General features: G+C 38.4%; 1 protein-coding gene and 2 long non-coding RNA genes across 6 annotated transcripts; 1 reads left to right on the top strand and 2 right to left on the bottom strand.

The window, feature by feature from the left end:
* Positions 1-23,288: 23,288 nt before the first annotated feature.
* Positions 23,289-40,453, top strand: LOC141425855 (uncharacterized). Its single transcript, XR_012451016.1, has 4 exons — positions 23,289-23,763; positions 24,877-25,805; positions 37,912-37,934; positions 39,147-40,453. It is a non-coding gene; the product is annotated as an uncharacterized lncRNA (long non-coding RNA).
* Positions 26,403-33,113, bottom strand: LOC141425854 (uncharacterized). The gene is made up of 2 exons (XR_012451015.1): positions 32,494-33,113; positions 26,403-27,787 (listed from the first exon to the last, which is right to left on the bottom strand). It is a non-coding gene; the product is annotated as an uncharacterized lncRNA (long non-coding RNA).
* A 9,976-nt stretch (positions 40,454-50,429) lies between the features above and the next one.
* Trim34 (tripartite motif containing 34) lies at positions 50,430-68,367 on the bottom strand. Of its 4 annotated transcripts, none has more exons than XM_074084583.1 (8): positions 68,114-68,367; positions 61,881-62,508; positions 61,220-61,315; positions 60,411-60,641; positions 59,213-59,235; positions 55,985-56,085; positions 55,644-55,670; positions 50,430-55,200 (listed from the first exon to the last, which is right to left on the bottom strand). In XM_074084583.1, the coding sequence occupies exons 2-8, from the start codon at positions 62,301-62,303 to the stop codon at positions 54,641-54,643; spliced, it is 1,461 nt and encodes a 486-aa protein (XP_073940684.1). In that variant the 5' UTR covers positions 62,304-62,508; positions 68,114-68,367; the 3' UTR covers positions 50,430-54,640. The 4 variants fall into 4 exon arrangements, with proteins under 4 accessions (XP_073940684.1, XP_073940695.1, XP_020020710.1 ...); XM_074084594.1 differs by having other exon boundaries at positions 68,201-68,367; XM_020165121.2 differs by lacking the exon at positions 68,114-68,367 and adding an exon at positions 66,806-66,884.
* Positions 68,368-72,089: the final 3,722 nt, after the last annotated feature.

Here is a 72,089-nt window from a genome sequence, read left to right as displayed (position 1 = left end):
ATATCTAATGGCAATAGTGCATTGGCCAAGGAGTTTCGAAGTAGAGTACTGAGAACACTAACACTCTTTTATGCCTCATATGATATGGTAAAAATAAAGAGATATGAGATAAAAATGAACTTGTCCAGTGTTCCAGCAGAATTTATAGTGAATACAAAGGAGTCATGGCCGACTAGATTCAAATAATAATGAACTCTTTTCACCTCCAGCGCCTGCAAATGATGAAAGACTTGGGTGTAGTGTCGTCTTTTGATGAGATTGTAAGAATCTTCTTTCTAAGAACAGAGAAATATTTAAAGGTGTACCTTATAAACATTTTCAATTAGACGAATATGGTTCTAAGAATAGTAAGAATATTTCTGGGTAACACTGTAACTCTCAAGCAAAATCAGATAGTAGACAGCCTGAGAGATATTTGTGGATGCAACTTTTGTCTAATGAAGTGAAGCCTAAGATATTCATACCATATTCAGAGTTTTAAAAAGAAATGTATAGATGAAATCACCACAAAGTTCTACTTAAGGAGCATAGTCCTTTGCATAGCATTGCAAAGAAACAGACATCTTTGAGTCTCCAACTTCTTCAAGTAGGCAGCGGGATTAAAAAGCTACTCAAACATAATTTCTTATTGAAAAGCAAAATTTTCATAGAGTAGAGAACCAGTTGCCCAGAAGTTGTAGTCATTATAATCAGTCCCAGGCAGTAGAATTGAGTCCTTATTAAGAATATGGTGACACTCCTAGGGATATACCCAAAGGAATGTGACTCAGGTTATGCCAAAGGCACCTGCATATCCATGTTTGTTGCAGCATTAATCACAATAACCAAGCTATGGAAACAGCCAAGATCCTCCACTACAGTGAATGGATTAAGAAAATGTGGTATTTATACACAATGGAATTTTACTCAGCCACAAAGAAGAATGAAATTTTGTCATTCACAAGTAAATAGATGGAACTAGAGAACATCACCTTAAGAGAAGTTAGGAGGCTCAGAAGGCCAAATTCACATTCTCCCCTATATGAGGATTATAGACCTAAAACAAATGCAGTAATATTGTTGGACATAGGTCACACACTAAGGGGAGAATGTGCATGGGAAGAATAGGGAAAGGGAAGGAAACCTAAAACTTGAACGTGGTTGTTGTATCCACTGTAGAGGAGCAAAAACAGTAATCTTAAACTGGCAGAGGCCACTTTGGGAAAGGGACTAGGAAGCACTGAAGAGGTCTGACAGAGATGAACCAATAATACACATGTACGTGGAAGCAATGTTAGGAATCTCTCTGTATAGTTATCTTTATCTCAAACTAGCAAAAATGTTATGTCTTTCATACTATTGCTTATGTCTTCTCTTCAACAAAATCGGAGAACAAGAGGGCAAAACAGGTTCTGCCTGGAAGTGGTTGGGTAGGAGGGGTGACCCAAACCATGTATATACATATAAGCGAATGTAAAAATGATAAAAAAAAAAAACTTTTTAAGCCTATGTTCAAAGAATAAAAAAAAATCGTGATATATTAAGCAAGTCATCGTTTTATGCCTCCCCTATTATTTTACCTGTAAGTATCTATTCTATCTTGATAGGATAGGATGGCCTTATTGATTTTAATGAAAAAATGGATATTTTGATATGTTTAAGGGAAATGATATAAGAAATCTTGTAGGATGCTGACAGATGTACCGAGTAAGCTGCAGGGTTGAGTTTGGCACAGCCCCAAACTGCAGACAGGAGCAAGCATAGTTATGCCCAATAAATTGAACAGTTGAATTGGCACAGTCTCAGCTGCAGAAGTGGGCAAGATTCAGTACAGTTCCTTTTCCTTTAATGTTTACATTCAGAGAGAAGCTGTCACAGCTTCCTCCTGTTCCCAAGCATTACAATGTCACGCCCTCTCCCTGAGAATTGCCTCTCCATCTTGTGTTGCCACTGTATATAATAAACTCACTGAAAGTGGAAGCGGTGTGTCTCCATCTGAGCACGCAGCCTACCTGGCCCCAGCTTTATGCATATTTGGTCTTCTGTCTGTTGTCTTTTCTGCATCTCCCACTGCCTCCAATTAGGTTTATAGGACAAGCTCATGCAGGACACGAGAAAACCTTATAGATTTCTCGTTGCTATTTCAATATTTACTTTTGGGTTACTTTGTAGAGCACAGCCACTGTGCTATAAGAATCCAAGCCGCATGGGGAGTCATTAGCAGTCCTGGATGAGCTTTTAGTTACCAACAAGCACCTACTGCATCAATTCTTTTTTCTGTTTTGTTTTCTTTCTTTTTTTTTTTTTTGGTGGGACTATGATTTTAACTCAAGGCTATACACTTGCAAAGCATGTGCTCCACCACTTAAGACATACATACCTCCAGCCCTACCACACCAATTCCGACCAAGTTTAGAAATTGCCAAAACTCTATCAAAACTCTCACTGCAACCACTAATAGAGATAATCCAAGTGAGAAATGCCCATTTGATCCCAGTAAAGCTACAGGATCACAAGAGATGATAATAACTGGTTTTAAAACCACAACATTTGGGGGTAATTGTATGCAACAATAGGTAGCTGGGACAATTTGATTGTCAACACTCTGACCTTCCTTTCAAAGATCTGGACAATCCTACCTAGGCTACTTAAATCCATCCTTTAGAATTTGTATTTATACATATATGCCAATTATTGTTAATCAATATTATAAGCTCTGACCTATCATCTCTTATTTTCCAGATCTCTTTCTTTTGAATCCATATTAAACCATTTTTGAATTTCAAGATCAATAAAAAAATTGATCTTACTGTCTTTCGAATTTATTCATTGCCCTCACTTCTTGATTGTTCTCTTTGTCAGCATAAATATTGTGGTCCATTCTTAGAAACAATTTTTAAGACACAAACTTTCCCCTTTGTTTTCTTTCTCTTCCTAATATACGCTTTTGTTTTTAGCAACACAACAACTATATTTGATTTTAAATCTCACCCAACTTGTGCCTATAGCCATGGGTTCATCAGTCCTCACATTATTTGTGAATTGTCACTGTTTACTCTCTATTGGATCTTTCCAGAACAATATAAACACTTAATAATATTTACTCACCTTAAAATTCCTTCTTGACCCCTGTGTCCATTCATCTGTTACTTCAATTCTATACTTTCTTTTGAAGGGGAACTCTTTGAAAGAGTTGTCTATATTCACTTTTTCTATTGTTTCCCCATTATTCTCTTTTTAACTCACTCTTACCAAAATTTTGTATTTCCATTCCACAATTCTGTGTAAACCATGGCAATTGCTGAAAAACAGTGCTCTTAGTCTTCTTATTCCTTGATCTATTAGTTGTATTCTGTATACTTTTATGTTATTTTATGCACATTTCTCCCATACCTGGCTTACTGGTGTCTCTCCTGCTTTATAGCTACTCCTTATTTGCCTCCTTCATTGGTTCTTCTTCTTCAAGTAAACTTTCAATATTATATCTTAATCTTTGGTGTCCTTTACTTACATTTGTTCTTTTTTTATCTCATTTAATCTCATAGTTTTAAATAATTACATTATAATGATGATTAATAAATGTACTTTTCTGAAATCATGACTTGTATATTAGCAAGTACCAATATGTCATTTCCTTAGCAGATAATAGGAAAAGGAAGCATCTTCACACCGAACTATACCTAGCTTCACTTTGATTAGGTAGTTTGTCATCTGGTATAATTAGATGCAGAAAACAAGACAAAGAATCACCCTAGCAAACACAATGAAATGTTAAAGGGAAATAAATAATCAATCTCAGGGTCAACCTGAAGGAATTCAGATTAGACACAGTGATATTTTCTTTGAAATCAGGTGATATTGCACCAGATTAGGGAACAAAAGGAAGCTGTGCAAATATAAATTAAGATGCATCCCTTCAATATTATGTACTTCCATGCTTCCTTCTTTTTTCTAAATTGCTTTACCCAATAGTCTGGCATGATTTCGTTACTTTTTTGGTCCAAAAGTTTGACAACTATTAATGCCTTAGTGCCAGGCCATGGTGACTCCTCCAGTACTGAAAACATGATCAATCTTTAAAATGTGACATGACTGGTGTGTCTCTCCAGAGATCATATCTGCAAATTCAACTATATGTTCAGCACCTGGATCATTGATGCTCTGAATCAACCACAGTCTCTCTGAACAAAAACAGCTTCAAATGGTAGGAATAAATGGGACCGGACCTCACATTCAGGAACTGTTCTCCTTGAGCTGGATCAAGTTTCTCTGATGCTGCTGGCCACTGAAGCAAGGGTGAGTGTTAAATGGATAAGGTGGGCAGAAAATAAGGTTGAGGGCAGTTTTCTAAAGCCATGAAGGGAGGTAGGGGAAGACAGAGATGATAATCATGCAAACATACTGATGGTTTTGGTTATTCTGGGCATCATCTCAGTCTTATCCCTGACTACACTATAAAAACTTGGGTTTAGGTGTTTGTGTAGCCTTAATTCATATCAAAATTTATCACCATTAAGTCTGCCTTTACTTTGTACCTGAATCCATCCATTTTCTGTTTGAGGTTTTAATTTCTTGCTGTTTTCCTTGTGGTCTCAGATAAGCCACAATGAACCTTGAGTGCAGTCTTCCTTAAATCAATAAGGCCAGCATTTCCCTTTTCTTTCTCTCCTTTTTGAAAATAGAATAAGACACATTAGAAACTTTCTTTTAAGAAAGAGTCAAGAAGGAATGATGGAGGAGGAGAATATGATCAAACTACATTAAATGCATGAATGGGAGCATCACAATAAACCTCATTCTACAATTAAAATCTAAATAAAAATAAGGCATTATATCAAATGATTATAATTTTATGCCTATAATTCTGAAACCCTATCTCCCTCTACTTTTACCCCAATCTGAATAAATATTGAAAAGTTTATTGAGAATGTTTGTAATGCATTTTATTATGGACTGACTTCATTAAAATACAAATAAGGAAAAGGACTTTTAAAAAATAAATTTCATCATGTATATTTAAGTTATACAACATGATTTATGCCACCTCTAGATGGTAAAATTGTTACTATATTAAATGCAATAGCTGCATCTTTCTGTCACTCATTGGTCAGACTAGCCAGGTGTGAATGAATTCATGTATATTTACTATTGAGTAACATCATTTGCAATACCTGGGACCCCATAATATACACAGAAAGCCTAAGAGATCAGCAGATTTCCTGTCCCGCAGTGTCTGACTACATCTGGTACTTAAGTCTTAACTTCCTTCATGTACATAATCCTGGAATTACATATAAACCTTTGGAACCCACCAAGCTACAAATTCCTGCTGCAACATCCTCAGGTGCTATCTACCCCTCACTCAACCAAAGGCAGATTCAGTGACTCCTTCACTAAACACCCTCATAGAGTTCTACCTTCACCAAATAATATGGCCATTACTTCATCTCTGCTCTGTTCTTGGAGCAGCATAGAACACACTTGCTCCTTTTGTGTTTTAAGACCCCAAATAGCACAATAGTTCCTTGACCCCCAAGGAAGATTAATGAGGGAATGTCAATGACATTGGCAATTGGATGGGATTGGGATTGTTGGGGAGATATCCAGTGGTCGAATGAGAATTCAGCTAACTGTAGACCTGTTGACATCTCTGAAGAGGGTCTTCAGCTTGGGAAAAGGTGAAATCACAATGCTCTCACCCTTGAATTACAGATTCAAGAAAAGGAAATATGTCTTTCAACTTGAGTTTTTTTTTTTTAATTTTATCTCACCATTTGTAAATTTATTTACATATATATACATTTTTTTGGGTCACCACTCCCCCCACCCCCTGTATTCCCCCACAGAACAGGTTCTGCCCTCTTGTTCTCTGATTTTGTTGAAGAACAAACAAAAAGGATGAAAAGAAAAACATACCATTTTTGCTAGTTTGAGATGAAGCTAGCTATACAGGGAGATTCCTTGTGATGTTCCATGCATATGTGTTTTATGACCAAATTGGTTCATCTCTACCAGACCTCTTCACTACTTCTTAGTCCCTTTCCCATAGTGGTCTCAGCCAGTTTAAAATTACTATATTCATTCCTATACCACTATATAGGAGCACATCAACCACACTCAAGTTTTTGGTTTCCTTCCCTTTCCCTGTTTTCAAATGAAATTTCCTCTGTTTAGAAGTGAGTACATAGATCAATAGAATCAGAGATTTCAAAATCATGAGAAACAACAGAATTGTAGCTAATGTGCATTAAGTTATAGAGATTACATTATGTTGAATTCAAATTCAATTTATTTTTTCTGCCTTAGTGTCTCTAGCTCCTTATATTTCTCTTCAGGTCAATAATGCTGAAAAATAGGTATGTCTGAGAAGAGTGCCTAAATCTTTTGAGTACACAGTCAAATAAGTATCTCCAATAAAAGAAAGAATTCTGTGTCCCTTTTTAATCTAAATGCAAGTCTCCAAATATTTGCTCCAGATGCAGACCCAATATAGCTACTAGGTCATAGGGTTGAATGAATTTAAGTACAATACTTTGATTCTTTCCATAGCTTTGCCTCCACACTATATTGAGGTTTTCCTAGATTATGAAGTAAGCATTGCCTCATTTTTCAATGTTGCAAACCATGGATCACTCATCTACAGGTTCTTTAAATGTTTCTTTTCTCAGCCTGTTTATCCATATTTCAGTCCTTGGAACTGTTCAGGCCCCATTGCTGAGTTCCTGAACTTCATATTCCCCTATCCTATTTTGTGTAATGCCCTTGTTCCAAAGCTAAGATCCTGCACTTGAGTTCATCTTTACCATTTCTTTCCTCTTCTTTTAAAAGAATTTACTGTGTCTTTGTATAAATTTTCTAGGTCTGCCATGACAAAGTTCCATAGAAATTTGTTTCTCACAATCTTGGAGACTACAAGTCCAAAATCAAGGTGTCAGCACAGTTGGTTTCTTCCGAAGACTATGAGTGAAGAATCTGTTCCATACCTTCTCTGTGGTTTATAAACGGTGTGTTTTCCCTATTTGTTAATTCCAAAAGAGATACAAACAAGGAAAACTCAACATCTACCTCCTGCTTTGAGATCACAACTTTAGGTGAGGAAATAGTTGTGACCTCATGATGTGGATCAAGAGAATCCCTAATTAAATTCCAAAAGGAAAAAGCATCTACTGCGACACAGGTAGGTCCTTCACTAGTACAATGGTCTTTTAATATTTGGCCAACCTTTTCCTAAGTTTTTAAATTGATGGTTCCCTCATCAGGAAACCATAGATACACTTCTTGGACATGAGACAAAAAACGTTCAAGCTGACTTTTAAACACTTTACATTCTCGATCATACAACATTGAACACAAAATTTCTGTAAAGAGAGCCTTCTTGCTGCCCCATTTCTCTGGATGCTGCTCCATAACCTGAAACTGAAACTAAAACATATGCAATGCCACCAGAGCCTTCCTTACCTTAAGCCTCTGTCCAGGTCCCTGTTTGGGTGCCACTTGCCAGGATCGCAGAGGTCCTTGACCTGAAAGGGCTCAGGAAAGGAATGAACAGTGAAGACACAAATTGAGAGGGCCAGAAGGCTGATGACCAAACTGGCAAATTTTTTATTTTCTCATTAGGCTTATAAGCAGTACAAAGCAGGAAGTTATACAATGCAAGGGAATTTCTATGCCTGGGAAACAATGCCCTCTACCTGAAAAACAATGTCCTTGCTCTAAAACTCCATGGTTTCATAAATGAAACTCTGACCCTCCTAGTTTCACCTAGTTTCACATACACAAAACCCAGGCCTGGTTTCTGACCTTTCATAAACAAATACCTCAGGTTAATGTTTCTTTTCTCCAGACAAAGGAGCCACTCCATGTTTCCTCAAGACCCCAGTGAGAGACAGGGTGTACCTGCAGTCTCTGACCTTGTCAGGATCCTGCTAATGCACAACGACCTTGCCAGATTGCAGCTCATGGCTCCCAACACTTCTGTGCATGTCCCTGTCCAAATTAGTGTATAATAATTACAAGAAGTAAGAAGTTTCACCATGACATTTCTTTTTTTTTTTATTTTGCTGTAGTGGAGTTTGTACTCTAGACCTTGCCATTGCTAGCAAGCACTCTACCACTTGATTCATGCCCCATTTTCATCATAGTATAAATATATACATAAATACAATGTACTTTGATCATATTCACTCCCTCTATGGCTCTTTCTTCTCCCCTCCCTTTTTTCTCTCACCTTCCACCACCCCGTAATTCCCCTTTGACTTTTATGAAATTGTTTTTCTTTTTTTTACTCCCTACCTTCCAGAAATGAGAGGAAAATTGTGATACTTATCTCTGTAGAACTGGCTCATTTCACTTAAGATGATGATCTCAAGTTCCATCCACTTTCCAGCAAACAAACAAGTTCATTCGTCTTTATGGCTAGGCAAAACTCTGTAGTATTTATGTACAACATTTTCTTTATCTTTTCACCTTCTAACGGGCACTGAGGCTGATTCCATAATTTGACAAGTATAAATAGTGCTGTAATAAACATGACTATATGGATATTTGTGTAGGAAATTAACTTTGATTCTTTTGAGTACATACCCAGGAGCAGTATAACTGGATCATATAGAAGTTCTGTCTTTAACTCTTTGAGGATCCTCCATACTGATTTGCACGGTGGATAGACTAATTTGCATTTCCACAAACAGTGGATAAGTGTTACTTTTCCCCTGTTCTCACCAGCATTTGTTGTTGTTTCCTGTTTTGATAATTACCAATCTGACTGGGATGAAGTAGAAGCACAATGTAGTTTTGATTTATATTTCCTTTATGGCTAAAGATATTGAACATTTTTTCCTGACCATTTTTTATTTGTACTTTTTCTTTTGAAAAGTGTCTATTCAGTTTTATTGCCCATTTATTAATTGGATTATCTGCTTTTTGTTGTTGTTTTTGAGTTTTTAATATATTCTAGATATTAACCCTCTTTCAAATGAATATCTAGCAAAAATTTTCTCTCATTCTATAGACTACCTCATCACTCTATTCATTGTTTCTTTTGCTGTGCAGAAGCTTTGCAATTTGATACAATCCCATTTATTAATTCTTGCTTTTATTTCCTGAGCATTTGGAGTCAACAAACTTCCCTTTTTTATAAAGATACCAGTAAAACTGGATCAACGCCCACCCTTAATGAAATCATTTTAACTTGATTTTTTTTAAAAGATTCTATCTCCAAATAAGGTCATGTTCTGAGTTACGAATTTAAGGATGCAATTCAATCCGTAAGTCTTTTACTCTTCCTTACCACACAAAAATGAGATGCCCCATATATTATTTTTCCTAACATCTTTCTTTCTTATTCAGATTAGGAGAGAATACTTGGGGTGTTTTGTTTTGTTTTAGTATGTGGGGTGTGTGTGTGTGTGTGTGTGTGTGTGTGTGTGTGTGTGTGTGTGTGTGCGCGCGCGTGTGTGTGTGTGTGTGTATGTTTGAAAAGGAAAGTATACTTATTCCTTCTATAAAAAGCAGTATTACTGTAAATCCTTTGCCATCTTTTTTCTTCCTCATTCTTCTAATTGCTTAACAACTTTGACAAAGGAAAAGTTGTCAACCCATATCCATATTATCTAGGAAAGGGCATGGGAACCTTAACTAAAGGGTAAACCCTCGGAGCATATCAGTTTATCAATGATACCCCACATTCATCAAAGTGTTAAAGCACTGCTGAGTCTAGACATATCCTATATATTTATCTTTAAGGCAGGCTTGCTATGCAGCCGAGGGCATGCTTCCACACCTAGCTAAGGTTGTGTTTTATAATTTGGTTCTGGGATCTCTTAAATTGATTTTCTAATCTAATTAGATTTAAAGGCACTAATCATTCCATGTACAGTAGTAATGAGAGGTTGACTATATTACATGCTTTAAAATTAAAGAGGATAGATCTTATGTGTTTCTATAACAAGACACATAGAGATAAAGAGAGCAAGAAGAAACTAATGGAGGTGATGTATATATTTATGGCATTGATTGTGGTGTTGGTTTCATAGTTATACACTTACATTCATTCTGTTTATTTTTACAGTGCTGGGGATTGAACCCCGGTCTTCATGCATACTAGGCATGTTCTACCACTGAGCCATATACCCAGCCCCATTTATCCACAAATGTGTTAAGTTTATGCATTGCATATGTACAGGCTTGTGTACATCAATCATATTTCAGCAAGTAATATATTTATAAAAGTGCATTCATAGGTCTGTGCATGATGTGGTAACACATATATGCAAAATATCACTAAATCCCTCCAATACAACATTTCCAAAAGACAAGATTCTGAGTGACCAGGTATATGATGCTTTGAACATTTTTGTCAAACTAACAAGTATAATGATATGGATGGTCATAACTAATGTCATTCAAATTGGGGATGATTCCAAGTGTCAGCTCAAATGCTACATAAATGTTCAGAAAGTTTCTATATCTACCTTGAAAGAAACCTATATTTACTATATCTGAGATGCTGAAAACAAAACCTAGAAGCTCATTCTGTGAGTGGCTGAATTATTACACCAATTAAATTCCACATCTTTCATGGTATCTGCTGTAAAAGTGAGACTATTGATTGAGAAGGACAAACCCTTGCCTGAAAAGATTAACCTTGCTTTGTCAGACAAAACCGTAATAGTCTGTCTTGATGAAACTGCTTTATAAGACTTTTTTTTTACTAGTACTGGAGATCAAATTTCGGGCCTTGCTGCTTAAGCACTGTACCACTTGAGCTGTGTCCAAAATCCTTTTGTTTTCATATTATTTTTTCTTATAGGGTCTTACTAACTTTGCCTGGGTTGGCCTAGAACTCATAATCCTCTTGCTTCCACCTCCTGAGTTGTGGGATTACAGGTGTGCACCAGCATGCCTGACTATAAGACATTTCTGTTCTACTCAGGTCCCATTTCCCATATCCTTCTTTCTTTCTAGAACTACAGTTAGACTGAAGTCCTATAGACTCCTAAGGATGAGGTACTAGGTGTGACCCATGAGGAGCTATGCTGCACTGCAAAATAATCTTCTGATATTTCCAATTCATAGAGACAGAAATCTGAGGTATAAATCTCACAGTGGCTCACCACTATTATCAAAGCTACTCAGGAGGTGAAGTCAGCCCTGAGAAAATAGTTTATGACAACCTATTTTGAAAAACCTCATCACAAAAAAGACCGAGAAAGTGGTTCAAATAGTAGAGTGCCTGCCTACCAAGTGTGAGACTGAGTTCAAACTCCAATATCACAAAAAAAAAAAAGCAAAAAGTCTGAGGAATATGTACAGGAATAGGTAATCAAGATGTGGATTAATGGTTAAAGGAACATAACTTTGGACCAGGCTTATTTTATTTATGTGAGTTCACTAAACATAGATTCTGGATTTACTATTACAGTTTAGAGAGTTACAAGGGTCTTAAACAGATTTTCATTGACTTAAACATAGACCCAAAATGTTCTACACCAAATGAAAATGAAATACCAGACTTGCCTTGTATAGTGTAAAGGAAGGGATTCAAATTCCTCAAGAAATTAGAATGTTAGTATATTTATAATTTAAGACATGCTTATCTGCCTGGAAAAGGTCTAAAAGACACATCTTTCACAGGACTATGGAGTAAGCCCCACCATACGTTAAGTGCTCTATGATTTCTCTTCTTTGTAGGCCTGAAATTACAATAGGACTGCCTCTGAATGGGGAAAACTAAAATGCAATAGGGGTAATTGGATTAAGGATTTCGGAAGCTAAATGGTTCTTAAACACCAAAGGGAAGGTGGGCATGGGTGTCATAATAAATAGAAGAGTTAAGCAACAATCACAATAGTTTGACCTGTACACATGCATGCCTTTGGCCAATTAGTCACGATGCTCCTTCCAGTGAAACCGACATCTACTAAATTCCTATTTGATCTGTATAAGCAGAAGAGTTTTTGCTGATTTGAACAAAAGCTAACTTGAATCATGAAAATTGAGCATCACTGTCTTTCAGTCAATTTCAAGGCCTGAGAACCTTTACAGATCCAGAACCTCTTGAAGAAGCTGGGTTCTCATAGGGAAGAGCACATTACAGTGAAAAAACTTTGTTCTGTTAATCATTCTCTCACCTTTCCTCAAAGAGATCAGTGGTTTCTCACCACAGTCAACGTGTATTAAAGAAAAATGAAGAATCAAACATTTAGGGTAATTTGGGATTTTGATTCTGAATTGGTACTAGTTCCAGGAAATCCAAAATGTAACTCTGTCCCATAAGACTAGAAAGTTATGGGAGTCTAGTGGTATAAAAATTTTAACCTTAGTTTTACTTTACAGTGGTCCAGTAGGGTGATTTCCCTAGTCTGAGAATGCATAACTGGAATAGACATATTAAAAAAATAGCAGAATTCCCACATTGGTTCCCAGACCTGTGGAGTGAAGTTTGTTATTATGACACGGATTTAAATTTTTTCTTCTTTTTTTCTTATGAAAAAAATCAGAGAACAGGAGGACAGAACAGGTCTTGCCAGAGGACACAGGTAAAGGTGGGAAGTGGTAGGTGGTGGGGAAAGAAGGTGAATATCGTGCAAAAACTGTGTACACATGTATGTAAATGAAAAAATGCTATCTGTTGAACTATTCCAGGAATGGAGGGAGGGGAAGAAGTAGGAAAATGAGGGAGGAGGTGAATTCAAGTTGATGTATTTGACAAATTTTAAGAACTTTTGTAAATGCCACAATGTACTCCCACTTAGCACAACAAAAATAAATAAATGAATAAATAAATAAACATTCCATTATTTTCTTCTCTAATAGTTTGCCAAAAGGACATATACATCCAATTTTTTCTTCCTTATTGAACTCCCTACCTCTAAATTGGGATATGGGAAAAGGCAAAAAGACATGGTCTATCATTCAACATCAAAGGTAGGCGTTTTAAAGATTGAAGTGCTTATTTTAATTCACCCAGCAAATTAAGACTACAGGAAAATTTTTACTGAGTGCTACAATCACTGAGTTTAGGGACTGGATAATAGCCTGAGGACATTACAACACAAATCTGGTGTTCAAATGCTTCTTCTTTAGGGAAACTTTTCCAGACACAATACTAGGTCTGAACTAAATTTCCTTTCGTAACTAAAATCAAACATATAACATTACCATAGTACATATAACATTACCATAGTACTTCTTGCTCTGTGTTGTAATTAGGCTTGTAAATTGTGTTCTTTTTGTACAATGGAAACCTCTTAAGGCAGGATTTAACACCTCATATTTCTAAGTCGTAAGAATTACAGCTAAACCTAGTGCATGTTACATGCTCAACAAATGTTGATTGATTGAACTAACAAATGTTTAGCTATCTTAAACAAAACAAAAGAATGTTCAAAGTACACTGTATGCATCTATGGAATTATCACAATAGAAAACCCTGTGCTGATAATGTATGCTATTAAAAAAAGCAAATATACAAAATCTTTCCTCCTTTAAGTTGATTTCCTAGACATTTTATCACAGCAATAGAAAGCTGACACAAGATATTACAGTAGAAAAGGCAAACTAGAAGCCATTATACCTGCTACCACCTAAGAAAATAGTAAATAAAAGTAATACCACCATTTCCAGATGGATTGTAGAGATTAATGCCATATTCAAGGGGTTAAGGGTGCAGCAGTGTGATTCTCACCACATTTTCATCAGATTTGCTTATTTGGCCTGTGCAAAAAAAAGATGGATGTGGGAAAATTAAAGCAGATTAATGTAACCTTAGCCAGCTGGTCAATGCAATTGCAGTTTCTGTATCAGATGTGGTTCCATTGCTTAATCAAGTTAACACATCCCATGGTGCATGATAAGCAGCTATTAATGCCCTTGTTCTGTTTACTTGGGAATAAAGATAGCCAGAAGTAGTTTGTTTTCAGTGGTCAAGTTCAGGTGCATGCATTCGCTGTCTTACCTGAGTGGCATAATCTTTACCTTCCATATGGCAGCTAGCTGACCCACTGACAGGTGACATTATGCTGACTGGACCTGCGGGCAAATGAAGTAGCAACTGGGAAGAAATTCATTTCTCAAAGAGAGAAATCCAACAAAAATTCAGGGGTCTTTTTAGTGACATCTTGTGAATATGGCCTATATGATTCAATGGAGGGGGTGAGTCTAATTAAGATATCTTATAAGCACAAGCATAAATGTCGTAATGAATCTCACCTGTACATCTATTACAAGCAATTTCTTTAAAAAGTGGCCCAAATGTCCACAGTCCCCTTTCTCTGTTATATACTTTCTTTTACTCAACCTACATCTAGGGTCTGATGAGATGTTCTCTGTGACAGGTTGACAGAGGAAAACATAGGCTTGAATAGAATAAAAAACTGACTTTCTCAAATCAAGAGGGAATTCTACCAGCAGTTCAATTTTGGTCTTGAACTATATTAGCTCTTTCTTGGGCCATGCCTGTTGGCTTAGGTTGCAGAATTTGGAATGGCCATCATCCATTATCTTTTCTTTTTGTTTTGATTGTTCCCCTCACACTCACACCCACCCATCCCCACCCCCATCAAAAACATACACACCAACACTGTAACTCCAGGTTCTGTTTATGAACCCCAGACTGGCCTTCCTACCTTAGCCTCTAGAGAGCTCAGAGTACAAGTACATACCACACACCAGGCACCATTACTTTGTGAGGCAGTTCCTTTCATCTCTTTCTATATACATGAACAACTTATTGGTTCTATTGCTCTGTAGAACTCTGACTTAATCTAGGAGTTAGTACACAGACTCATGGACTATTGCCATTCTCTAAATATCACTAAACATTGTTTACCCTTCTACTTGGTCCAGATCTGCTACTAAAAAGCAAAATCCAGCTAAGATATTAGAAGCAAGAGGAACAAGAAAAATTTCCATAAGGTGCACATTTTCTGACTGTCAACACTTTGTTGAGTTAACACGAAATACGTCAGAAGGAGTGGCACAGTAGGATCATGATACACATGCAGACAGGCCACTGAAGAGGAGGCATTCTTTCTTAATATATTATGGTATTTATTTATTTATTTATTTATTTATTTTGAGACAGGGTTTTGTAGCCCAGGCTGGCCTGGAACCTACTATATGGCCTCAAACTTGCTATACTCCTGCCTCTGTCTTCTGAGTGCTAGGATTACAAGCCTGGGCCATTGCTCCTGACTGGCAGTGCCTCCTCACTGTGCTAACTCTCCTGTGAAAGTCTCAGCAGCACCATGGACTCTTGCCTGCTGTGGGACTTCTGTGACCTACGTAGAGGCACCCCATTGGCCCACAGTTTCCTTCCTGCTCCTCCTCCCACCCTCCATGCAGAGTTTGGAGTTGATGGCAAATTCTGACCACACCAGCCCCAGACTTCCTTCTCTCCTCTTCATTCAATCAAGACATCTCCATTAGTGTCTGAAGGTGTATTGTGCAACTTGAAAAGGGCAGTTTGGAAAACTTTAGAAGAAAAACTTGAATTTGCCTGGGTGATTATAATTTGTTGATGGGAAATCTGTTCTGGAGGAGTGGGTAAAATCTCAGCCTGCAGACTTCCTGCAGAGAGCACTAACAGACAGGCTGACAGCAGAGAGGGGGGCCCTTGAAAAAAGACAGGTTTAAACAGAGGTTTTGTTTCCTAGAGGGACAGTTATATTTTGTTGTGCTTAAGCCTTTCTGGGATCTATTAAGGGTTTTTATGTCTTTAATTTTGTGAAAATTATGCCTCCCCAAAAACAAATTGTGCCCAAAAAGCAAGGTAAAAATTAATATGCTTAATTGAGAAAGTGAAACTTTGTCTTTAGGAGAAGTTGGGTGGTGTTGTGGGGAAATGAAGCAAGCATTCTTGCAGATAAATAACATGAGATATATCTAGATTTTTGTGAACAGGATTAAAATGTACAACAGTAATTTTGTGACATTATTATAGCCTATCCGTGCTGTTTCAAGTTATGGATGCTCTGACCTGCTATACCTTTGGTTAATTTGAATATTTTTTGGCGAACTGAACCCTGTTCATCCTGAGTATTCATGGTTTTTCTTCAACAATGGCCTCCCTGGAACCATACAGCTGCAGGTTCCATGGGTCTGCTGTACACAGTCTTCCTACTGGAAATGTCCTTTACACAATGGGCTGTTTTCACTATGAATAAAATGGATGAATAAGACAGCTAACATTCCACTTTGTTGTAAGATAGTAGGTTTCATTTTCCCAGAAAAATAAAAAAAAATCACTAGAAGTACAGTAAAACTTATACCATCTTTACAGGAAGAAAGAGCTCAGACCAGATCTTAACCCTTTGTTCCCACATATCCAGTCTTACTCCTATCCTGTCCTTTTATTTCAGTTCTGTTTGTCTCTAAACGTGTGTGTGTGTGTGTGTGAGAGAGAGAGAGAGAGAGAGATTCTGGGGATCAAATCCAAGATCTCACACATGCTAGATAAGCACTCTACCACTGAGCTACACCCCCAAACCATACCTTAGCTTATCTCTCACGCATGCCTGTTTTTCATTCCCTTCATCATCTTGTCTTTCACGCTGTAACCTTCTCTCCCCTGTTAACTGTGCCTTCAACCTAACTGATAACTCCTATTTCCACACTGGGTTCCTCTATCATTTCACAAGTATAGAACTAATTTTACTCTCATTTTCCTCTGACAATTGATATTAGTAGCTTTAAATTGATAATTATATTTAAGGTGTATAATATAATGTTTTGATATACATAGTGAAATTGTTACAATAATTGAGTAAATTAACATTCATAATCAGTTCTTTTTTGTATGGCAGGAGTCCCTGAAATTAATTACTACTCTTAGCAAAATAAAAATCTGAAATACAGTACACTATTACTAACTATAGCTCTCATATTGTACATTACATCTCTAGACTTTTTATCCTAAATATACTGAAATTTTATACCCTTTGAGCTACATCTTCCATTTCCTTTATCTCTTCCCACCCCCATCCTCACACCAAATCCCTGGTAACCACCATTTTCTTCTCTCAGTGTGTATATCACACTTTTTGTCTTTCTTTCTTTTTCAGTTTTTCTCTTTATCTTTCTTTCCTTCTTTTTTTTTCCTTCCATTCTTCCTTTGTCCTGCTGTCTTTCCTTCATATGACTTTACTCATAAGTGAGATCAATACTTGTTATCTGTTTTCTTTTTGTTAATAGCCATCCTAACATGTATAAACTGGTACCTATTCTAATTTTGAATTCCATGTACTTGATGGTTAGTGAGGTTGAGCACTTTTTAGGTACGCCTTTTGGTTATTTTTCTTTTCTGAAATTCTATTCAGTTTCTTTATCCTTTTTTTTTTTTTTTGAGTCTTGAACTCACAACCCTCCTGCTTCTGCTTTCTGAGTAGGAATTACAATTATGCACCACGAAGCCTGACTTCTTCATCCATTTTTAAAATCAGTTTGTTTGTTTTTCTGCCTCTAACTCGTTTTAGTTCATTATATATTTTCAATATGAACCCCTTATCTGATTATGGTTTGCAAATGTTTTCTCCCAATATAAATGCTTCTTTTTCATTTTCTTCAACATTTCTTTTGCTATGCAAAACCTTTTTGGTTTGATATAAAGTACTCCCATTTACTTGTTTTTATCTTGTAGTCTAACTTTTTTTTAATAGTGTTAGAAAATGAACCAGGTGTTCAGGCATACTGAACAAGCTCTCTGCCACTGAGATACATCCTAAGCCCCATAGCCAGGGCTCTTAATTTCATATCCAAATTATTAATACCAAGCCAATGTCCAGGAGCTTTCTCTTTGTTTCATTCTAGCAGGCTTGCAGTTTATGGCCTAACATTTAAATATTTTATCAATTTATGCATGATCTAAGATAAGGGTCCAACTTTGTTCCTTTGAATGTGGAAATTCTGTTTTCTCAGCACCATATATTGAGAAGACTGTCCTTTCTCTATTGCCTTCTTGTCAAAATGTGTTGAGTATACAAGTTTGAGTTTATTTCTGGGCTCTGAGTCTGTTTTTATGCCAGTACTGTTTCCACTAATATTGTTTTCAAATCAGCAAGTGTGATGTCTACAGTCTTTCTTTCTCAGAATTACTTTGGCCATTTGAGGTGTTTTGTCATTTCAAATGAACTTCAGGATTGTTTTCCTGATCTGTGAAGAATACCATTAGAATTTTGGTAAGGACGATATTAAATCTGTATATTGCTTTAGATAGTATGTGTATTCATTTGTCCAATCCATGAATATGGGACACCTTCAAATATATTTGTGCCATCTTCAATTTCCTTCATTAGTTTTGTAGTTTTTAGTGTGCAGGTTTTCCATGTCTTTGGTTAAACATATTCTTAAACATTCTTGTCTTTGATGCTTCCATAAATGGCAGGTTTTCATTTCTGGTAGTGTCACTGTGCAGCCCAGTTTAGCTTCAAACTCACAGTTCTCCTGTAGCTGATTCTTGTGCTGGGATAAGGCATAAACCATCACACCCACCTCTGGGATTTTCTTACTTTCTTTTTCAGGTAGGTCATTGTGTATATAAGTGTAGCTACTTTTTCTATGTTTATTGCTTTATCTTGTAGCTTTACTGAATTTATTGCTTCTAGCGGGGTTTTATTTGTGCCTTTGAGAGTTTTCTGTCATGTGTAAATAGATATAATCTTACTTTTTCTTTTCCTACTTGTTTGCCTTTTTTTTCTTTTTCTTGTTTGTTTTTGTTAGTACTTTCAGTACTATGTTGAAGTGACAAAAGTAAGTGAGCATCCTCATCTTCTACTAAATCTTAGAGGAAAAGCTTTCAGATTTCCTCCATTGTTTATATTAGCTATAAAATTTTCAGATATGGCCTTTATTATAATGCAGAAATTTCCTACATTTTTAGAGTTTTCATGATAAAAGGGTATTGGATTTTGTTAAATGCTTTTTATTACACAACAGTTGAGATCATCATTGGTTTTTATCTTTCATTCTAGTAATATTATTTATTATATTGACTGATTTATGCATGGTAAAATAATCTTGAGTGCCATAGATTAAATTCCACTTGGTTTTGATTTATAGTCTTTCTGATGTGTTGTTGAATATCTTCTGCTAGTATTTTATGGCTGATTTTTACCACAGTGTTCACCAGCAAGATTGGAGTTTTTTGTTTTTTTTTTTTGCTGTGTTTTGTCTGTCTTTGATGTAAAGGTTATTCTGGCCTTATAAAATGTGTTTGGAAATAGTTATTCTGGCAATATTTTGGGAACAATTTAAGAAAGAGTAGTTTTAATTATGCTTTAAATGTTTGGTAGATTCAGTTGTAAAGCTCTCTGGTCCCAGGCTTTTCTATGTTGAAATATTTGAAATTACTACTTCAGTCTCTTTTTTTATATTGGTCTGTGCAGTCTTTCTAGTTCTCCTACTTGATCATTGGTAAGTTGTACTTTCAAGGAATTTATCCATCTTCCCTATATTGTCCAAATTGTGGGCACATAATTCCTCATAACAGTCCTTTTTGACCCTTTTTATTTTTGAGACACCCATTGTAATGTCTCCACTTTCATTTCTGATTTTGCTTAATTGAGTTTTCTCTTATTATTTTTATACTTAGTATAGCTAATATGTCAATTTTGCTTTGTTTATAAGTGAAGCTTACTTTGGTTAATTTGTTCTGTGGTCTTTCTGATATCTCCTGATGTATTTCTATCCTGATTTTTATTATTTCTTTCCTTCCACTAACTTTGGGTTTAGTTTATTCTTTTTCTGCTTCTTGAGGTTCACTACTAAGCTACTTACTCTAGAGCTTTGTGGTTATAAGCTTCTCTCTTAGAACTATTTTTGCTGCATATTGTAGGCTCTGACATGTATACTTCCCTTGTCATTTGTTTTATGATATTATTTTAAATTTCTCTTTTGATTTTTTCTTTACCTCATTAGTGGTTCAAGATCAATTTGGGCAAATTACATATTTTTGTGAATTTTCCTCAGATCTTCCTGATATTGACTTCTACTCTTATACTATTTTGGTTAGAAAGTTATTTCAAGTCATTTCACTCTTATTAAATTTATTAGGACTTGTTTTGTGGCCTAACTGTAGACCTATCAGGAAAATGTTTCATGTATGCTTGAAAAGATGAGTAGTCTGTTGCTATCGGGTGCAATGTGCTGTGTAAGTCAGTTAGATCCATTTGGTCTATGGGATAGTTTAAGTTCATAGTTCCTTAGAGATTTTATATCTGCCCTTTCTTTGTTTCACTTCCTTATGGAACATCCATGATGTGTACACCAGTCTGTTTAAATCATTTCCTATAATTTTCTCTCTCAGTCTTTCTCTCTGATTTGATAATGTCAAATGAGCTGACTTCAAGTTCATAGATTCTTTCTTTTAGTATAATGAGTCTGTTTAAGCTCTGTAATGCAGATTTAATTCCATTTGCCAAATTATTCAGTTCTGAGATTTTTGCTTGAGTCATTTTTATGTTTTCTATTGCTTTGTTGAATTCCTCATTTTTTAATTAATTTTTGTTTTTATTTCCTTTTTAGGTAGTTTATAGATCTTCATTTCTTTGAGGTCATACCCTAGGGAATTATTATAATCCTTTGATAGGGTCATGTTTCCTTGCTTTTTCATGTTTTTTGTGTTCCTATGTTGATGTCTGTCTGCAGTTTTGATGGAGCACTCATCTCTTCCAAATATTATAGGTTACCTTGAAGGGGAAAGACTTTCACTTGAGATGGGTACAATGGTGATCCATGGGTAGGGTGAGGAGGATCTGGTTCTAGGTAGGCATAGTGATGCAGTCTTCTCCCAGCTGTAGTCAATGTTGGTAAAACCTGAGAATGCCTCAGCAACCTGTGCAGCAGGAGTTTGTGGCAGCAACCGTGTATGCATGGCTTTTTAGGGTCCTCAGTGGTAAAGGCTTTTGGGGACCTCTTATTCTCAGTTTCTCCATATTGTCATGTTTAATGTCACCCATAGGCAGCCACACAGTGCTGGATTTCAGGGCATATGTGCTTAGTGGCTGTGGAGACAGGGTCCTGGACTTGGTGATTTGTGGAATCTATTACTATGGCACCTCATGCATGAGCTCATCACCAAGGAGTTGGTAGATGGAGGTCACCAACAGATACACTGGCCCAGAGAAAAGGAATGTTGCTGTGACTCTGACCCTGCTGGTTGGGCAGAGCAGAGAAGCATCATGCATCAGGAATGAACAAGTGCTCCAGAGACTCAAGCCCTAGGAAATAGGGCATTCAGGAAGTGCTGCGCAGTGGTAACGCTCCATCCTGGGATGCTGAGTGTTATGATTTGAATGAATCCTATAAAATACATATGTTGAAAACTTTATTCCCAAGTCAACCATCTGAGTCCAAGGAACTTTAAGAGGTGATAAATTCATGAGACCTCTGCTCTCATGAGTGGATTAATGTTATATAATGTTATGTTAGAGTGGTTCAGGTATCATGGGATCCTGATGAAAGGATGAGTTGGACTCCTTCCACTTTCTCTACTACTCAACCTTTCCTGCACTCATGTATTCTTTCCTTTCTGCTTTTCACTGTAAGTTATTGCAGCAAGAAGTCCTTACCAGATGCAGGTTCCTCATCTGGGACTTTCTACCCCTCCAAACTATAAGAAATAAATCTTTATTTTTAAAAAATTATCCATTTGCATAGGAACACTGTATGGTCAAAGATCTTGGGATGCTATAGTAGCCCAGGCTCACAGGAGCAGGGTGCAGCAGCAGCAGCAAGGGCCCAGGAATAGTGGGTCATAGCCATAGCTATGGCTTTAGAAGTCAGGAAGCAATGCAATTGTGATATCACACTATGGGAAGATGAGGTGCCAGGGCAGCTCAGTCCTCAGGAGATGAGATTTAGAACAGAGATGGCAACGCCCCTTAGGGAAACAGAGTGTCTTAGTAGCTCAGGCTACAGAGGGTGAGTCTGGTTCTGAGGAGGTGGCATGCCAGAGCACTTTGACCCAGAGGGCAGGATGGCAAGGCTTAACTAAGTTTCTGTTTCCCTGGGAGATGGGCATCTTGTTGGATTGGCCCTAGGAGGCACAGCTGCATTGTTCATCATAGCTTGGGAGGGCTTACATTTATTCATAATTGACATTGATGATTTCTCCCTATTCTTACTTTTTCTTTTTTAAAAAAATGTATATTGAGTGTATTTCATCCTCTACATCTAGAGCATACTAAGGTATAATCTATGTTAAAATCCAAAGAGTACCTTAAAATGTTACATCATTTGAGAACTATCACATAAGAATATGTAGCTGGTAGCTCTCTGCATTTCAGCCATACTGGCAATTTAAAAATCGTTAAAGATGTTATATCTTCTGGGAACAATCTATTAAAATATACAGCTTTTTCCCCCAGCACATTTGCCCTCTTTTTATTTCATATTTCCTTCATAGTCTGTAGGCTTCAGTTAAGCTCTTATGTTTTCAACTTGGAATTCTTGGATGAGCCTGCATTTGCCTCATTATGTAACTTTGCGATAGCACGTACCTCTCTCCAATAGTGTTTTTCACATCTGCTTTTTAATTGTTTAATTTATTATGACTGTCCAGCTGAATGTCAAGTTAATAGTGATTTAAACCTTTCCTTTAGACTCACCCTTAAGTTTTAGGATTTTATTCCAGTTGGTTCACATAATCCAACATCAGTGATAATTTATCAAATGATAAAATCTAGTATTTTGAAACTTGTCTCCTAAGACTGACATCTGTGTCTTCAAGGACTGTATTTTTCAGGTTTCTGACATGTATGATTCTATGAGTACATCTAGGTCATCTTTCCTCAGCATACACATACATACTTGCCTTTAGGCTCCCTATCAATGTCATTGGGAAATTCCCAGGACAAAGTAAAATTCCGTGATTTACAAAAACATGATTTCCTAGGACCACCTGCTGGTTGGAAGAATACTTTCATATCCCATTGTTCTGACTATTAATTGTGTCATTGCAGTTACCTCTATGTGTTGCTGATTAATACAGGAGAGACTTCTGAAGCAGGACCTTGAATGGATTAAGTTCATTCCCACTCAGTATATTGATGATCTTTGTAAATCAATATCTCAATTTATTTGTCCAGTGAAGGGATTAAATTATCATGTCCACATACACATTGAGTTTTATTATGTGGAGATAATAAAATAAATCATGGCAGATGTATAGCCAAAGATTGAGATAAAAAAGTAGTCAGAGCAGCTCTTTCTAATAAGATAACATGAAAGGGAAATGTAAGAATGAGTCCTACTAATCTCAAAGAGAGGCAATCATGTGTGCAAAAGTCCTGAGGCATAAGTGATTTGGTGCTTTTAACACTAGGATATGCTTTTGTCCTAGGAAAGAAAAGGAAAGGCTAGATGGTAAGTTATACACAAAATAGACTTCCCTTTCTTCTGGTAAGTATACATAAGAGAAAATAACAATCTTTGCATATCGAATTTATCATATGGCATGAACTAGGAATAAAGTGCTTGAAATTATTGTGAAAAGCTCTTTTTACCATGTCTCCAAACATCTTTGTGTTTCTCTCCATTTTCTCTGCTGACTTTTAATATTTTGATTTGGCCAGTCCTTGATTCCTGCATAGTCAGTATTCATTGTATTCATACCTTTCTTACTTTGACCTCTTTTAATCTTGCCAATCATGCAGGAATCTGAACAGGAGGAACCTCTAAGTCAGGACAAGCAGGAGCAGGAAAACAGCATTTATGGCTTCAGCAATCCCCAGAAATATGGAGGAGCAGGTGGCCTGCCCCATCCGCCTAAAGCTCCTGACAGAACCAGTGAGTGTGCAAGACCAGTTACCAGCTTGGGAACCTCCAACCTAATCAGCACCTGGCCAGCATAGTGAAGAGGCTCAGAGAGATAGTGTTGAGCTCAGAAAAACAGCCAAAGGTATCTCTTTGTGCACTCCATGGAGAGAAACTCCTATTCTTCTGTAAGAAGGATAAGAAGGTCATTTGCTGGCTCTGTGAGTGTTCTCAGGACCACTGTGGTCATAATGTGTTCCTCGTGGGGGAGGTTGCCGAGGAGTACAAGTAAGAAATTTGATTTGAGGGAAGACAGCAGGAAATAGTAGGGGATGGGAAATCTCTGTGCATTATAATTTATTTACCATGTTGTCCTAGAACTGGGATGTGTCCTTTCTTTCCGCCCTGTACTTACATTCTAAGGTGTAAAGGACATGTATGTGCCCTCCACTTAGAGAAAGCCTAAGTACAGACTCTTGGACAGGAGGAAATATGTTTGTCCCTTGTCCTATACAGGTTAAGAATTGGTGTCTTAGAAAACCTCTGATTACTCCTAATCAGTGGACGAGTAAAGAGATGAGTTGTGATGAGAATTTGTTTCTTGCTGGTGGAATGGCTCAAGGGAAGAGTGCTTGCCTCGCAAGCACAAGGCACTGAGTTCAAACCCCAGTACCACCAAAAACAACAACAACAGAAAAACACAAACAGAATTTAAGACATTCATTTCTTGATGCATGATCAGGATCTTCTTGTGGTATAGAACAATCAGTCTAGTTGGATATAGTGATTCATGCCTATAATCTCAGTCCTCAGGAGGCTGAAGTAGGAAGGTCCAGAGTTTGAGGCCAGTCTGGAATACACAGAGAGTTTAAAGTCAATCCTAGTCTACCTAGTGAGACCCTGTCTCAAAACCAACAAAAACGAATCATTCTGTCCTTGAAAAGGGGATAGTAACTTTATTTCCTGGGATTCAAAAAAGACATTCACCACCTCAGATTTTCTTCAAACTTGCAGATTCTAATTGCAGTTCTCAAACTTTCTGTAAACTCTACTTTCTGAGATCAACCTGACTTCTTCCATCTTTACCTTCTATAAAGGTGCTGAGAAAATTCATAGCCTGACTCTACTGTGATTCCTTTCTCATAGGAGAAGCTCCAGGCATCTCTGGATAGTATGCTGTACAACAAAGAAAAACTGGAGAAGTGGAAAGCTGACATCCAGGAAGAGAGGACTTTCTGGAAGGCAAGAGAGATACTTCCTCAAGGAGTTGGCCAGAAATCTGGGCAGGACCTTGGAAAGAGCTTGCTACACCTTTATTCTCTGGAATTTGATTTGATTATTCCTCTTCATTCTTTTCCTTGTGGAGTAGGGGCTAGACAGTAAGGATGTCACAAGTGAGCTATACTACTTGGAGGGTGCTATTCACATGAAGAGCCTCTGGTGAATCCTGTCTTCCATTCCTTTTAATAACTGTGACTCTATTGAGGGAAGATATTTGGCAATGGGTCATTATTCTGTCCTCAATGCTCAGCTTCTGGAAGGGGTTCAGCAATGGAATGAGGAGTAATGCAGGCAGTTATGTGATTGTCCAGGACAATTGGGTAAAAGCTAAGGCAAACCCAGGTACCCTATTTTGACTCACAGTGGAACTCAATAATGCTTACTTAAGATTGTTGTTTTGGAATGCCATGATGGGAGAAATAAAAGAAAATATGTTTCCCTTAGAATTGCTCCCCTTCATCTACCTGTCTTTCTATAAAGACTCCCCAAGGAAAATAGTAGATTTTTGTTTCCCAGACCTACCTGATAAATAGAGTGCCCCTTTCTCTTTCTCATTCCTGAAGAATCAAATACAGTTCGAGATATAACATGTTCAGGTTGCGTTTAAGCACCTGAGAGACATTCTGGACTCTGAGGAGGCAAAGGAGCAGCAAAAGCTGAAGAAAAAGAAGGAAGATATTTTGAAAAGCCTGGTAGAGTCAGAAAATGAGCTGGTACAACTGAGTCCATTGGTGAGAGATCTCATCTCAGATCTGGAACATCGACTGCAAGGCTCAGCACTGGAGATGCTGCAGGTAAGACTCTAAAAGTCCCAGCATCTGAAATTCAGGATGAATGGAAGTTATTCCTTCTCTTTTGCATTGCTGTGCTCTTCTAGTGATGATTGTAAAGATCTGTAGTACCTTATCCCTGAATCAATGTCAGAGGTTATAAAATGATGAAATGATGAATACCAAGGGGAATTTTCCATTTTTAATGATTTATCACATGAAGTGCAAATACTGATCCTTAGAGAGAAGATCTGTTGTATCCAATGACAGAGGTACCTTTTCATTTCTAGTCACTAGTGAACAAGTGAACTTCAGGCTACAAGAGAAACTTTTATTTTATCCCTCTTAAATGAGTCGAGACTTTCCCCCTCGTTTCTTATTTCCTGGAAAAGATTATGAGTGACTGGTATTATTTCTCCTTCAAATATCCAGTAAAATTTACCAATGATGCCATTTCAGTCTATTTTTTTCTTTTTGGAAAAGTATAATTTAAAAAATTTTTTAATCTATATTATATTTTATTTAGGTTATTTACAGTTCTTGAACCAATTTTAGGCAATATATTTATATTTCTGTAGAATCTTGTTTCTCTAAGCTAAGCTATCAAATTAGTAGGCCTAATTAGTTGCAAGAATTCTTCATAGTTCTTTTATTTCTGCTTTTATTGTGAACATTATTTTGATTTACAAATGAAATTGTTCATAATCACATACAATTTGCTATTTTGAAATATATATACATTGTGGAATAGCTAAATTGACTTGATTAACATGTATTTCCTCACGAAATGTTAAGGGAAACGGCAAGGGAAACAAATTCACCAAAACCACTTTGCAGGAAGCAGGAATTTTATTATGCTAGCAGACTCAGGGGAGATAAATTCTCAAAGCCCTGAGCTCCGATTAGTGTCAGGAAATGAGTTATATAGCCCCCCAGGTGGGTTATGTAACTAGGGGTTTTTTGCAATATATGATTCACAGATGGTCAGAAAGACAAGTCAGTTACAGAGAAACAAGTTGGTTACAGAGTTTCCCCCAACCCCCCCTATAGAATGTGATCACAGTCACAGGAAACTGCAGAGTTTAGCTGAAGGTCTGTGACACTTCTGAGCTTACAGAAAGCTGCTTGTAGCCCCCAGAGTAGAGAATTCAGGGTAAATTCTAGACACACAGAAATTTAGCCACATTGTCTCCAACATTCCCCTCTTTGATGCTTTGACATTTTATTTGCTAAAATGCATCCTTTTTCATCCTCAGGGATGGGATCTATTCTTTGGTAACCTTGTAATGGATATAATTGTGCTGTTTTTCCTTCCACTGTGGCTTCCAGCAGGGTCCACATGGACCATTTGACCAGTGGCCGCACACATGGGAGTATAAGACAGCCCAACACTATAATTGCTACAGTCCCAAACATGGTTTTAAATCCTCCTATTGTAGAGAACCAAAACTGGGGGGGGGGGGGGGGGCAGGATGTTAGGTTTGAAAAAAGGAACCCAGAATAGAAACATCCTGTCAGTAGGAGGAGAAAGGAAAGATCATCAGAAACAGCCTCTTGATTCGGCTCCGTCCTGCTGAGGCAGTTACTGTTATTGTTACTGACCAAAACAACAAAACAAGGTTACAATACCAAAAAGAGAGATGAGTAAGGGAAGGCAGACCTCAAACATCACCACAGAACATTGCCCATGAGAAACAACTGTCTATTAACTGTCCATCCAGTTGACTCCTCAAGCTTCTGCCGAGTGTGGACTAGTCAGCTTCCTGTTTGTGACTAGGGCAAGGCTGAAGGTCCCCTCCTCAGGGTCAGTTTGAGTGGATTGCTGGAGTCCAGTTGACTCTTCCATTCAGGAGTTGCCTTCTTTACTCAGGTGTGGTGGATCCATAGGGTGATCTCTGCCACTTTGATAGCTGTGGGAGTGGTTTGGAGCTCACCAAATAGGGCCCGCTCCACCAAGGTTGGAGACGCTGAAGATTCCATTCCTTTATCCAAACCTGGTTACCTGTCTTAAAGGAATGTACATTGGTAGTTAAGGTAATAGGGAGTCTTTCTCTAACATGGAAGTGTAGGTCATTGAGCTCGTTTCCCAAACCACGCATCTGTTGGAGCAAAGTTAGATTTCCTATCTCTTTTAGATCTCCCTTAATGTCCTTTATTAGTGGGGGTGGCCTTCCGTAAAGAATCTCATAGGGAGAGAACCCAGTCTGTTTGGTGGGTCTACACCTGACCCTAAGTAGGACCAATGGCAAGACCTGTTCCCATGTCAGGTGTATTTGCTGACAGAGTTTAATCATCTGAGTTTTTAAGTGTCCAATTCATCCTTTCAACTTTGCCTAAACTCTGAGGCTGGCACACTGTGTGAAGGTTCCAGGTTATTTTTACTCCCTTTGCCAGCTGTTTAACAACTTCTGCCACAAAAGCTGGTCCACTGTCTGACCAAATGGAGATGGGGATCCCATACCTGGGAATTATTTCCTTTAGCAAAGCAAGGACCACTTCTTGGGCCTTCTCTGTCTGGGTGGGGAAAGGCTCTACCCACCCAGAGGATGTACACTCACCAGAAGATATTTGTAGCCTCTGGTTTGAGGCAGTTCAGTGAAGTCTACTTTCAAGTCTTCAAAAGGGGAACTACCCACATGCTGGACTCCCAGTTTAGGTAGGGGCTCCTGTTTTGGGTTATTTTTGACACATATTTCACATTGCTTACAAATATTGCTGGCTAGGCGTGAGGCAGCAGACATAGAAATGTTGGCTCAGCAATTGCTCAAGGGCCGACTTTCCCATATGAGAGTCCCAGTGAGCATTCTTTACAAAGGTGGGAGCTAGTGTCTCTGGAATCACTATCCACCATCTGCAAGCTGATACCATCACCCTCTACAATTTTTTTTCCTCTTGGATAAACCACTCACATTCATGACTGGAGTAATGTGGAACACATTCTGTCAGTGGGGTAGGAAGGAGTACAGCAGTTACAGCCATAGGCAATGTGGGTGACACCTGGAGAGCTGCTGCACAAGGTTCCTGATCTGCTCTCTGGTTTCCCAGTGCCACTGCAGACTTGCCCTTCTGATAACCTACACAATGCATAACAGCGACCTTTATGGGGGCCCACACTGCCTCCAGGAGTTCAAGAATCTCCGACCCATACTTTATGTCTTCCTTCTGAGGTAATTAGTCCTCTTTCTTTGTATATTAAGACATGAAGAGTGATAAAAGCATAATTAGAGTCTGTGTATACGTTAACAGTCTTTTTAGCTGCCAGGAGGAGGGCACACGTCAGTGCAGCTTTTTGCGCTGATGTGCCTTGAACTGGAGCCTGAGCTTCCAGGACTGAATCCAGAGATACCATTGCATACCCAGCATATCTTGTTCCTTCTTTTAAGGAAGCTGCTCCTATCTGTGAATAGCTAGAGGTCAGGCTGAGTTAGGGGCTGGTCACCTAGATTAGGGCGGCTTGAGAAGACCTCATTAATCACCTCAACAGTCGTGGTGTGGAGGCCCTGCAGCCTACAGGAGGAGGGTCACTGGGTTTAAAGTCTGGACAACTTCTAGTTTCACTTGTGGATTTTCACATAGCATACTGTGGTATCTGACCATCCTGGCATTTTTCAACCAATACTGTTCCTTGTATTCCATTAGTGTCATTACAGAATGTGGTACCCTGACAGTTATCTCCCCTCCCAGTGTTAGCTTTTCTGCCTCTGATACCAGCAAGGCTGTGGCTGAGAAATCTCGCAGGCAGGGAGGCCATCCCTTTGCTATTAAACCCAACTGCTTGGAGAGATAAGCCACCAGCTGATGCCATGAGCCTAGGAATTGAGTCAGAACTCCAATTGCCAAGCCGCTTCTCTTATGCACATAGAGGAAGAAAGGCTTTCTCACATCTGGGAGTCCCAGAGCAGGGATACTGACTAATGCCTCCTTGATGGCACAAAAAGCCTGTTGTTGTTCAGACTCCCAAATTAGGGGCTCCCTTTTGCCCCCTTTGTGGCTTCATACAAAGGCTTTGCTAGCAGTGAGAAATTAGGTATCCAAAGTTGGCAGAACCCAGCTGCTCCCAAGAACTCACGAATTTGTCTTCTTGTAGTCGGAATCAAGATTGAACAGGCAGCTTGTCTTCTTTCTGCACTGAGATTCCGCTGGCCTTGTGAGATGTGAAGCTCCAAATATTTGACCTGGTCTTGACATATCTGAGCCTTCTTTTGAGATCCCTTGTATCCAGCTTCCCATAAGAGATGGAGTAGGAGCTCTGTCCCTTTGAAACACCCTTGGTGATTAACCACTGCAAGGAGGAGGTCGTCCACATATTGTAAGAGAGTGCAGCCAGCTTCCTCTGCTGAGTATGCTCACAAATCTAATGCCAGAGCAGTTCCAAAGATGGTTGGGGAGTTCCTGAAACCCTGTGGGAGACGAGTCCAGGTTAACTGTTGTGCCCCCCTGACTGGGAGTCCTCCCATTGGAAAGCAAAGATGGGTTGGCTCACAGGTGCCAACTGGATGCAGAAGAATGCATCTTTTAAGTCCAAGCAGGAGAAGCAGGTTGCCTCTACTGCTATCAGGGCCAGCAAGGTGTTGGGTTAGGAACCACCGAGTGCAGAGTCACTGCTGCTTGATTGACTGCCTGGAGATCCTGCACTGGGTGGTAATCATTGGTGCCTGGCTTCTGAACTGGCAGCAAGGGAGTGTTCCATGCAGATTGATAAGGTCTCATAGTTTAAAAGTCTCTGGAGGTGATGAAATATCCATTCTAATGTCCTCATCAGGATTGGGTATTGCCTCACTCTTACTGGAGTATCTCCTGGCTTTATTTCTATCACCACTGGAGGAATGTTGATAGCTAGCCCCAGAGGATTTTCTTCAGCCCATACTCCTGGAACCTTAAAGGGCATCTCTGGTGCCTTTAAGGCAGTCTCTACTGAATGTAACCTCCATATTTCTTCCAGGGGAGTGACGAGGGCTAGGACCCTAGAGGTCCCTGACCCAAAGCTCAAAGCCGCCTGTCCGTTCTGAAAATTGATCTGGGCTCACAGTTTGCTTAGCAGATCTAGGCCCATCAGTGCCTCTGGACATTCTGGTGTATAGAGAAACTCATGAGTCACGAGTTGTCCTCCCAGAATATATTTTTGGGGCTGGAGAAAAGGCCAGCAGGCTTGGATCCCTGTGGCCCCCACAACTGTCTGGTGTCTTTTTGAAATTGGTGCCACCCGTCGGGTCACCACGGAATGCTCAGCGCCAGTGTCCACCATGAAATCTACAGGTTAGCCCCCTACTGACACATGGACCATGGGCTTTTGAGGGCCAAGGAAGAAAGAGCCCAGTCAGCCCTAGTCATTGGCCTGCTCAATGCCCACAAGCCCCACAAAGTCCTCTTTCTCTTCTGTCACTCTGCATCTGGCCTGGAGCTGTGGGCACTCATTTTTCCATTGTCCCTCTTGGCGACAGAAGGCACATTGATTCTTCTTTAAGGGCTCTGATACCAGGGATTGTGCTTGTGGGGAGTCTCCTGGAAGCCGCCCTTTGCCTCTTCCTCGGCCTCTACCCCTACTGGAACTGTGTCCTCCCTGTCTATTCAACGCTGCTGCCAGGAGATCTACCTTTTTCTTTACTTTTTTTCCACCTTCTTTTGGGCCTCCTGGTCTCGGTTGACAAACACCTTAGTTGCTACTTTCAGGGGCTGGGATGCATTCATGCCTGCAAATCCTTCTAATTTTTGTAACTTTTTTCTAATGTCCCCCTGGATTTCCCCCACAAAGGTGGCATTGATCATTCGCTGATATTTAGGAGCCTTGGGATGGAAGGGAAAATATAGATAGTATGCTTTACCTACCCTCTCACAGAACTGTGCTGTGCTTTCTTCAGACTTCTGTAAGATCTCTGTGACTTTGTTCATGTTTTTGGGCTTTCTTTTAAGAGTCCCAGTATTTGTAGCTCTTGTCATCATATTCTTATAATTGTCTTTAAAGCATTTCTTAAGCCAAGGAGGATGAGCTGCCAATGTCTGCCATATGTCTATGTAGGGGAACTGGTCAGGATGACCTGGCAACCTTGTCACTACCTGATAGACCTTATGAATGGTTTCTCAATCTAGAGATCTCTCAGAAGGCCATCCAACCTTAAAGGACATCCATTCTACTGACAGAATTTCCAAAGTTTCTGGGGTGTGAGCTCCACACTCTAATCACCTGAGTACCCTCTCTTGAAGTTGTCAGGCATACATTATAAAGAAGTTTTTTTGCTTTGGCTCCCATCCACATTAAGACAAGGTACAAGAGGATCAGGGAGTTTGGAAATGAGGTATGGGGTCCTCAGTTTCTGACACAAAGGGAAAACAGACAACTTTTGCTTCGCTCATCCCTAGCCATTCCCCTCACGGAGATATTTCAGACATCTCATAGCCATAGTGAGTCTGTACAAACCTGGAATCAGTGCCCCAAGGGGGTCACCCTAGACCATATGAGAATGCCTCTGGCTTCTGGAAACAGACTCTGCACACCATGTCATGATCAAAGTCACACTCTTTTCATGCTCTTAGACACATATCACACATTCATCCAACCCAACAAACCTAGTCTGGAGGTATCCCAGCTTCCTCCTGAATAATCACAAAAGCCAAAAAACCAGATTCAGAAGTACTGGTGGGAACCTTAGGGTTTGATCATGTCCCTCTTCCATCCTCTCGTGGATGGGCTCATTCCCATGGAGCCAGGTCCTACCTGATCCAGATGGGTGCTGCTCCAAATTTTCCTGGTTCCTGGGGTCTCTATCCAGGTTCTGTTGGCTTGTACAGACCTGAGGCCTGAGACTCTGTGGGGGGCTTCCCTAGCCATCTGGACTAAGTGTCCAGTGGTTCCTCGGCTGGGTTGTGTCCCCAGGAGTTGGGCCACAGCCCAACGGCCAGGGAGGCAAAAATGCCAACTTTGGTCTCTCCCTTTCCCAGCCATGCACCAGAAATGTTGAGGGAAATGGAGAGGGAAACAAACTCACCAAGACCACTTTGCAGGAAGCAAGAATTTTATTATGCTAGCAGACTCAGGGGAGATAAATTCTCAAACCCCTGAGCTCTGATCAGTGTCACGAGATGACACAGTGTTTTATGTAACTAGGGTTTTGCAATATGTGGTTCACAGGTGGTCAGAAAGACAAGTCAGTAACAGAGAAACAAGTTGGTTACAGAGTTTCTCCCAATCCTCCCTAGAGAATGTGGTCACAGTCACAGGAAGCTTTGCAGAATTTAGCTGAAGGTCTTTGACACTTTTGAGTTTACAGAAAGCTGCTTGTAGCCCCCAGAGTAGGGAATTCAAGGCAAATTCTAGACACACAGTAAATCCCAGAAAAATAGTTATGTTGGCTCCAACAATACCTACCATGTTTTTGTGGTGAGAACACTTAAAATATATTTCCTTTGCAATTTCAACAATGCAATACATTCTTCTTAACTATAGCCACCATAATGGAATAGATTCTAACTGAAAGTTTATAACTTTTGACCAATATATCTTCCTTATTTTTTTTCTGTACCCACCCCCTATTCTACCTTCACCTTCTATGGGATCATGTATTTTGCACATATTTAATTGATTATCACTCAGCATTTGATGTTCTGTGACTGAATTGTTTCATTTAACATAAAGTTCTCTCAGTTCATCTGTGTAACCACAAATGATAATAGTATTTCCTTATTTATTAAGGTTGAATAGTTTTCCATTTTGCTTGTATATCACATTGCTTTTATCTATTCATTTTTAATTTTTTTGAGGAGAATTAATTTGTTTTTTACTATAATTCCTATATTGGTTTATGTTCCCACCAACAGTTGTACAGTTTTTCTTTTTTCCACATCCTTGCTAACACTTTTCTTTTGCCTTTATGATAATAGTCATTCTACCAGATATGAAGTTAAATTTCACTATAGTGTTAAGTTTCACTTCTCCATGATTATTTTAAGCATTTTTTCATACACCTGCCAGTCATTTGTATATCTTCTTTTGAGAAATGTCTACTTAGGTCCTTTGACCATTTCTTAAGTTGCAATATTTGTTTTTGTGCCATTGAGTTAAATGAGCTCTTTATATATTTTTGATATTAACTCTTTATCAAAAATGTCATTTGCAGATGCTATCTGCCAACCCATAGCCTTTCTTTCGGTAGTTAACTTTGCAGTGCAACAGCTTTTTAGTTTTATGTAATCTCATTTGTCTAGTTTTGATTTTGTTGCTAATGCTCTTGGGTTCATATCCAAAAAATTCATTGCCTACACTAATGTCAAGAAATTTGACCCTGTTTTCTTCTAGTAGATTTACAGTTTCATGTGTTACGTTTAAGTTATTATTCCATCTTGATCTGATTTTTTAATGTAGTGTAAAAATATACTCAGATGTCAATCTTCCACATACAGATATCCAATTATTCCTATGCAACTGTGCATTCCACTGTGTATGCTTGACACCTTTATTAAAAATCAACTAACCAGCTGAGCACCAGTGGCTCACTCCTGTAATCCTAGATACTCAGGAGTGTTGGAATTAATAACCCTCCAGTGCCAAAAACAGACACACAAGAGACAGAAAAATCTTGACAAGGCAATTTTTCTTAATCAAGAGGGTGCAAGCATGTGCTCACTCCAGCTAAGGAACACGCAAGCACAAAATGGCTGACTGTGGCTCTTCTTTATATCCCTGATGCAGTTGTACCTGCCCCTCACCCGGGATTTGTCCAGGTCAAAGCTTCACAATCTTTCTCGGTTGGCTAAAAGGCTTGGGGGATGGGTTAGGGCATGCAGTTTGGTGGGCAACGGAGTTGTACAGGAATCGGGAAGAAGAAGCAAGGACCCTTTAAACATGCAAGTGACCTGAGGAATTTTTAAGTAATCTAAGAGGGTAACAAATACTTTGATAGAAAAGACCATTTTTCTTACAGGAGACAGAGATCAGGAAGATCACAGTTCAAAGCCAGCAAATAGTTCGTGAGACCCTATCTCAAAAAAAAATCACAAAAATAGGACTGCTGGAGTGGCCCTGAGTTCAAACCCCAGTACCACAAAAAAAAAAAAAAAAATCAACTGACCAAATCTACAGATGGAGAGGAGGCTGTACTTTGTGTCCATTGTCAAGTGTGTCTGTTTTCAATGCCAATACCCAGTGTACTGATGGTGATTGCTTTTGCAGTAGATGTTAAGTTTAGGTAGTACACTACCTCCAGCTTTGCTATTCTTTGTTGAAGATTGCTGTGGCAGTTTGGGGTCTTTTGTGGTTGCATGTGCCTTTTATGCTTTTTTTCTCGTTTTGTGGAAAATATTGGAATCTGATAGAGATTACATTGAATCTATAGAGCACGTTAAAAAATATGGGCATTTTAACAATATTAATTCTTTCAGTACATGAACATAGGATATGTCTCCATTTATTTGTGTCTTCTGTGATTAGTTCCATCAGTGTTTTATAATTTCTTTAACTCATTATTAAATTTATTCCGAAGTATTTTATTTTGTTTTATTGTACTTATTTTTAAAGGGGTTGCTTTCTTCATTTCTTTTGGACAGTTTGTTGCTACTGTAGACAATGTTATTGATTTTTGTAGGTGATTTTATATCCTACAACTTTACTGAATTTATTTGTTCCAAGAGTTTCTTGGTGGGAATCATTTGTAAGATCATATTGTCTGCAAACTTGGACAATTTATTTTCTTCTATTCAATATTGGATACCTTTTATTTATTTCATTTCCTTAATTGCTTGGTCTAGGACTTCCTGTATTATGTTGAATAGAAGTACTGAGAGTAGACATTCTTGTCTTGATCCTGTTGTCAAAGTAAAGGCTTTGAACTTCTCCCTGTTTGATATATCAGCTCTGAGTTGTCATTCATGGCTTTTATGGTATTGGAATATACTCCTTGTGTGGTTAGTTTGTTCAGAGATTTTATCATGAAAATTTTATTAGGTGATTTTTCTGTGCGTATTTTGATAATCATATGATTTTGTATCTCATTCTGTTCGTGCTGTGCATCCCATCTATAAATCTGCATATGTTGCAGCATCCTTGCATCCCTGGGAAGAATTCTGCTTTAGCTTGGTGAGTGAGCCTTTTTAATGTGATGCTGAATTTGGTTTGTTAGAACTTTGTTGAGGATTTTTGTGTCTATATTCATCATGGATAATGGCCTATAATTTTTCTTTCTTTATCTTCTTCTGGCTTTGGTAGCAGACTAATGATGTCCTCAAAAAATGAATTCAGAAATATTCCCTCTTTCTTAATCTTTTAAAGAAGGATTCTTCTTTAAAGTTTAAAAGAATTCAGTAACAAAGTCCTGAGCTTTTCTTTGATGGGAAGCAGTTTTTCATCATTTTCTATTACTGACTCAATTTCCCATTTTTCATCTATACAGGTTTTCTATCTCTTCATAATTCAGTCTTGGTTACCTGTGCCTAAGTCTGCATCTATTTCTTTCACATTATCTACTTTCTTGATGTATTTTACGATGCATCTTTGTTTATAAAACTTCTTATGATTTTCTTTGTGTTTCTGTGGTATCTGCTGTACTATATCTCTTAGCTTTTTTTTTTTTTTTTGAGGTGCTGGGAATTAAACCCAGAGCCTCAGACATGCTAGGCAAGCACTATGCCCGGAACTATATACTAAGTCCCTCTTTTTTTTGTTTCTGACTTTTTATTTTGAATCCTCTTTTATTCATAATCTAGCTAAGGATTTATCAATTTCATTTGTCTTAAAAAATTACAGGTTTCATGGATCTTTCCTGTTATAGTTTTAGCTTCTATGTTATTTATTTCTGCGTCAGGTGGATGCTTGGACCCTAGCTAGCTAGAAAATAAACCTCGCCTTGTGACTTCCTTTGTCTCGAGTGTCCTTTGTCCTCTCAGAAGGTGGCCGGCCTTGTACCCTAACACACTGAACAAAGTATTCACAAGATATTTAAAAGGCAGTGCAGGGCATCAGGTTACAAAAATGTGCTCAGGTCATGGTGTCCTAACCAGTGAGTTAGATTGTTTAGGTTAATTGGGCTGCTAGTGAGCTAGGGACCTGATGTTGTTTAGATAAGGTCAGCAAGAGAGGCCTGCTTTGGAAAGTTTATTTACAAGTAGAGACAAAGAAAGGAGGGAATGGGTGCTTATCTCTGCATGGTGCCTTTCTTCTCAGTCCTGAACTTTTGCATGTCTCTAATGGGCAATTCCTCATGCTTTACAGCTCTGTCTGAGGTTACAGCTTTTAATTGACAGTTTAGCATGTTTTACGACCCTGTTTCAAGGCTATCTTCCTCTTCATGAGGGGGAAAACAGGTAGGTACAGTGGTAGTGCTTCATGCCTGTAATCCAAGCACTGGGGAGATTGGATAGGAAGATGAGGAATGAGAATTCGAGACCAGATTGATGTGGTGAAAACCCTATCTCAGAGATGGAGAGAGAGAGAGAGCAAGGGAGAGTGAGACAGAGAGAAGGAGGGAGAGGGATGCATGTAGTAGAGGAGAGAGAAGGAAGGATGGAAAAGACAGAAAAAGAAAGACAGAAGGAGAGAAAAAGGGAGGGAGAGAAAAAAGGAGGGAGAGAAGACAGTCTGGTTGATGTTAAATATCAGACATCTTGAGCTCTAGTCTGTGGCTTCCTCATTATTGAGTATATTAAACTGCATTTAAGTGACAAATTACTAAACATAAATTTGGAAATCAACTTTGTATATATGTGTATTGAATAAAAAGGAGGGATAAGGTAATTTTTGTTGATGTATAGAATGAGAAGAGCCACTGTTATTCATGTTTGATTCTCTGAAACCTACTAATACTTGGCAAATGATAGTCTATCAGTTTACATATCTGTTAAATAAATGAAAGAGCCATGTATTATTTAAATCATCCCGTGGTGAGCATAAGTCTTTTTGCTTTGGCATAAGTCTTTTTGCTTTGGCAGAACTGGGCTTTGAACTCAAAGACCTTATGCTTGCTAGTGGAGTGCTCTACCACTTGAGAGAAGCCCCCATGCCTTGAGTCTTTTCTTTACTTTATTGTCTTTCATACTGAGACCATTTCTATTCTCAGCATATCAGAGGCTGGCGAGAATGAGATGGAGTTTTGTAAGAGAAGAAAGCCTATCATTTCTTAACTCATGTTTTCTCCTTTCTCCCTAGGATATGAGTGACATCACAGAAAGGTATGTGTGGGACACTTGGATGGTCCTTTGGGGGGAGGAGGGTGACAAGAGATTTGTAATTATAATGATGCAGTGTGCAATTAAAATATAACATATTCCAGGAAAACTTAGATGTAGTATTGTAAATTTCTGGTCACATATCAGGGTTTGAGAGTTTTATAACTATTGAGAATAAATTAGATCCTATGGTAGACAACCAGATTGAGATGATTTACAGAGTTTAGAGCAGTAGTGATTTTAGAGATTAGGTGTTGCAGTATCAGACTGCTTGGGGCATCACCACTTATTCACCATGTGTGCCTACCTCAAGCTCTGGTTCTAAAATAATTAGATATTTGATTTATGGTACACAGGATATATCTTCTTTGTCTGCTCAGTACAAAGAATTTCCCATTGGGAGAATTGCTATATATACATATTTTTCTCCTTGAAAGAAGAGACTTGGTCCTTCTTGGAGTGGCATTTAGATTTCCAAAACCAGACTTGATCTCTAGAAACAGTATTTTGGTCCTAGTTCAAACATTTATCACACTGATTATGGCAAGGTAGCATCCTTATATCTGAGGTTGTATGCCCACTTGGTAGCATCAAGCCATTTCCTAAACCCATAGATTTAAGAACAGGATGAGTTTGGTATCCATAATATCTCCTTTTCCTAATGTTTAGAGTTTCACCTACAGAATCTGAAACCTGAGCTATTAAGCTATTAGCAATAGTATTTGAAGATCTTGGGCTTCTCCAGATAAGATTCCCACACTGTCTAAGCCTCAAACACCCATGAGGCAGATCCTACAACCTTCCTTTCTGACCATTTTCCTAGGAGCCCACATTCACAGCAGTAATGTTTACATATATTAATTCTTTTTCTCTTTGGTAATTAGTTTTTTCTCAAAGTTTTGTTTTATTTTAAAATCCATTATTTCATCATTTCCTATGAGTTCTAAGAGGTAGAGAGGGAAGGGCTAAATGCTTCATTTCAGAAGGAAGAAACTGCTTCTGAGAGGTTAAGATCTTCTGAAGTTCACATAGAATAAGTGGAAAGGAAGGCATGGGTGTATTTCTTATAACTCCAGTCAATAGTCTTCTCTCTCCCTTCTCAGGATCCCCAGGAAGAGGAGTTTAAGTGTATCAGTGGCATTAAACAGATAGGAAGTCAATGGTGTTCAAGGTACATAGTGTCTGAATATTGAGATTAATTCTTTTCATCCCTAGAAGTGGGATCTTGACACTGAAGGAACCAAAAACTTTTCCCAAGGAACAAAGGAGACTGTTCCAAGCGCCTGATCTGAAAAAAATGTGGCAAGTTTTTCAGAGAGAACAAGGTGAAATGTGTGTTTGTGGTGTTCTCATGGTGGTGGAGGCTCAATGGGGAAAAGTGTGCAGCTTCTAGGTATGGAGAGAGGACACAAGGGAGAGTGGGTATTGTGTGCTGATGATATGGTCACATTTAATCCGGAATGGTCATTCATCCCCATTTTCAACTTCACTACTCTATCACAATGTCCTCTTCTTCCCCTAACCTGGAGTGGAAATGCATTTCAGTACTGACTTATTTTCATTTTATATTTTAATTTTTCATCATTTCAGAACTGAATGATGTCCGATGCTACTGGGGTAAGGAGAAATCACAGTATCATAAACCACCCTCTTCTCAATGTCTTTCAGTTTATTTCTCTAAGAGGTCTCGTTATAAGTCCCATGTTTCTCCTTCTAACACACACAGACATATTATGTTTCTGCAATGTTCTCCTTCTCTTGACCTTTTTTGAGGGGGAGAGGGTAGTATTGAGGTTTGAACTCAGGGCTTTGAGCTTGCTAGGAGGCAGGCATTTTGCCACTTGAGCCATGCTCCAGCCCTCCTGCTGACTTCTGATCAGAGTTCCTTCCTGTTCTCACATTCTTCTCAGGTTTCTGCTCTTAACATCACAAATAAAGCTATTCTATCCCTTGTGCAACCTTGTAATTTCTTTACAGTTCAAGTGACACTGAAGTCAAACAATGATTCAAGACTGGACATTTCTCAAGATCAGAGACAGATAAGATATGTGGGTGATCAGTATGGTACTCGAAAATCGTTTAGAATGGATTGTCCACTCTTGGACGTCGTTGGTCTCCCCTTTATCACATCAGGGAAACACTACTGAGAGATAGATGTGTCTAACAAAACAGCCTGGATCCTGGGATTAAGTAATGGAAATTGCCTCAATTCCTTGTCAGTCTTTTCACATATTAGAAACAAAAGTCATCAGCTTACAAAAAACTACTGGGGTATAAGAATGGTGGATAAATTTACATATGAAGTTTATGGGGCACATTCTACTACTGATAATTCCTTGACATTGACTCTGACTGTTCCTGCCCATCAAGTTGTGGTTTTTCTAGACTATGAAACTAGGACACTCTCATTTTACAATGTTACAAATCATAGATTTCTCATCTATAAATTTTCTTCATGTTCCTTTTCTGAAAAATTTTTCCATTCTTCAATCCTCTAAAATGTTCGCAGCCCATGATACTATGCTGACCAAGCAGATGACACCCCCATCTGCTTCTGTGCACTGCTTTAGGCCCTGGTGTGCATCTCAGACACCAGAGCTCATCTGCACCATTTTTTTAAAAATTGGTTTTACATTTACTCACATGTATACACATTGTTTGGGCCACCTCATTTGCATCATTTTAACTTAATTTCCTTGCTGTCCCCAAGCTTTTCATTTGAAAGTCCTTCGCTCATAAATAAGATGTATTCATTCCAAGTAAACACCTTGTTTACTTGGGCAGCATCTATTTTTTTCTTTTATTGTTGTGCTGGGTGGGGTAACATTGTGGCATTTACACAGGTTCTTACAATGTATCAATTATACTTGAATTCACCCTCTGTACCATTCTATCTTATTCCCTGCCACACACAAGATTCCTGGAATATTTTCAACAGGTATCATTTTTGCATTTATATACATGCACACACTATTAGATCATCATTTCCATACTCACATGGAGCAATGAAGATGTACTTCCTCTGCCAAATGTTTACAATCCCATTCTCTTTTCAACTTTCAGAAGATGAAAAATTTTCAATAACCTTTCTATATTATTGAAAACTATGTATAGTCTGTGTCTACATGTATACATGTATGCATAGGAGTCACTCACAAAGGATTAAACTCTTAGAAGTATGTCAGCTTAACCATGATGTTTCTTATTCATAAATGAGTTAAAAAGAAAATATCATAAATGTTATATACTAAGAACAGAGCTCTTTGTGTCCAGAGTGTCTAAATTCAAATCCCATCTCTCCTCATATTAACAGTGTAACCTGAAATAACATACCTAAATGTCCATTCTTATTTTTTTTACAAAATTTTTGTTATAAATACTACACCTATTCCTTTGCATCTGGATAAGGAAGAAGTATGAAAGCATCTATTGAAGTGTCTCAATAAATATTTTTTTCTCTTAGTTACCAAAAATACATGTTGTATCAGTGTCCCTTAAAGCAGACTGTACATGGGGAGAATTAGGGTTGACTTTACTGGTCTCATTTTTCAGTATCAAGACTACTCCATTTATAAGAAAAAAAAAAAAACTACTGCATTTAACATACACTGCAAGCACTTTTGTAAATATAACAGTGTACCCCCAGTACAAAAATAATATAAAAAAATTTTAAAACCTCAACCACAATCAAGATTATGAATGGATCTTTTTCCCTAAAAGTTTCCTTGTGTTCCTTTGAGATTTGTTCAGCCTTCCTGTCAGTCTAGGCAACCACTGTTATTGTGGGTTTGTTTTGTGTTATCATTATGAATTAGTTTACATTTTACAAAATGTTATCAAAATAATATTTTATACTATATACCTCCTTCCCCCCCAAAATATATATATCTTTTTTATTTTCACATTTAGACTTTTGGGAGGAGGAGGGGTAGTTCTGGTGTTGCCACATACCAATCCCTATCAAGTAAAATAGATTCTGTTGTATTCAGATTGCCATTTACTTAAAAAGAAAAACAATAGGAATAATGATAATGAAACTTAACTTATGTAGTATTGTGAAAATTAAACAACAGAATTTTTTAGTAACTTCCATTGTTTCTACCATGTAAGCTGTAGTCTGCTATGGTGTTGTTTAATTTTTTGCTCCTTCTTACTGTGACTAAAATGCATGTCAAGAATATGTATCAGTTCATGTTCAAAATTGTTACTCCATTTGTTGTAATGAAATAAAGATTAAAAAACCACAAATTTTGTTGTTTTAACAAATTGTAAAGAAATGTTTCTATTTAATAAATAGTTTTTACCTTCATAACTGCCCTCTTTTTTCACGCTCTGTAGTAACTCAATTTCATCTAAATCCTTTTCTTCTGTTTTAAAATTAATTTAAATGTGTATTATGTACAATGATACAGTTAGAGTTAGAAGTACTTTGGTGCATTTCTCAAGAACAGTATGCTAAGTGTTCTGTTTACACTGGTTAGAGTTACTCTTTTGAAGTGACAGTGTGTGGTAGTTTACATGAATTAAGGAAAAAGTTTTCTTTCTTCAGTGAGAGAAGTTTATGGAGTGGTTTCTGTAGTAAATCTTCATGCAAGGCTTCATGGGATCCCTATGTATTTTAACATGTTTAATTCCAATTCTTCCACAAAAATTCTAAGCCAGAAAAAAAAAATGGACTCTTTGTTCATATAGTATTCTCAACAATGACTAGTCATGAGAATTGAAGCTTTTTATCTTGAGTGACCTTTGAAAAAAGGGATCTCAAAGTGAGTATTTCCAATCTGGATGTTTATGTGTTCACAAGCATGTTTGCTTGTATGGACACCTACCTAGCACTCATCCATGAGAACTGGAGAAATCAGACATAAAAATTTGACCTTAGACCTTGTCTGTTTGTTCTCAAGCTCAGAATGAAGTACCTAGTTGTAAGAAAATAAAGACTTGAAATTGAGTAAACAACAGAACAGACATTTACATTGCAGGGTGTCCACTTTTTAAACAGTTTTCAGTTGACTGAAAACCTCTGCAGAAAAGAAAATGAAACTTACAGGTGCTCCTGAACTCAAAAATTCAATAAACATCAATTTTGGCTTGGTGTCTGTCTATGTGTTACTTCCAGGGCTTCCCTTTCTTCTCCACTTCTGAACCTCTGAATAGCAGTCATGCAGTCTCGTAGTTTTGTTGCTTTAGAACAATGCTGATCCGATAATTAAGCAGATATTTGAGTAAAGTGGAAGACTGAGGGGGTTCTAGAGAATCTTAGAGTATACACAGCCTTAAACTGTAGGATTATCCATGAGCAACATGCAGGCCTAGACCCATCAACTAAAGATTGAAAGTTTGACAATTTGAGAGTCTAAAATCCTCACTGGAATAAACACAAGATCTGTACTCACTAGTACAGTGTTCTAGTGACCTTTTACTTTGATTGAGGATGATGCTGGGTAATCTCTTCATCATAACTCCTAATCTCTCCAGGTTGTCTAATAATGGGACCATTTTTAAGCTCATCACTCAGTCATGTTTTCCCTCTGTCTTGCCTCTACTGAACTGAGTGCACATCCGGGGTAGGAAGTAGAGGATTCGTTCTTTTCCTCAGTATTGTTTCTCCACTGAGACACTGTAGATGTATTCCTAGATCTATCCCACCGTGGTATAGAGATCAATTTAAGTCTAGGTAGTTTAAACAACAGAAATCTTTCTTCACAGTTGTAGATACTAGAAATCTAAGATTAAGGTGCTCGTGGGATCAATGTCAGGTGAGGGTTCTTTCCTTGAGTTGCAGATGCCAGGTTTCTTACCATGTACTTGTGTCCCCTTAGTCTCTGTTAGCATGCAGAGAGGAGAAGAGGGCCCTCTGGTGTCTCTTACAAGAACAGTAGTTCTTTTGGGTCAGGATCACTGTCAGTACATGTAACATTACTTTCTTAGAGGCACTATATACTAATACCTTCAAAGTGGGTTTCTACAAATGAATTAGAGAAGAAGACAGACACATTCCATTCACAATAGAGTTGTTGTACTTTCCACTGACTTTAATAATAGGTAATTTTTTTTTGGCTTTTCTTTTTTGGTGCTGGGGATTGAACACAGGGCCTCATGCATGCTAGGCAAGTGAGATACCACTGAGCTATATCCCAGCCCTGTCATGGGTTACATTAATAGACATCCCAGGAAAAACCTATATACTTCCCCTGCAGTACAACAGCCTAATTTCTCCTTGATAACTAGAAGCAATATCCCTGGTAGAATAGTAACATTTCTTTGCCTGTTAATTTAGAAGCATGAGGAGCCCAAAGTAACTGGGCAGTTCTTAACTTCCAGTTCAATCACTGTTGTATCTACTGGTGTGTGCATTCCTCCCTTTGAAAATAAGACTTTTAGGCCAGCATTGCATAAAGTCACAGGGACAGGAAGGAAAATTTTGTTAGTGGGTTACTAGCCATCCAATGTGTGACTCACTCCCTTTTTACCCCTTAATTCCTGAACCACTGAATTTTAGCTATGGGAGAAACCAACATAATCTCTGAGGCAATGTGCATACAGTATCCTGGAGAGCCTTGTCGTAGCCCTGCAAGGACAAGTTGATGTGAATTCAGATTGAAAGGGTGATTCTACTATTCTATCAAGCCAGCTGCTTCTGGATGATGGAAAACATGTTAAGACCAGTAAGTTCATGAGCATGAACATAGCCATACTTCATATGGCTGTGATGTAAATTCCTTGATCAGAAGCAAGGCTATATGATCCCATGATAATACATAAAAACATTCTGTAAGTCCATGGGTAGTGACTTTGGCAGAATCACTGAGTGCAGGGAAGATAAAATTTATATCCACAGTGAGTGGCTATCCCAGTGAGAACAAAATGCTTCTTTCCCTTCTATGGCAGAAGAGGTCCAATGCAATCAACCTATCACCAGGGTAGTAGTTAAAGCTGAATTAATAAAATTACACAAACTATGACTTAACAATAGAAATTTACTTTCTTATAGTTCTGGAAATCCAAGATGAAATTTTAAGCAGATTTGTGTCTTCCTGCTGCTTTTCATTAGTTTGCATATGACCACCTTCTTCACATGCCTTTCCTGAGTGCACATGCAATTTGTTATTCTCTCTTCTTATATGAACATTATTGTTTTATTAAACCTTAACTACCCCCTTAAGGACCTGACCTTCAAATACAAACACATTGGGAGTCAGGGCTTCAACCCATGACATTTGAAGGACATGATTCAGCCCATAATACTTCATCCTCAGGGCTCCTACAATTCGTGTCTTTCTCATACATTCATCACCATCCTAACAGCCCCCAAAACCTTAATGCATTCCAGCATCAACTCTAAATCCTTAGTTTCATCTAAATATCATATAAACCAGGTACTAGTAAGATTCAAGGTATGATTCATCATGAGGCAAAATTTCTCTCTAGCTCTAAATCTGTGAAAGATAGATTAGGTGTTTCCAAAACAAGCATAGAATATACATTCCCATTAAAAAAAAAAAACAGTCATTTTAAAAGAAGACAAGTGTGACAGATTCCAAGCAAATGCAAAAAACTCTCAAGAAAAGTCCTGGAGGAAGGAAGACAAAGAAAAATGATGGAGCAGGTAAATTTAACTGGAAAAATTGTAAGCACTTTTGTAAATGTCATGATGTACCCCCAGTACGACAATAAAATAAAAATAAAAATAACAAATTAATTTTAAAAAAAGAAAAGTATCATTTAAAGGATAAGAAAACTCTTCTTTTGCCTGTAGTTCTTCCTTCTTAGTCCACTAGGGAGGTTTTTCCTGCCTCCTGAATGCACTGTGGTGTCAGCCCTGGTTTCCTGAACACTTAGAATTTGGTTTATTACAACTTCAGCTCCAGGCAGTGGTCCAGTCCGAGGCCTGGAGCAGCATCCTTGTCCTGGAGGTATAGGAATGGCAGTCCAGCCCAGTGGAACTAAGATAGCAACCGCATCAGCCCTCACCCTCCCCATCACTGCCACTGATCTCTATTCTCTGGGTCCATGAGAATGGCATGATCTCTCAATCACGTTTCATGTCATTCTTCCTTTTTCTTGAAGGGGAATGCATGTTTGCAGCTGGATATCCCTATTGTACCATCCTGTGGAACCCTAAAAGTCTTCCTTGTACTTTGGTATATTTTAATGTGTTTCACACACATTTTATACATGTATATAATGTACTTTTCATATTCATTCCCCATTAACATGTTGTCCTCCTTCCTATTGCTCTCTCCTCTGCACAAATAGTCCCTCTTCTAGTTTCATGTTTTTAAAAAATAATCTAGATTCTACATATAAGAGAAAACACGGGATACTTGCTCATTTTTCTCCCTTTGGTACAAGAAATTGAACCCTGAGGTTCATGAATGAGGACCTCACTCACTCAGGTCTCTACCACTTGAGCTATAGTCCCAGCCCTTTTGTTTTTATTTTGTTTTTGAGACAGTGACTCAATACCTTTTCTGCCCAGGCTAGACTCAAACTCATAATCCTCCTGCCTTTGCTTCAAAAGTTGCTGTGACAACTAAGAGATAGCATAGATAAATGGGACCTCATAAAACTAAAAAGCTTCTGTTCATCAAAAGAAATGGTCTCTAAACTGAAGAGAACACCCACAGAGTGGGAGAAAATATTTGCCAACTATACATCAGACAAAGGACTGATAACCAGAATATACAGGGAACTTAAAAAACTAAATTCTCCCAAAACTAATGAACCAATAAAGAAATGGGCAGGTGAACTAAACAGAACTTTCTCAAAAGAAGAAATTCAAATGGCCAGAAAACACATGAAAAAATGCTCACCATCTCTAGCAATAAAGGAAATGCAAATTAAAACCACACTAAGATTCCACCTCACCCCTGTTAGAATAGCCATCATCAGCAACACCACCAACAACAGGTGCTGGCGAGGATGCGGGGAAAAAGGAACCCTCTTACACTGTTGGTGGGAATGTAGACTAGTACAACCACTCTGGAAAAAAATTTGGAGGCTACTTAAAAAGCTGGACATCGATCTACCATTTGATCCAGCAATACCACTCTTGGGGATATACCCAAAAGACTGTTACTCCAGAGGCACCTGCACATCCATGTTTATTGCAGCACTATTCACAATAGCCAAGTTATGGAAACAGCCAAGATGCCCCAACACTGACGAATGGATTAAGAAAATGTGGTATCTATACACAATGGAATTTTATGCAGCCATGAAGAAGAACGAAATGTTATCATTCGCTGGTAAATGGATGGAATTGGAGAACATCATTCTGAGTGAGGTTAGCCTGGCTCAAAAGACCAAAAATCGTATGTTCTCCCTCATATGTGGACATTAGATCAAGGGCAAACACAACAAGGGGATTGGACTATGAGCACATGATAAAAGCGAGAGCACACAAGGGAGGGGTGAGGATAGGTAAGACACCTAAAAAACTAGCTAGCATTTGTTGCCCTTAATGCAGAGAAACTAAAGCAGATACCTTAAAGCAACTGAGGCCAATAGGAAAAGGAGACCAGGAACTAGAGAAAAGGTTAGATTAAAAAGAATTAACCTAGAAGGTAACACCCACGCACAGGAAATCAATGTGAGTCAATGCCCTGTATAGCTATCCTTATCTCAACCAGCAAAACCCCTTGTTCCTTCCTATTATTGCTTATACTCTCTCTACAACAAAATTAGAAAGAAGGGCAAAATAGTTTCTGCTGGGTATTGAGGGGGGGAGCGGGAGGGGGTGGAGTGGGTGGTAAGGGAGGGGGTGGGGGCAGGGGGGAGAAATAAACCAAGCCTTGTATGCACATATGAATTAATAAAAGAAAAATGAAAAAAAAAATTATGTTTTTCTTTTCTTATGTGCTTTCAGAAAGTAAACAAACTGATGGCTTTTTAACACACTTACTAACCTATTATCATAACACAAATAAAAAAAAAAAAAAGTTGCTGTGATTACAGGTGTTCACCACCGTGCCCAATTTACCATGTTTAATCATTCATCTGTTGATGGGCACCAAGCCTGATTTCATAATTTGGCTATTGCAAATATTGCTGCAATAAATATTGGTGTGCAGGAACTTAGATTTCTTCATGTATATACTGAGAAGTTTTATAGCAGGATCATATGGTTTCCTGAAGAACCTCTGTACTGATTTCCATAGTGGCTAATTTACATCCCAATCACAAATTTACATCCATACTGAACAGTGGGTTGGTTCTCTTTTCCCCACATTCTCACCAGCATTTGCTGTGTGTTTTCTTGATGATAGGCACTGGGATGATAGAACTGGGCTGATAGACTGGGATGAGATGGAATCTCAACACAGTTTTGATTCCCCTGATGGATGAAGATAATGAGCATTTTTTTCATATATGTATAGATCATTTGTGCTTCTGTTAAGAACTGTCTGTTCAATTCATTATCATTCATATTGTATTAAAACTCCATCCTTATGACTACATTTAACCTAATTACATTGTTAAAAGTTCCCATATCCAAACAGAATTAAACTTGGAGTTAAGGGCCTCATCATATGAATTTGGAGAGACACAACTCTCTCCATAACAGCCACCATACTCCAAGCTACCATTTGTGAGCTATTTAAGAATGAAAAATGATGCAACACATTGATGAAACCTGGCCTTTGTTACAGCGCACACCATATTTATTACATTTACTTATCTCTGGCTCAAATGTAATGCATCAAAGGAGTTTATCAAGAAATCAGATTGGATCCCCTTCTCCTCTTGGATTCTGATTCCTTCCGTATTTTCCTGATACTTTTTTAATAACTTCTTCTCAGCAATTCCAAAGATAGAAGGTCCTGTATTCTCTCCAATTGACAAACTTAGTGTGATCTAAAGATTTGTTCAATATCTGTCCTATTTACTGTCCAATGTTATTTTTATCTCCTCCAGAATCTGTAATATGAATTCATGCACATATTACTATACTAGTAGAGGTATGCATTCTAAAAATAGCACCTCTTACTCTTAGATCACCATTAGAAACTTTGGACATGACATAAAAAGCACGTAAACCTGAATACACTAGAGAGTAAAAAAGAACTCAGAAATTACAGTATAATAGTCACTTGGAAATAAGAGAACAATATTGGGGGAATTTCCTGCCTTTAGGGCTTTTCCCTTGCAGGCAAATGTGGGATAGTTAAAACAGTAAGCATCAAGATTATGCTTACTGATTTGAAGAACATGAAGAATGCTTTGGGACCCTATCTGAAAAACTGGAAAGTGGTCGGAGAATGTATGTAGAGGAGAAATCTATAGAATTAAATCCCATATTATATGTATAAATTCTGACCAAGTTTGTAAACTGTATACATTTGAGATAGACACGAAGTAGCCCAGAATATTTTACCAGAACTGAATAGAGATTTAAGCTTCTGCATCTGCCAGGGAAGAACTAGGAATTTTAGTACAACCAAGTTAATTGCCTTAAAAAATAGTCTTCAGAAATAAATAGAATACAGAATCATTATATCTCATCCACATTTTCCAGGATACCATGCAAACTTATTTAAAATGCAAAAATAGAAGACAACATGATCCAAACTCAGGAGTGAGACAGTCAGTGGAGACTAACACCAAAATAAAACAGATGTTAGATGTGGTAGACATGGATTCACTAAGATATTATTTTCAGGATAAAGGATGTAAAAAAGTTACACAATTATGATGATGAACAAATTGAAAATATCAGATGGAACTATTATTTAAATGAAATACCATTACTGAAAGCTACAGTGACTGAAATAAAAATGAAGTAGGATCAGCCTAAGAAAATTTAAGAATCATAAAAGAAAAACTACATGAACTTACATATTGAACATTAAAAGTTATATAGTCTGGAAATAATGAACAGAGCCTACCTGTAGAAAAGTATTAAGAAAATAAAACTCGCATAAATCACAGAAGAGTCACTAAAATGCAACAATAATGAACTACCAAACCAGATGGGTTCATAAGCACATATGGAGGCTAACATCTCTAACAAACTTTGACTCAAAATCCTCAATTAAAAACTAGCAAACCAAATTCAACAGCACATTTAGAAGAATCATAAACCATTAACAGGTAGAACTTATTTCTGGTATTTGAAGATGGTTCAATACATGCAACCCAATCAATGTGATAAAGGAGAATAAAGATATGAAAGGGAAAATAAGCCAGGATCATCTTGACAGATACAAGAAAAGCATGACAATTTTTTGACAAAAAAATTGATACAGTTTTAAAAATCTCACAATAATTAGGTAAACAAGAAAGTTATCTGAACACGATAAAGATAATATATGAAAACCCCACTGTAGCTCAAGTGGTAGAGGACTGTTAACATCAATCAGTGGAGGAAAGTGAAAGCTGTGTCATCTAAAATCTAGTACAAGGAAAATATGACCCCTCTCACTACTTCTATTCAACATAGTAGTAGAATTCCCAGCTATAGAAATTAAACAAGAAATAGAAAAGGCAACCAAATTGGAAATTACATATATTTGGAGGTATACATCTCTATGAAACATGATCATATATTTAGAAAACATGATCATATATTTAGAAAACACTAAATACAAAAAACCAGTTCATAAACCAATAAAGTTGAAAGATACATAATCAACATACAAAAATCAGTCATAGGACTATGCAGAAACAAATAATTATCTAAAATGGAAATGGGAATGGGGTGGGGGGAGGTGGCATGAACAATGTATATACATGTAAGTAAATGTAAAAACAATAAAAGAGGAAAAAAATTTAAAAAATAAAATGGAAATAAAATAATATCATTCATTCACAATATCAATAAAAAGAAGAAATTACTTAAGGATAAACTTAACCATAGAAATGAAAGCCAGATGATTGCAATCTTAGCTACTTAGAAGGCAGAGATCAGGAGGATCATGGCTTGAAGCTAGCCCAGGCAAATAGTTCACAAGACCTTATCTCAAAAAAAGAAAACCTCACAAAAAAGGGCTGGTGGAGTGGCTCAAGGTGTAGACCCTGAGTTCAAGGCCTAGCACTGAAAAAAAAAATTAATAAAAGACTTACATACTCAAAATTATAAAACACTGATGAAAGAAATTAAAGAAGTCCAAGATAAATGGAATGATAGCTTGCAATTATAACTTGGAAGAATTAATATGTTCCCTCTCATATGCAGAATCTAGTCTTTAAAAATGAATAACAAGAATGTAAAACAGGTTCCTTTTTGGGATGGGTACCAGCCAAAATGGAGAGGATAAAAGGAAAAGGTAAAGGGGTGGGGGTGAATATGATCAAAACATTTTATACGTATGTATGAAAATAGAATTATGAAACCTGTTGAAATAGTTTTATGAAGGGCAGAAGGGATTGAAGGGGAGGGGAAAAAATCTCCGTACTACCCAATATTATTGACAAATTCAATGCACTCCCTAAACAGCTCCCAGTGGCATTCTTTCAGAAGTAGAAAAAAAAAAATCCCAAAATCCTCATGGAACAAAGACTCCTAATCAAAGCTTAGCCTCATTTACCTTAAATGTACTCTGAACACTTACATTATCTTGTAATATATTATCATGTAACACAAAGCCTATTTTATAATAAAATGCTAAATATCTCATATAGTTTATTGAATATTGTACTAAAAGTGAAAATAATGTGTGGGTCTGCTTTTGCACCATTGTACAAGTCAAAAAAAATCTTAAATTGAGTCATCATAATTTGATTCTGGACTCTTGTTATCTGATTCTGAGTCACAGTGTGATTCAGCAACCTGAAAAATGGAGACTTACCTAAGCATGTAATAAAAAATGGTTTTCAGTGAAAGAATTATTATGTAAGTAGAAAAAGATGTTAAATCAACTTATATATAGTATGCTCACTTACAGAGGCTATTTTTGTTAGTTTTGAAAGTCTGCTTATGAATATGGGAACCATTTCTTTTGCAATGCTGGATATGGAACTCAGGGCCTTACCCATGCTAAGCGAGTACTCTACCACTGAGATATAACCCCAGTCCAAGTGCAATCCTTACCAATGAAGAAATATTTATTATTCAATAAGATGAAATTTAAACATTATTTGTAATCCTTTAATCAAGTTTTTCTATTTCTAAGGTAAAAGCAATGATAATAATAAAGTAAATTAATATTCATCCTTAACATTATTTCAATTCACATTGAAAATTAATAGACACCTAGATGAGTGTAGATGAGCTACAAAATGAGGAAGTTATTATAAATATTATATTATTTAATTACTGCAATTGAGTCAGTATTTTTATTTCCAAAAGAAACTGAACCTAATTAAATTTTATTACCTTAAAGGCAAGTAGAAGCATATGTATGATAATAATATTCTATCTGATTTCAAAGTTGAGGGTCTTAACCATCCACAGTACACATCATCTACATCTTTCACCTGCAAGAACACCCTGGCATTAAGCAGTTCAACCTTCAACCTGATGGCATTACCTTGTCTTGCTACTGTTTCCTTAATGGCTATATGGGCTAAGAATTCCAAACCATATTTCTTGCCACCTAGGGCTGGCCATTGATTCTCCAGTCTCGTTCTATAGATCACCATCTTCTTGTTCTCCCTCTTACTGCATCCTAAGAAATCTGGGCCATGTGTTCTCTCTGGGCTTTAAGTAGAAATGCTATCTCTGCTGGGAATGACACACCCATTCTTATCCTATTTCCTCCACTCACTAGCCATGGACTGTTGGGGGAATATTTCATAGGTTTATAGATTCTTTTAAACCACAAAATAGGAGTTCCATACACATAAGACTTGTGTTTGAACTCAGGGTTTCACACTTGCAAAACAGGTGCTCTACCACTTGTGCCTCACCTCCAGCCCATTTTGCTCTGGTAATTTTTGAGATGGGGTCTGGGAAACTATTTCTCTGGCTGGCCTCAAACCATGACCTTTTCAATCCAAGCCTATCACATAGCTATGATTTAATTCATGAGCTCTCACATTATATTTTTAAAATTTAGCTGGGATAAAGATACTTTATGTAAACATATTTTATGAATTATATATACATTCCTACATGTACAAGTATGAGAGCTTATGCATATAATTCCGATCTCAAATGCTTTCTTTTTCATTCTACTGGTAAAAGGAATTACTGTATATCTACAGGCTTACAAACTGATGTGGGCTCTGTGAAGAACTTATAAAACATACTATCTCTAACTTATAAAGCATAATTCTCTAAGAAAATTTTGTGTTTTTGCTATCCTAGGTAGGTCTATTACTTATTCTAAGATTTTTGTTCACTCAGTTTGGTTTTTGGGGATAGAGGGTGCAAGACTGGGGTCTGAACTCAGGACCTCATGCTTAGAGGCAGGTATTCTACTGTTTGAGCCATTTTGCCAGCTCTCATTCTTAGCTTTAAATTAGTTTAAAAACAAAAGAACAAGAAGAAGAAAGAAAAGTGCTTGAATTGGTAGCTAACAACAATACACTCAAGTACTTTACCACAGGAAAAGTTTTGAACACCAAAAGACTCTACCTTTTTATTAAAATCCATGACTCCCTGCATTGAATAGATTATGGAAATTCATACTTTTTCAGTTCTAAACTTTTCTAATAAAGGCTTCCTTCCTTCCTTATTTATTTATTTTGGCAATGCTGGTATTTAAACTCGGAGACTCATGCTTACTAGGTAGATGCTCTACCACTTGAGCCACTTTGCCAGTCCTTTTTTGTGTTGGGGGTTTTTGAGACAAGGTCTTGCTGTTTTTTGGAGGTTACCTTGAACTGCAATCCTACTGATCTCAGGCTTCCAAGCAGCTAGGATTGTAGGCATGAGCCACCAGTACCCAGCTAATAAAAGACCTTAAAAACAGTACCAACATCAGTATAAAAAGTTTGATGAAATTAAGCTAGAACTGAAATTGTCTTGATGGCAGAGTTTGGGAACTTACAAAATGAAACTTCAGTAGAAACGGTTATAATTATTATGAAAGGCACAAATCTATTGCCTAAGACAAGAGCACAACTTTTAATTTTTAGCAATCATCACAGCGAACATTTATTATTCTGCACACAACAGTTAAGTAGGTATTTTATATTTACTGACATTTAAATTTACACAATGATCTTAGGTACAATTTCAAATACCAATTCATATATAGGAAAAAAACCAGAACTCATCATTATACATAATCCTGTCAGGATTTAAACTCAAACACTCTGGACATAACTCTTCATTATGATTATATCTATTGCTTATGTGTTCTTCTCCTTGACTACTTGATGAACTTGGCGAATCCTGGGCAAACTGACATACATTCAAAAACTCTTTAGTTGGTGGTGGTGGTGTTCAAGAGAGTGATTCATATGGATTGTCCTAAGTAACATAGATGGGTGATAACAGGCTTTGCCAAGTCTCTTCAGACCAGTGATACAGGGAAATATGGAGAAATGGGAGGACATGGATGCTATGCCAAAACTTTTCCATCTTTGAGAGGGATTAGATGTTTTCCTTTGAGAATATGAAAAACACTAAATGGGCAAATAAGTATCTCTCTTATTTCAAGCCAGATATACTACGCATCTCAAAGATGTATAAAAGTTCTCAAGTAAAGAAGGGAGACTACAAGGAAGAGATGGTCTGAATGGTACAGATGCTCTCAGATGCAGGAGATGAGCCTCAAGGCAAGGAGTACAAGAAGTTGACCAGGGAATGAGATAATTCAGGAGCTTGGTGGGCACAGAGTCATGGGGGCTGGACAATCCCAAGGATTGAAATATGGATAAACAGGCTGAGAAAAGCAACATTTAGAGAACTTGTAGATGAGTGACCCATGATTTGTGACATTGAAAAATGAGGTAGTGCCTCCATCATAGTCGAGGAAAACTCCAACACGATGGGGAGGAATAGCCATAAAGAGGGTCAAAAGTGTTGGATAAGAGGTGGGAGAGTCCTCAAAGGCATTATACTTAAATTTGTTTTGTAACCCTATAACCCAGTAGCCATTTTGAGGTCTGTATCTGTAGTAAACATCTGGAAAATCTGTGCCTGGTCTACCACTGTTCTTTATAGAATGTTTTCTACTGTATACTCCAAGGATCCAGGCAGTTTTCTTGGATACATCTATTTCCCAGTAATGTTTCCCTGAGGAGAAATATTGGGAGCCTAAGATACAATAATTAGAACACTTAACTGGCCAAATTGGCACAGATTTCACTTGTCGCTGATCTTCTGAAAGGACAAGATTCAAATTTAGGTTGACTGGATTCAATGTGAAGTCCACTGCAGGGAATAAAAACAAAAAATGATCAGGTAACAAATATGGAGTTAGTATATCAGGTGACATTGTTAAGAGGGAACTTGGGAAATTACTCAGAAAAAAATTTGTGTTGATGGATGGAGGAAGGGGTGAAACAATAAAGAAATGCTTTTAATTTAGATTCTTTTTTTTGACATAGGGTCTTACTATATAGCCCAGGGTGGCTTGAACTCACTATGCAGCCTAGACTGGCTTTGAACTCATGATTCTCTTCCCTCAGCAGCCCTCACCCCACCCCTGTGCTAGAATTACAGGAGTGTACCACCAAGCCCACCCTTAAAGAAAAGAGAAGTATATTATGCATATGTAAGAACGCATAAGACTAAGAAGATAAGGTCTCATTGACACCACCAACATCTGAAAGGTGATCAGGACACAGTGATTTGAAGACCCTGTAACTTCTTACCCCAGTAGCACCGGACATTTGTTAGCTCTGAAATGATAAAAGATGAAATGATTTTAATTAGAAGGAAAAAGAAAAAAGAATGAAGCACTGATACTCATCTGTTTTCTAAAGCAGAGACAAGGGAGGGGAGAACTGGAAGGCTGTGAGCTGGAAAACCAGACAATAAAACAAATAGCTAACCATTCTTCATTAGATATACCTGCATCCTCTTCATCACAGAATACCCCTTCTCTGACATCCCTCCTCTCTTCCATCCTCACTTTTAAACTATACCAGCTACACAATGTATTCCTTGAAGCCACAAGAATCCATATTCATACTCTTTCTCCTGCTGTCCTCACCTTTAAACACTTGCCACATCCCCCTCAGGTCTGGTGCATGGAACACAATCTTCAGTTTCTTGGGAACAGCTTTTGGCTTCTTCAGTGTCCAGCACTCACACCTAAAGATGACAAAATATTTCAAACCCCACATTTTTCATCCTGAGTCTCTCTCACACATCTGCCTTCCTCTCTTTCCACATCACTGATGTACTTGCTACCTCTTCACTGAGGAGCCTAAGGAAAAACCTTGACCTTAGATTCAGAAAAATATGCTTGTGTGAAAAATCCTCCCATTTTCTCTCTGTGCGACCTTGGAAAGAGTTTCATCTCTTGAAGGCAGTTACCTCTTCTAATAATGCAATGATTGCTATAGGCGCTGGTGGCTCACACTGGTAATCCTAGCTACTCAGGAGGCAGAGATCAGGCAGATCATGGTTCAAGGGCAGCCCAGGCAAATAGTCGAGAGACCCTATCTTGAAAATACCCAACACTAAAAAGGGCTGGTGTTAAGTCCACTTAGGATAGCTATTATCAAAAAGACTAGGGATAACAAACAAGTGTTGATAAAGAGGTGGAGAAACTGGAATTCTTCTACACAATTGGTGAGAATGTAAAATGGTATAGTTGCTATTGCAAAGAAAACTTAGAGATTCATCCAAAAATTAAAAATAGAACTAGCAATGAAATAGAGCAAAGCAATTTCTTGCAATTGCTCTAAGTGGGGCAACGGGGTTGAGGAGGAGACAGTGGTGGTGATCTAACCAATGGACACTATACGCCTATTTGGAAATGTCACAGTGAGTCCCTCTGTACACTGACTATATCCTAATAAAAAGTAACAAAAGAATAAAGATAAATTTAAAAAAATATGTAACTAGCGTGGTCCAGTAGTCCCACCTCTGGATATTTATCCAGAAGAATTGAAGTCAGGATCTCAAAGAGGCCTCCGCACTCCACTCTTCATTGTAGCCTTATTCACATTAGTCAAGTTATGGAAAACTCTCAGTGTCCATTGGTAAATGAAATGGATAAAGAAAGCGAGGTGTATACACACAATGCAGTATTATCCAGTGTTTAAAAAGTAGGAGATCAGCTGGGCGCTGGTGGCTTACACCTGTAATTCTACCTCCTTAGGAGGTAGAGATCAGGAGGATTGTGGTTCAAGGCCAGCCTGAGCAAATAGTTTGGGAGACCCTATTTCAAAAAAAAAACCCATCAAACCAGGCTCTGGTGGCTCACACATATAATCCTAGCTACTCAAGAGGTAGCGATCAGGAGGATATTGGTTCGAAGCCAGACTGGGCAAATAGTTTAAGAGACACTATCTTGAAAAAATCCTTCACAAAAAAAGGGCTGGTGGAGTGGCTCAATGAGTAAGCCCGGAGTTAAAGCCCCAGCACCACAAAAAAACAAACAAATAAAAATAAATAAATAAAGGTGGTAAGAGAACCTGCCTAGCAAGAATGAGGCTCTGAGTTTGAACTCCAGTGCCACCAAAAAAAAAAAAAAAATCAGGAAATCCTAACATTTGCAACAACATAGATAAGTCAGGAGAACTGAGTGAAATAATCCAGTCATAGAAGGACAAATATTTCATGATTCCACTTAGATAAAGTACCTAAAATAGTCAAACTTATAGAAGGAGAGGGTAGAACTGTGGCTTACCAGAGACTGAGGGGGAATTGTTCAACTGGCATAAAGTTTCCATTATGTAAGAAAAATTATGTCTAGAGATCTACTGTACAGCAAAGTGCCTATGTCAACAGTACTGTAATGTGCACATAAAAATTTGTTGAGAGGGTAGATCTTATGTTCAGTGTTCTCTCCAGAAAAGGAGGACACCAGGAAACTTTTGCTGGTGATGGTTATGGTGATGGTTTCATAGGTTTATGCATATGTCCAAACTTACTAAATCGTGTACAATAATTATTTCTGGTTTTTGTACAGCAAATATACCTGAATAAACTATTAAAAAATAAAAATAAAAAGGGCTGGAAAGGGAGGGTGGCTTTCCAGAAGAGTGTCTCAAGTGGTAGAATGCTTGCCTAGCAAGCATGAAGACCTGAGTTCAAATCCCAGCACCACTAAATAATAATAATAATTAATAATAATAGTAATGGAATGACTTACCTTTCATTGGTGCTTCATGGAAATAATACAAAGTTAAATGAAATAATACACTGGAAAAGCCTTTGCTACTTCTAAAAAGTTACATGATGTGGAGAACTCATCACATATCAGTAGGTCTTCTAGAGAGTGCCAGGATGTGAGCTTCCAGGCAAATCGAGTGAATTGCAGATCCTGACTATATGATGTAGGGCTCTGTTTGGAGGACCAGTGAGCCTGCACACTAGTCCAACTCCAGGTATGGCCTACATTAGAGAATTCAGATTCTTTGGGTAAAAGTTACAAACACTTGACAAAGAAGAACTGATGATTCCTAAAATGAGCCTGTAAGGAATTTGATGCTTCCACATGGGTTGTAACTAGACACAAGGACTACACTTTTCCATATGGGCTTCTAAAGTAAACAAAAAGAGATTAACTATTGGCAACCTGCATCAAAGCTACTAGCCTAAGACTTGGGTCTGTTTTCAGAAATCTAGGAAGAATTTTGTGAAATGACCTGCTCTCTCTCTTCTATTCTCACATAAGCAAAGAAAATATAAAGGAGTTGTCCTCATGGCCTATTTTAGGATTTGACAAGGTCCTCTATGTGGTAAGACAAGCACCCATGAAATAAGGGATCCAGAACTATATGTAGGGACTGAAGGTAAATTAGAATGAACTCACAAAAGTTTGATTGTGAAACCCCTTATCCTTAATATCCTTTCTGGTTCTAACTCTGAACTTCAATCACCAAGTTCACTACCATTGAATCAGGTCCATTCTCAGTAGGTACGGAATACTCAAATCCTCACTGATGACCAGCAGTTTAAATATACGTATGAAAACAGTATAATGAAACCCATCAAATGCTGAAAAAGGGGGAAGAGGAAAGGGGGGAGTGGGAATATGATGGAGAAGGTGAACTTATTCAAGGTATGTCATATGCATATATGGAATTATCACAATGAAATTCTCTCATACTATTAATGCATTATAATTCAAAAATAATTTTAAAAAGAAAATGCAACATCCAACTTTCACTGACCTAGAGATTTTTTTAAATCCTGATTAAATATTTCTAATGGCTACAAACCTTTCTTAAACACAAAAGCACAGCTCCTAGTCATGCATACTTACCACTTCATGATTCCACTTCTGTCCTAGGAAGAAGAAAGTACAAATCAAAAAGTTTGTGGGTTAGGCAGGATTAATGAGAGAATGGAGAAGTGAAATAAAATCAGAGAAATCAAAAATTAGTTATTTTAAAATATCAACAAAATTGACAAACTTTAAGCTAGACACACCAAGAGAAAATGAGGAGGTGAATTATTCAAATCAGGGATGAAGTATGCAACATTACTAGTGGCCTTAAGGAAATTAAAGAGAATTATAAGGAGCTGGGGGTATAGCTCAGTGCCAGAACACTTTCCGAGCGTGTATGAGTCTCTGTATTATATTCCCAGAACCACACATACACAAAAAGAGTTGCAGAATGTGAACACTTACATACAAACATATTAGATAAGCTAGATAAAATAAACAAGTCACTTGTTGGTATACTGACAAAATATATAAACTAAATGAAATGAACAAATTCCTACAAGTACAAAAACAACCAATGAAGACAAAAAAAATGGATAGTCTTAGAACATGAAAAGAGATCAGACCAGAAGTCAGACTTCCTACAAAAAAATAAAAGGCCAGACACTGATGGTTTCACACCAGTACTTCATAATTCTTCCAAGAATAGAAGAGTTTTTAGAACATTTCAAAATTCATTATACAGTGCCAGTCCTACAGGGAAACTAAAATCACAAAGACATCATAAGAAAAGAAAACACTGGCCAATATTCTCTATGAATGTAGACACAAAATTCTCCAAAAAATATTAGAAAATCAAATCCAGCAAAATAAAAAATAATGGTCATTCTAATCATAACTAAGTGGGATTTGTCCCACAAATGTAAGTTTGATTCAGCACAAAAAAATTGATCAGTGTAATACACCACATTAATAAAATAAGGAATAAAAACCATATGATGATCTCAAGGAATATTTAAAAAGCACTTGACAAAATTGCTAATACCTTTATGATGAAAACAATAGTAAAGATATCAAACCTGAAATAGAAGGGAGCTTCTTCAGCCTAATAAAGGTCATCTCCAAAAAACACAGAGCTACCATCATACTTAATGGTGAAAAACTGAATGTTTTTCTCTTAAGATCAGAAAAAAAGCAAGAATGTTTGCTTTCACTACTTCCATTCAATATAGAATATTATTAGCTATAAAGAGAAAAGTAACAACACATTCTTACATTAGGAGATCCTTCCTACCTCCAGAAGCTCTGTTGTTGACCACTGACTCCGACACTCCAGATCTGAGATGAGCCCTTTCACCAACTGGTTCTGCTGAGCCAGCTCATCCTCAGCCTCTGCCAAGTTATCCAGTATCTTCTTCTCCTCTTCCTCCAACCTTTTCAGCTCCCTCTGCTCCTCACCGTCCAGGATGCTTCTAAGCTGATTAAATTCTGTTTGTATCCTTTGCCTTTCAGTCTGTATCTGATACTGTAAACATGGACAGAAAGAGATGTGATGAGTCTGTCAGGCTCTAGGCCTATGTACAAGATATAGGAACCAAATGGGAAAAGACATTTTTCAGAGACTTCAACCCAGGAAGGTTATAGAATCAGAGAGCAATTTCGGTGGGGAGCTATTTTTTCCTACTATTTTTCCTTCAATGCCTACTAAAACAATGATCTCAGCCAGTCTTATCTAGGCTAACCATCAGACAGAAATAAAACTTGTAGACAGCTGTCCTGGACACCCATGACTTACTGCATTGCCACATTCCCAGTTTTGAACCTTGAGGAAAACTGGTCTTTTGCCCAGTGTCTTCCAACAGAAGCATCAGAGACTCGTTGAAAAGAGAAACAGAGCACAGTACTCTCCATCCTTCCCTACCATACAGTCCATCTTTGTGCAAGTCTATCTCCAGCCCTTACCCCCAACAAAGAAATAATCAAATGTTTTCTGGACTTATTCAATGTCAAAGAACAAAGACTAAGGGGACTACTTGGATTAGGACCAAAGGCCCTGCTAAGATTCCTGCCTCAGAATCCCTCAGGAAAAAAATCTCCTCTTGCCTTCCAAGAAATTCTCTGTTCTCTGATGTCAGCTTCCAACTTCTCAGCTTCCTGTTGCTCTTTCCTCAGCCTCTTGAGAGCTGCCTGAAGCTTCTCCTATAAAGAAGAAATCACAATAGTAAAGATTAGAGATTTTCCAGCATCTGGACAGATGTTTAGTGAAAAAGAAATCAAGCTGATCTCAGAAGAGACCAGTTTATAGAAACTGAGGTTGATGCTTAGAGTCTATGATATGAGAGGAAATCTGACGAGGTAAATGTATTTTTTATCCCTGATGGATGGAAGTCATCATCTTCTTATCAATAGGAGCCTGCATCTCTCTTTCTGTACAGTAAGTACTGCCCTGCAACAGTGAAGTCCTTTCCTCTTTTTGATGCTCTTCCCATATCCATCTACAATGTTGTCCAGCAATCTCCCTGCTAAGAAGAGCAATGAAAGCTAAACTTGGTAAAGGATTTCCTCAAACCTCTGACTTTTGTCCAAGAGACCCTTTATGCAAATAAAAGGAAATCTCAGAAATGTACTCCAGGCATTGAAAGCTGAACATAAGGTAAGGGACATACCAGGACTCAGTACTTTGGTATCAATATTAGTTTTAAAAGGATGGAAATATGAGATTTCTTACCAAGGACCATTTTCTGCCCTGTCTCTAGGACCCTACCTGACATTCCTCAACTGCTTCCTCAAGGATGAAGGTATGGTGACCACGGTGCTGCTGAGAACGCTCACAAAGCCAGCAAATGACCTTCCTATCTTCCTTGCAGAAGAGTAGAAGTTTCTCTCCATGACGCACACAGAAATCTCTCTGATTCTCAATGTCAGGCTTCAACTTGACTTCCTTGAGTCTCTCCACTATGCCAGCCAGATGCTGATTTGTCCATAGATTTTCAAGTGAGTATCTGATACCACATACAGGACAGCTGCTTTCCTCTGCTGAGCTTATCATTGCCTTCTTATTGTTCTCGGTGATGCAAGCTTGGCAGAAACTGTGGCCACACTCTAGACTCAGGGGTTCCGTCAAAAGCTCTAAGCAGATGGGACAAGTCACCTCCTCCGACATGTTCATCAGGATTTTTGAAGCCATCACACTGCTCCCCTGGCTTCTTTCTATCCTAACTTCTGAGGCTCTTCTTGCTTAAAGACTATTGGGTGATTCAGCAGATTAATACAGGATGGTGTAGTGGCAAGTGAATGGTACCCACTAATTGCTAGCTTCTGCAGAGAGCAGCCACAGCTTAAGGTGGATGGTGGTGGAAAGCACTGAAGTTTCAGTTGCAAACAGACAGAACCTAAAAAAAAACAGAAAAAATGTGAGAGAGACAAAGTGCTCCAGCATGGAGTGTGCAAGAAGTAGCACAGCAGAAGGTGGGGGTTGAAGTGAAAGACACTCAGAAAACACATTTAAAACAGGTGCGAGCACTGTGTGAAAGTGCAGTATAACCAGAGAGTGGGCCTAGAGTCTGCAGAGCACACTGGCACTGAGACAACTGTCTCTTCTTCCTGGTATTTCATGGTGGTGGCGTGTGGGCAGCCATCTTGTGTAGTCCTGTCTGAGCTTGTGCCTTTAGAAGTCAAAGAGCCCTGTACTTTCCTGTCTTTGGGAACCCATAGCAAGTGTCATACACTGATTCAGTGTGTGTTGACCTGGAGAGCAAGTCTAACCAAGGCATTAACACCTTGAATCAGAGCCACTGAGAGCTCCAAACCATGGGAAATCTAGCTAAGACACAAAAGGGAGCATAAGTATTTCCCCATTTGGAGACATCAGTTTGGGAAGGAAGCTCTGGGAGGTTGGAGGGGTGGGGGAGAAACAGTGACAGTCCTTGGAACTTTCTCCAAATAAAAGACATAAAGGGCAACATTCAAGTCATTTCCTATTTCTCATCAGTTCATAATGAGATAAAAGTAGAGAATCTACAGAGAAAAAAGGTTGAAAGTGGGTTGGTGGGTTTAATTCAGGCAAAGCTAAATCATCCAAAGCACGAATGGGTCTGACCAGACTCTGACAACTTGCAAGACTAGGGTTTTAACATGATATTGTAATAACTATTTGTGTGACTGAAGCCATAAGACAACCAACCTCTGTTGCCTTTTCTTCTACTCAGTATTTTACCAATGCTGAGGAACACTGAGATCCTACAGAGAAGAAAGTAGTGGAACATGCTGTGATCCATGTTTACAGTGGGCTGCAAAGTGATTTCAAAGCCACTGCTGTCATTACAGTCCAAGAGTGAGGCAGATCTATAGGAATCTAAGCCCCACATGTGCAGAATGACACCACAACTGCCCAAGAGCGACCCAAGCCCAGCAGCAGTCAGGGAAGTAGAGAAGGGAAGATGAGTGACATCAGCCTGATAGAATCCCCAGGTCACCTGGTTACTGCTAAACCAAAACTCTTAAGACCTCTGAAGCTATTACAGATCTTTGCCAAAGAGAATCGGTCCTGGAACAAGCTACCAGCTTCCCTTAACTACCAGCTACAAACTCAGGAAGATTGCACCTTCTCCTCCCCATTACTCTATGCACAGAGTTCCAGGAAATCAACCACTTCTTGGAGTCCAAGGATAAATCTTAATGACCCTTTCTCCAAGATTCGTAGCTTTTTTTTCTTTTTGGTGGAACTGGGATTGGAACTCAGTACTTCATGCTTGCAAACCAGGTGCTCTACCACTTGAGCCATACCTCCATTCCATTTTGCTATGGTTGTTTTGAAGATGGGGGTCTTGCAAACGATTTTCCCTGGCTGGCTGGGAAATGCCATCCTCCTAATCTCAACCTCAGCCTCCCGAGTAGCTAGGATTACACACGTGAGCCACTGGTGCCCGGTCAAGATCCCCAGCTAATTAGTCGATATATTTTAAGGTCTTTTTTTTAACATTTTCATTAAGCTACCCCTAATCTTCTCTTTTTCTCTCATTTAGTTCACCAGAATATTCTGAGTGTGTTTTCTTCAAATTAGTTTGAAATATTTCCACTGCCACCACTCTTCTGCCTGGATTCCAGGAAATTTTTCTCCCTAGGCTGATACTTTCTCTAATCTTCCTGCTCTGCTCTCATCACTGTTCTTAGGTTGTTCACTGCAATAATCTTTCTTTAGTTATTTTTGTTGTGGTGGTCCTGAGGTTTGAACTCAGAGCTCTGCACTTTCTAAGCAGGCACTCTACCACTTACTTGAGTCACACCCCCAACCTTTTTTGCTTTAGTTACTTCTTTTTTTTTTTAGGTGGCACTGGGGTTTGAGCTCAGGGACTCTTGCTTGCGAGGCAGGTGCTCTTACCACTTGAGCCACTCCAACAGCCCTATTTTTTGTGATGGGGTTTTTGGAGATAGGGTCTTGAGAACTATTTGCCTGGGCTGGCTTTGAACCTCGATCTTCCTGATCTCTGCCTTCTGAGTAGCTAGGATTACAGGCATGAACCACCAGTGCCTGGCTTGCTTAGTTACTTTTCCAGAAGGGTCTTGTGTTTTTGCCTGTGGTGGCCTCAGACCTTGATCCTCCTAGCTATTGCCTCCTGCATAGCTGGGATGACAGGTGCACATCACCATACCAGGCTTTTTGATTGAGATTGGGATCTCGCTAGCTTTTTGCCTGGGGTGGCCTTGAAGCAAAATCCTTGAGATCTCCACCTGCCAGGTAGCCTGGCTTGCAGGCATGAGCCACCAAACCTGACTGCAATAATCCTCTTTTTTTTTGCAATAATCCTCTTAAAGCAGGCATTCCTTTGCCCAAAGGCAAGTCATCCAGAGTGAGGCCAGCCTTAGTAACAGTCCATTTTAGATCCACATTCACATACTCTTACAGCAGCATGCCTAACCCTCAAGGTCCTTCTTTCACCCTCAGGGAAAACCAACCTGTGTTAAGGACTTTAAGTTCCTCACACTTTTAATATTCTATTAACAGTCTCACAAGGAGGCCTTCATTACAACCATTCAAAATTGAAAGACCTTACTTACCAGTTCTCTTCAGAGTCTTCGCCTAATTCAACCTTTTAAAAATGTAACTCCACAGTATTATTTACTTTTTATATATTCTATCAATTATTTGTTTATTTTTGTTGCTAAAATAGAATACAAACTCTTCTATTTAGTTCATATTTTTTGAATGTTGAATGGATGCTCATAGCCTGTTATGGTTCATTTGATTAAATTTATTTATAAATTAGTAAGTAAATCCACAGTCTCCTATGTGTTTGGCCTTGGCTAAACTCTGGGGAGAAAACTGGTACTTTCAGGAGGAAGGTACAGACTCATAGCAAGGCAGTTAGGATGAACTCTGCAGAATTCAGGTGTCAATGTACCTAGCACATCCATCAAGGTGCAGGTTGGCGAGGCCCTAGCCCATAATCCTAGCTACTCAGGAGGCAGAGATCAGGAGGATCTCATTTTGAAACCAGGCCTGGGCAAATAGTTTGCTAAGACCCTATCTTGAAAATGACAAACACAAAAACAGGTTTGCCAAGTGGCTTAAGTGGTAGAGCACCTGCCTAGAAAGCATGAGGCCCTGAGTTCAAACCCCAGTAACACCAAAAAAAAAAAAAAAAAAAGTGCAGGTTGCCCACAAGTGGGTCTAAGATGGGAAACATTCAAGATCAACAGAAACAAAACATTTTAACAAGACTGTTGAAACCTTGGGCTCTGTCAGCAGTAACCAACTTTTGTTCACTAGCTCTGAATAAAGAAAACAGCAATGAATTGAAGTAATAATTAGTGCAAAGATGTGTACGGGAGGAAGAAGGGAAGAAGGATGAACATTTTCTAAGGCATGGAAGGATAGCAGATTGACACACACTACTAAAGTAAGGTAAGCTGGGTACAGTGGCACATTTCTGTAGTGCCAGCTGCTCAGGAGACTGAGACAAGAGGATCATCTGAACGTGGGAGGTCAACACCAGTCTCAGAAACATGGGAGAGCAGTCTCTTAGCAACAACAAAAGGCTGATCAGGGAAAAGCAGGTGAAGTCTTAATACTGGAGCTCTAGAAGTGCACAGAAGTAGGCAACCTGCTGCCCTCAGGCAAACCAATGGCTGAGGAGATAATCAGGAAGGTCATAGACAGTGGTTTCCAGAGAGGGAGGAAAAGACACACCTTCAATGTTTGCCATATTGTGCCCTGAGGTTCCATTTTATCTGCTGCCCTGTTTTAGCAGTCTGACTTTGACACACTTGAAATACAGAGATCCCCTTTTACCAGCTTAGAGAATTTCTGGTTATCCCTTTAGAAAAGAAAGAATATTCCAGATCCTCTTACAGGTAGAAAATCAAAACTCTAGAACAAGAAGGATGGGAATGGACTTGCCCTGAAAATAAGGGTTCAGAAACAAGATCTTCTACTTGCTTCCTCTCTTTTCAAGGCATCTCCTCCCCAGACTCAAGGCTGCCATCTCTCTGCACTCAAGGCTTTTCTTCTCAGAGCAGACCAGTCTCTGTGCATCAATTAAACTCCCCAAACTTCACTTAGTACTTTCCTCCCAGAGTCTCCCTCCTTCTGCCCCTCACAAATGTCCCCACACACCTTTGAGCCCCAACGGTGCAATCTTGGCTCCTGGTTGAAGTGGTAAAGAAAAGCCAAGGGCAGAATTCACTCACCACGCAGGCTCAGTCTGCCTGCAGTCCCTCTCTTCCTGCTTCCCTCCCTCCGAATTAGCTGGCTGAGAAATGAAAGTGAAATTCTTTGGGCCAACAGGAAGAGAAAAGGGGAAGAGCTTCTGAGCCAAAGGGAAGTCCTTTACCGAGACAGAGCAATACATTAACCTAGCTTCTCTTCAAAGAAGAAAGGACAATTTGAACTGGAGAATTTTCCAATGTCCAGAAGACTTTTGGTTATTATAACCACTGACATCTAGTGGGTAGAGGCCAGGCATGATGCAAAACATTCTATAATTCACAGGACAGCTGTCACTATGAAGAATTATCCAGTCCAAGATATCAAAAAAGCTGAATTTGAGAAACCCTATGTTGACTCTGCTTGCTAAGCCAATAAGGAACTCAGTGTCTTCTATCACTTTCATGATTGTGCACAGACCTCCAATCAGTGTACCAATTTGAATCATCCCCCTAGGGAAATATCTAATGTTCCATTTGTCCCCCAAAAGGAATTTACTACTCCCTATAAGATGGGAGGTTAGTGGGGAGAGGGAGCAGTGCTGAGAAAGGTTAGCTTACAGAGGACCTAGCCTTTTTGGAGTTTTGGAAGTGTTCTAAATTTTGTTTATGTAGTAGTTACACAAGTGTAAAACTTGTTCAGAACATGTCACGTTGTGCACTGTAAATGGGTGCATATTACAGCATTATAGCATGTACCTCGATAATATTGATTATAAAAGAAAATTAAGTTTTCTAGGTGACTCTTATATGAATCTGAGGTGGAATGCCACTAGTTTTAAGTGCTAAGTCAGGTCTTTTGGGTCCAGAGCAAAAAGGAGTGCTTTGAGGTTGAGGTAACCTTGATCTCACCTGAAGAGGAAGAACCTTGAATAGGAGAGTCTCTATCATACGTCACTGCCCTTCCTGGACATAGGACAATCCCAGCACATTGTTGCTTCATAACAAGCATGCTATCTTCACGAAGAAAATAAATTGATGAATTTGTATTCTGTGCTGTATTCAAGAAAATCATTGGCCCTGGGCGCAGGTGACTCGTGCCTGGAATCCTAGCTACTCAGGAGGCAGAGATCAGGAGGATCCTAGTTCAAAGTTAGCCTTAGGAAATAATTTGAGAGACCCTATCTCCAAAAAGCCCAATACAAAAACAGGTCTGGAGGAGTGGCTCAAGTGGTAGAGTGGCTGCCTAGTAAGCAAGAGGCCCTAAATTCAAACCCTAGTGCCACAAAAAAAAGCAAGAAAAGAAAGAAAAAAATAGTCACTGGAAACATAGAACAATGGTAGAGCACTTACCTAGCATACACAAGGCTCTAGATTTGGTCCAACACCACAAACAACACACAAAAAAAAGTCCTGATTTTCTACCTCCTGTAGACTCACCACATAACAAAAAGTGCCACCTTTGGAAACTGTTTGCCAAAGTACAATCATCTCTTCTGTCTCTATCATCTGATTCATGCTTGGGGATCTGAGGACAAGTCCTAGTCAGGAGGACAATTATAAATTTGCTGGAAGTTTAACAACTGCCCCTTAAAAACATCTGCATTCAATGTAGTTGGGTATACTCATTGGCCACATTTAAGGGAGTTAATTATTACTTTTTCATTCTGGTTTCTTTTCAATATTGGTATATTGGTAGTTCTTATCACATTAGACACTAAATCATTAGCCAGATTTGTTAATCATTAACTGAGATGTGTTTATTAACTTAGTTGTGTGTGTGACATCTAATTTTTCATCAATTTTGTTCAATTTTGTTTTTTTCCTTTATTTTTTCCTTATGAACTTAATACACATATGATCAGGTCATGCGTCATGTCTATAACCTCTTTTGCTATTTTCCTTCTTTTTGTTGTTGGGGTTGTCTGTTTAAGGTTGGGTCAAAAAAAAGCCCAGGTTGGCCTGGAATCTACTCTATAGCCCAGGCTCCCAGGCTTGCTTGGAACTCAGAATCCTCCCGCTTCAGCCTCCCTGAGTGTTAGAAGTAGAAATGTGCAGCACCACAGTGCAGCTTTGTTCCTTCCTTCCTTCCTCCCTTCTTTTGTTCCTTCCCTCCTTCCCTCCTTCCCTCCTTCCTTCTCTCTCTCTCTCTCTCTCTCTCTCTCTCTCTCTCTCTCTCTCTCTCTCTCTCTCCCTTCTTTTCTTTTTTTCTGAGGCTGGAGTTTGAACTCAGGTTCTTTCAAAGCAGGTGTGTTCTACTACTTGAGCCACACCTCCAGTCCATTTTGCTCTGGTTATTTTTGGAGATGGGAGGTCTCGGGAGCTATTTGCCTGGGCCAGTCTCAAACTGTGATCCTCCCAATCTCAGTCTCCCAAAGTAGCTAAGATTATAGAAGTGAGCCACTGGCACCTATCTTTCTGTCTTCCTTCCTCCTTCCTTTCTGTTTTGTTTTGTTTTTTGGTGGTACTGCAGATTGAACACAGGACTTCACACTTCTCAGCAGACCCTCTAACACTTGAGTCACATTCCCAGACCTTTTTGGTTTAGTTATTTTTGTGATAGGCTCTCGTATTTTTGCCCAGGCTGACCTGGATCATCATCCTCCTATTTATATTTCTTGCATACCTGAGATGACAGACAAACGCTGCTGCACCCAGCTATTGGTTGAAATGGGGATCCTGCTAAATTTGTGCCCAGGCTGATAATCTCCCAATCTCTGCTTTTGGAACAGCAAGGATTACAGGAATGAGTTATTTCACTGGAGTGTTATTTTCTTAATAACTATCATCCAACATATGATAAAAGTAGAAAAACTGCGACTTTTGGAAGGTGTTTTAAAGTATCAAGAGTTCCTCTGGTGCCTTACTCTGCTGAGCTGTGCTACTGGCTGGCACAAATGGCCTGGAAAAAAACACAAGTTTGGTGCATTTGAGAATCTGCAAATAGAAGCCAGAAATGGTGGTACACACCTGTAATTCTAGCATGTTCAAGGCCAGCCTAGGATACACTGAGAGACCTTTGTCTCAACAAACCAAAAAGAAAGAAACAGAAAACAAAGTAAAAACAAAGTATCTACAAATATTCCCAGATGACTGTACTTGGAGGTCTAGGCAAACACTGGAGAGACAGAAAGGGGTGAACAAAGGGTCTGATACCCAAAGCTCATTTATTATAGGCAGAGAGACAGGACTGGGAAGTTATCTATTGACACCTCTATCATCCTTTTTTTTTTTTTTTTGGCAATACTGGGGTTTTAAACTTGTCTCATACTTTCTAGGCAGATACTCTACCACTTGACCACTTGAACCACTCTCCCAGCCCTTTTTTGTATTATTATTTTTTTTTTTGCAGTGTTGTGGCTTGAACTCAGGACCTATATTTTGAGCCACTCCAACAGTCCATTTTTTTGTGATGGGTTTTTTCAAGATAGGGTCTCGTGAACTGTTTGTCTGGGCTGGCTTCGAACTGTGATGCTCCTGATCTCTGCCTCCTGAGTAGCTAGGAGTACAAGCGTGAGCCACCAGCACCCAGCTTGTATTGGGTGTTTTTGAGATAGGGTATCAGGAACTATTTGCCCAGGCTGACTTTGAACCTGGATCTTCCTGATCTCTGCCTACTGAGTAGCTAGGATTACTTTCATTTTTATTTTCTTATGAATACTCTCTGATTTTTTTCATGAATGTTAGACATTTTTATTTTTACTGACTTTTTTTTTTCTGTCCTAGAGATTGAACCCAAGGGCCTTGGATATGCTAGGCAAGTGCTCTACCATTCACCTACACTCTATTACCTATTTCCATTTTACAGAGATTATAAGCATGGAATTACAGTGTTTTTAATATTTTTAATATTTTCTTTACCCATAATGAACAACTTTTCATTTGCAATTCTATTAATTGTACTATATTTTGTCTTGTTTACATATGTATAAAATGCTCATGTACTCCTAATAAAGATTACTTGTATTACTTATTCACTATTACATTCTTTCAAAAAGCAAGTATCCGCTGTAGGATGGAGCATAGCGATTTGGAGACAGAAGGGTGGGGGTGCATTTCTTAAACCTGAAATTATGCAGTTGTTTGCACCTGGGCACCAACTAATGGTAGCTTTGTTGTAAGCTTCTGTAGTCTCTGGTCAGAAGATTCCCAAATTCTTTGTGTCCCACATGGAAGCATCCAGGTAGAACACATGGGTATAGTAAGGGAGGTAAGAGTTTATTAAAACTAAGGGAAGGCATTACAAAAGGTCATGGTAGGGACAGGTGGGAGCTGAAAGCAGAGAGAAAGAGAGAGAGAGTCTTCCTCTTTCCAGGTGCTTTTAAAACCTACCATAACCTACAGAAAGGGAAGAACCCATAAGAACCAATAATTGATGCGTGGGAGGGGCATGGGTGGTAACTGGACTGAGTGGGAGTGGTTTAAGTTGTACCAGGGCCAGTGAGTGAATAACCTACACACATTTGCAATTGAAAAGAAGGCTCAGATGCTCAACCTCAAATGCAATATTAAGACATATATGTTTCCTATCTTAGCCTGCCTCAGTTTGAGAGTAAATGACTTAGGGCAGGCTGACCCAGGGCAGGGGAAGACTGCTGTTAGGGACAATTAATCCTGCACAGCTTGGACTTTGATCTCTCACACATTTCCCCTGAGGGAAGGGACTCTTTGTCCTCAGCAGCACACTTACTGAATGACTAGGAAAATCTGAGGCCTCTGAGAACACATGATGATCACAGAGCCAGCCTATAAAACATCATTTTTTTACTTTAGCTTCCAACAACACATTAAACAACGCAAATGCATGCATCTCCCATACTGATTGTATGAATTTTTAAACCTGACCCTCTTGGTAAAACAGCATGTTTGGCAGAAAGATAAAATTTGCTTATCTACTATGTGAGGTTTTTTCTTCTCCCAAACTTGAAGATAGTATGAGCTTTGTTATTATATCAACAACATTCTCCACATCTTATAACCACATCAAAAGGGCTCAAGTTATAACAGCAGTGGATGAGAGCTGAAACAGACTACTTTACAGAAAAGTTCATAGGAAAAGTCAAAGACAGTAAGGGATAAACAAAGAAAGATAATAGAATTTGAAACCTCTGGTATCCTTCCAGCTACATTGTTCCTAGTAGATTTAACATAAAACATCACACTAAGGTCTTTATTACTTGAGTTCCTGTTACCTGATACATATGTCAGATTTACAATAACAACAAAAATAAGAAGCCATGTCAAAAGGAAAGGAAAAACACAATCTAAAGAGATGAAGCATGAACATCAAGCATTAGATCTGACATCAGACAATGAAGACGCAGATGGG

Source organism: Castor canadensis, chromosome 1 (assembly GCF_047511655.1).
Source record: "Castor canadensis chromosome 1, mCasCan1.hap1v2, whole genome shotgun sequence".
In the NCBI taxonomy this organism is placed as follows: domain Eukaryota; kingdom Metazoa; phylum Chordata; class Mammalia; order Rodentia; family Castoridae; genus Castor; species Castor canadensis.
Note: the sequence above shows the minus strand (reverse complement) of the source record. Positions and strands in the feature narration are given on the sequence as shown.

Coding starts and splice junctions, on each gene's coding strand:
- Trim34 (XM_074084583.1), bottom strand. CDS start 62,303: ATGGCTTCAAAAATCCTGATGAACATGTCGGAGGAGGTGACTTGTCCC. Junction 61,316..61,880: donor AAGCAGTTGAGGAATGTCAG/GTAGGGTCCTAG, acceptor TCTTCTTTATAG/GAGAAGCTTCAGGCAGCTCT. Junction 60,642..61,219: donor AACAGAGAATTTCTTGGAAG/GCAAGAGGAGAT, acceptor CCATGTTTACAG/TATCAGATACAGACTGAAAG.